The following is a 72089-nucleotide window of genomic DNA, read 5'->3' as shown; positions in this document are numbered from 1 at the left end:
AATTCTGGAACACCAAAACAACGTTGCCTGAAATGAAGTATAAAATAAAGAAAACAAGGGTCGCATCCCACACAGACGCCTCCGCTTCAGAGCTGGCCCAAAACAGCAGACACCACAACCGCGCCCGAGGAGGTGCGGCCGCTAAAACAAGAGGCGGGCCCAGCAGGCCACGTGTTCTGCCGTCTGCGCACGCGCCAGCCAAAACAAAAGGGAGGCCTGCCAAGCCCCTCCCCTGACTCCACGTGACCACTCCTAGGTCCGCCCCCCACCCCTCCCTCCACTCCTCCTCTCCCCTCCCCTCAGCTTCTGCCAAGGCTGTTAGGTTTAGCCGTTTAAATTTGGCTGCCGTCCGACCCCTGCCCTAGAGCGCGATCCGGTGCCGGGACCCAGAGTCCCAACAGCCCATAGGATTCGGGGGGCGAAGGGGCTGCCGTTCGGCTGCCTGGCCCGCAAGTCCACCCGGCGGTCTTTTCCGCTCTCCCCTCCCCGCCCGCCGCCGTCCCCGGCAGAGGAGACCCACCCCCCTCAGCCCGCCGCTGAGACGCCGGCCACTCGCCTGCTGGGGCGCCCTGGCTCCCCTCCGCCGCCGCACCTTCGGTCCGGCCGTGGTGGGGGCTGCTGAGGTGATCTCTAGCTGCCCGCCCGCCTCCCCCCACCCGGGGCGCCGCTGACTCGTCTCCAGAGCGCGCCCCGCTCCCGCCCCGGCCGCCGCCGCGGTTTAACAGTCCGCCCGCTGCCCGCAGCTCCGGGCGGCTCGGGGACGGAACCCTGCCGTGGTGGAGGGGCAGTGGGCGGGGCGCAACGCCAGCCAATGGCAGCGGGGGAGGGGAAGCGCCATGCAAATGAGTGCGGGTGGCGGGGAAACCCCGGCAGGGGGCGGGGCCTGCAGCGGGGGCTGAGAGCGTTCTGGAAGTGGCTAGAGCACGACGCCCGAACCCTGGTGCAGAGGCTCGGCGGCTCCCTGGGGGCTGGTTCTTGGTAGTTCTCGCTTCCTCCTTACCTCTTCCCTTGCGAGCGGGAGGCGCGCGCACGGGCGCGCGTACACACACGCACACACACCACCCCCCCAAAAATCACGGGGGCGCGTACACACACACACGCATACATACCACCACCACCACCACCACCCACCCACCCCAAAAATACGGGCGGGCGACTTCCCGCCCTTGCTTTGCTATTTCTGTGCTACCGTGACAGGGAAAGCAAAGAGAGGGGAAAGTCGGGCTGCATTAAGCCCTACCGCCCGCGCTCGGGCTGCGCGGGCTCCTGGTGTCCAGTCCCTCCCTCCGGCTCGAGGGGCAAGTTTTAACAAAGCTTTGTCACAGTTGCGAAATCTGTACTTCTCTGTGGGCTTGCTTGTATGTGTGCTCCGCGCTCAAATCCAGAGCCATAATTCTGTACGACACCCCCCAGAGGCTCTAAAGTAGGGTGACAAATCTGCTTTGGATCCGGCCGGGTCGTTTTATGGTAAAAATCAGGAGCCGCCTGCTCAAGCATTTTAAAATCTGTGCAAAGCTGGTTTGAGTGGCGTTGGAGTTAACTCTGTTCTGCAGTAGCGCAGTCAAATAAATAAACGGGGTTTTGTGCGGAGATAGTTGGCCAGGGACACATAAAAACATTTCTGAGAGTCTTGCACCTGGCTCCACTCACCACTAAACTACACCCGAGCATTTCCCCAGCCACACTCTCTCTCTCTTTCTCTCTCTCTCTCTCTTTTAAATAAACTGAGCACTAAATATAGCTCTTTAGATGATGTACTACAGCCTTTCTTAAGCACCTAATTTACACATGAAATGATTTAGGGAATAAAGCGCGCTCGAATTTTAGATCCAAAAAGACAATTGCCATTATTTCAACCTTATTAATTGAAGGACATCGGATGGTCGGAGTAGGCAGGGTGGAATCCTAGGAACTGGAGTTATAACAAACCATAAGGCATGACACGGATTACTGATTAGAAAATAACCGCCTGTCTAGTGCATTGGGACATACTGCAATAACTTTATGACAGGCTGCATTTATAGCAGAGAGTACTTTTTGAAGATTGCTCAGAACAATAATTGCACCTTCCTATAGAGTAAGGGAAGAGTTTCAGGAAATTGATTCACCTTCCTTGGAATAAAATTTGTAAGCAAATGATGTGTTGTGTAAATAGTTAAATCAGCAATATTTACTGGATATTGACTATATTCAAGATTGTCCCTGCCCCTGGGGACAGAAATGCAAAAATGAGTGAGATACTTTAAAAAAAAAAATTTTTTTTTTTTAAGATTAACAGTCAGAAGTCAAATCAGGATTGAGATAGTTCTAAGGAAGGCTTTTTTATTTCAGCTGGGTGTTTTTAAAGACTTTGGACAGAGAAGAAAGAAGGCATCAATCAGGAGATAGTATTTTTTTTAATTTGAGTAGAGGTTGTGTTAATGATATTTTTGGGCTGGAAAAGTACATGTCAGCTAGATTGAGTAAATCTTGAATAACAGGAATTCAGATTTTAACCTGAAGGAATTGTAGTGCCATCAAATTACTGGAGGATACAGTTTTCTTTTGTGAAATAATTATCAGTTACTAAAACAAAGTATTCATATACTTGCCAAATATTTATTGCACACATCTTTTGTGATGGGTATTGGAGTTAAAGCCATAAACAAGATTCCTGCCCTGGTGTTATTTGTAGAAGAAGGTACAGGCATTGAGCTTTGTAATTACACAAGTATAATTCAGGAAGCATTTTTACACACATTATCTAGTTTGTTCACCAAACAGCCTTAGGAAGGCAACTGGGTGGTTCAGTTGATTAAGTGTCTGCCTTTGGCTCAGGTCAAGATTCCTGGTCCTGTGACTGAGCCCTGCATCAGGCTCCCTGCTGAGCAGGGAGTCTGCTTCTCCCTCTCCCTCTGTAGTCATCATAGAAACATAATTTTCTCATTTCTTTTATATTGTTTTTGATACTTTAAAAATAATAGAAACTTGGGGAATAGGAAATCATTAATAATATAGGCTTGGTTATAAAAATGTAGAAAAGCCCAAAGAAGAAAAGCACTATCTTTTTTATATGTATGAGATGACACTGCACAATTTTTTTTACTACAGTTAACCAAATATTAAGGACATTATTTCTTGGCATTGAACATTACCCTAAATATTTTAATATGTGTAGCATATGTATGCTGGCTTTCCAGAAATTGTAGCATATCGATGCTCCTTAATATGAAATTGGCATACTGAACCATTTGTTAAATTGTTTTCCATATTACTTATTCAGCAAAAGCCTGGAAAAAATGCATATAGTTAATTTTTTTGATCAAGGGTATATTATTATAAAGAGGGTACATTAAAGGCATTCTGACTTCTAAGAAAAAATATAACAATGGCCAGGAGACTTACAGAACCAGTAAGAACAAGGAGAAGGGAAGGGCACCATTCTTGCTGACATAATTATTACCTGTCTAGAAGCACATAAATGTGTCCAGGTAAGCAGTATTACAGTGATTTCGTGAGATAAACTTCTCTCCTCCACACTGGTTTTTATTCAATAACTCTTTTCATTCAAGAAACATGTGTGCAGCACTTAATATACAGCTTACATTATGACAAATGCTAGCGATACAGGAAAAAGATCATATTCTACTCTTAAGCAGCTCACAGCCTAGCTGTAACAAACACATCCTTTTCTATCTCCCTTCCCTGTTCTGTTTTTCTCCGTGGTACTTCCCACCATCTAACAACACAGATTTTTATTCTTTTGTTTTTTGTTGTTTTATCTCCCTTGGTAGAATGTGAACTCATGAGGTCAGGAACTTCTGCTATTTTGCTCACTGCTATATCCGCAGAACCAAGGACAGGGCCTGGCACATGTATACTTCCAAAACATATTTGTTGAGGGCAGGCATGCATTTAATTCTCACATTTTGCAAAATGGGTTTTACATTCATTTTCCAGGTTAGAAAAAAAAAAAACAACTCAGCGAGGTTAAATAATATATCCAAATTCTCACACTAATAAAGTGTGGCCAATATGGGATTTGAAGACAGACATACCCTGCTCCAGAAGCAGAGATTTTTCCCCACCACCTTTCCTAGAATAGAAAACTGGTTTGGAAGTCTGCACCATTTACTCCTCAAATTTCCATGCCCAGGGCAACTGTCCTCCACTTTTATATTTTAGTATATTTAATTCTTTCTTTTTATAGTCATGTTTGGAAAGTGGGACCGGAGAAGTAGCAAGGCTAAAAAGGTGATAACTCCTACTCAAGATAGATTTAGCTCTAACTGGCCAGTGTCAACAGACAAGCAAAGAGCAGGGGTAAGTAGCAAGAGCTATAAGATTCTTAGAACCAAGGCAGGATACAAGAGTGGTCAGACCTGGCCCATGCCTGGAGAGGAATAAAAAATGACTCTTAATGTATATGAATATCGAGAGCACCTTTTTTCACAATAGTCCCAAACTAGAGACAACCCTAAGATCTATCTAACCCTAAGATCCACCATACAGTAAAAAGATAAATGGCGGGACAATCCATATACTGGAATAACTGCTCAGCAATAAAAAAGAAAAAAATTATTGATACACAGAACAATATAGCAGTTTGTTAAGTTCTTTACAGATCTTGGTTACCAGCCCTTTATGAGTCAAGATGTCCTTCAACAGATGAATGGATAAAGATGTGGTTTATATGTATAATGGAATATTACTCAGCCACCTGAAAGGATGAATACAAACCATTTATATGAATGTGGATGGAACTAGAGGGTATTATGGTAAGTGAAATAAGTCAACCAGAGAAAGACAGTTATCACATGGTTTCACTCATATGTGGAATATAAGAAATAGTGCAGAGATTATGACTCTTAATCATAAGGGATGGGAGGGGAAACCTGAATGGGGAGAAATCAAAGAGGCAGACAAATCATGAGAGGCTTTTATCTCTGGGAAATAAACTTAGGGTTGCTGAATGGGGAAATGGGGCAACTGGGTGATGGGCCTAAAAGAGGGCATGTGATGTGATGAGCACTGGGTATTATATGCAACTGATGAATTACTGAACACTACATCTGAAACTAACGATATACTATACATTGGCGAATTGAATTTAAATTTAAAAAAATAAATAAAACAAAATAAATAAAATAAAATTAGGCCTACACTATAAATGACAGAACACAGAGATGGAAAGAAACCATTAAAGTGAGTCCTTAGTGACAAAACTAAGCTGTTTGGTCAACCAGTTTGGAGTCTGTTCTATCTTTCACCTTTCCAGTTTAATGAGCCCTTCCCTCATTTTTTTTTTTTAAGTCAAATTTGATTTGGGGTTTCTGTTTCTATATTCTTTAATATAATTTTCTACATAAAATGGAACATAACCTCTCTTGGGATATGTTAAGATAAACTTCTGTTGAGTTTAGATTTAAGGAAAAAAAAGATTTAAGGAAAAGACTGAAGAAAAAGTTCAATTTTTACTAATCAGAATATATTCAAGATGTATTTTATTAAGCAGAAGGTAAAATTAAAAAAAAAAAACAAATAAATTTGGTAGTACTCTGAAACTAGAAAAACCTCACTAAAATAAACTAGGGATATTTGCAAAAATGGCTGATTTCAGCTCTAATGTAGATGGGTATGGGAAATTTTGTGGTGCCATAAAGCAAGGGCACCATAAGAAATAATGGAGTCATGTCAAAATGTTTCAACATTACATGATATCTGGTATTTGTTTGAAAATAATCCATGATGGTCCTTACCTCTGTGACATTATTTGTCAACTAATATTTGACAAAGCAGGAAAGAATATCCAGTGGAAAAAAGACAGTCTCTTGAACAAATGGTGTTGGGAAAATTGGACAGCCACATGCAGAAGAATGAAACTGGACCATTTTCTTACACTATACACAAAAATAAACTCAAAATGGATGAAAGACCTAAATGTGAGATAGGAACACAGGCAGCAACCTCTGTGACCTTGCCCCTTCAACTTCTTGCTAGTCATGTCTCCAAAGCCAAGGGAAACAAAGGCAAAAATAAAAATGAACTATTGGGACTTCAAGATAAAAGGCTTCTGCACTGCAAAGGAAACAGTCTCACCAAACTAAAAGACAACTGAGAGAATGAGAGAAGATATTTGCAAATGTCTTATCAGATAAAGGACTAGTGTCCCAAATCTATAAAGACCTTTTCAAACTCAATACACAAAGAACAAATAATCCAATCAAGAAATGGGCAGAAGACATGAACAGGCATTGCTCCAAAGAAGACATACAAATGGCCAACAGACACATGAAAAAATGCTCCATATCACTTGGCATCAGGAAATACAAACTGAAACCACAGTGAGATACCACCTCACACCAGTCAGAATGGCTCAAGTTAACAAATCAGGAAACAACAATGATCTCAGGTTCCTTATGATCTCAGGTTCCTGGGATTCAGCCCTGTGATGGGCTCCATTGCTGAGGATGCAGAGAAAGGGGAACCGTCTTACATTGTTGGTGGGAATGCAAACTGGTGCAGCCACTCTGGAAAACAGTTTGGAGGTTCCTCAAAAAGTTGAAAATAGAACTCCCTATGACCCAGCAACTGCACTACTGGGTATTTACCCCAAAGATATAAATGTAGTGATCTGAGAAGTCACAAGTACCCCGATGTTTGTATCAGCCATGTCCACAATAGCCAACCTATGGAAAGGGCCTAGATCTATTGATAGATAAACGGATAAAGAAGATGTGGTATCTGCATACAATGGAGTATTACTCAGCCATCAAAAAATGAAATCTTGCCATTTGCAACAATGTGGATGTAACTAGGGTGTTGTGCTAAGTGATGTAAGTTAATCAGAGAAAGACAATTATCATATGATTTCACTCATGTGTGGAATTTAAGAAACAAAACAGAGGAGTATAGAGGAAAGGAGGGAAAAATAACACAAGATGAAATCAGAGAGGGAGACAAACCATGAGAGACTCTTAACCATAGAAAACAAACTGAGGGATGCTGGAGGGATAGGGTAGGACGGCACACGAATAATGAGCACTGGTTGTTCTATACAACTGATGAATCACTGACCTCTACCTCTGAAACTAATAATACAGTATATGTTAATTAACTGAATTTAAATAGAATTTTAAAAAATAATAAAATGAAATAAAATAATCCATGACATGGGATGCCTGGATAGCTCATAGCTCAGTTAGTTGGGCAACCAGGTCATGATCTTGATTTTGGCTCAAGTCATGATCTCAGGTTCCTGGGAATTGAGCCCTATGATAGGCTCTGTGCTCAGCAGGGCGTCTGCTCAAGGATTCTCTCTCTCTCTCCATCTGCCCCTCCCACCACTCACATGCACTCTCTGTATATAAAATAAATACATAAATCTCTCTAAAAAAAAAATCTTAAAATAATCCATGAAAGGGGTATATAGTGCAACAGATGAATAAAGATTAGTCATGCGTTGATAATTGTCAAAGCTGGGTGATATATACATGGTGGTTCATTACACTATTCTCTGTAGTTTTATGTATGTTTGACATTTTTTGTAATAAAAAAAGAAAGAAAAAACTGGAACAAACTTGCAGCAAACCTTATTGGCCTAAGATGAAACAATTCACACATGGAAAAGAATAATGACTGCAATTAACCAAAATACATCAACATTTCCAAAGTCTTATTGATGCTAAAAAGACCTTACCATTGGAGGTTCTTAGGATACCCACTCATTACTCTAAAAACCAATAAACAGAAAACAAAAATCAAGAATGTACGTCACCTTTTATTTACAAATTCTATTTCAGTATGCGGCAGCCATCCTGAAATAGAATGGAGGTACAACTCATCTCCCTTCAAGAAAGAACTTGCCTCTTTGTTGTAGGGAACACAATTAACCTAGCCTCTAGCTGTGAGCAGCTGTAGGATCCACATTAGCTTTTGAGCTGAGGCCGCCCTCTCCTCAAGCAGTCCTTGGACAATGACTTATTAGGGCATAAGAAACAGGGGCTCGCCATTTAAGACAAATGTGGGACACTTCTATGGGCAGTCTTTACTCCAGGGTTCCTCACTGGACTCTGCAAGACTTTGTCAGATCTGTTTCATGGTCTAAGGTCTTGTCCAGTGACTTCCCCTTGTCCAATGACTTCCTTCCACTTTCATCTTTCACAGATGCTACCTCTCAGAAAAACCTCTTGCACTTCTGTGTCTCCACTTCTGATTACTAGAGGACCCAACGCACACAGAGACTAACCAAAAAGTTGAAAGTTCTTCTTTATGAAAGTTAATCAGTGCAAATGTAGTTAAATATTACAAAATCATCCTTTACAACCCCAAATGAAACCACAGATTTTATAAATAATTATCAGTGGATATTAAAACCATTAGGTAAGATGTTGACAGGGTATTTTATGGAATTATCAGACTAATACCATCTGAATCCACTGATCAATCTCAGTATCTCTAAAAGTAAGATAATGAGATATTATATGTCTCTTAGTACAATGCAATGGAATATTCACAGCACCATTTATTAAGTTTTCTAGGCAAAAATATCGAGCCTGAATCTAATTAAACCTTTCGCTCTATCAGTTTATAGGAAACATAGGGAATAAAGAAATAAATTAAAAATCACCATGAAAGATCAATCAGGCAAATCAATGATGGATGTTCTACAAAACAAATGACTACATTTCTTCTAACAAATTAATAGCATGGAGGAAAAAGAAATAATTCCCAACTCATTTTTCAAGGTTAGCATTACCATAATAAAACCAGGCAAAGACAGTTCAAGAAAAGAAAATTACAGCTAAATGTTCCTAATGAAGATAGAGGCAAAAATTCCCAGTAAATTATACCAAATAGTACAAAGCAATGTAAAAATCGTAATACAAAATGACCATATGGGGTTTATCCTAGAAATACAAGTTTGGTTCAATACTCAAAATACAATCAATGTAATCCATAATATTAATAATTCAAAGAAGAAAAACCAGATGATCACATCAAATGATGCATAAAAGCATTTGACAGAATTCGACATCCATTAATGGTAAAAACTCTCATCAGATTAGGAATACAGTAGAATCACTTAAACCTGATCAAGGGCATCTACTAAAAGTTTACTTAAAACCTTATTTAATGTGAAAGCTTGAATGCTTTCCCTCTAAGATCAGAAATAAACAAGAAGGTCCATTTTCACAATTCCTATGCAATAATGTAGTGGAAGTCTTCGTAAGTACAATAAGAAAAAAAAAAAAAGGTAGGAATGGAGGGAGGGAGGAAGAAAGAAGAAAAAAGAGAAAAGAAAAAAAGAAAGAAAAAGAAAAGAGAAGGAAAAAATAAAGAAAGGAAGAAAGAGAGAGACAGACATACAGAAATTGTCTTTCTCTTTTTCTTTACAGTTAAAAAGAAATAAGACTGTCCCTATTCGTGGATGACATTATTGCCTTTGTAGAAAATTCCAAGGAATCTACAAAAAAACCCAAAATACAAACAAACAAAAAACCCTATAATTTACAGATGACTTTAGCAGATCATAGGAAGCAAGGTCAATAAACAATAATTATATTGGCAATAAAAAACTGTAAGCCAGAGTGTCTGGATGGCTCAGGCGTTTATGCTCTTGGTTTCAGCTTAGGTCACGATTTCAGCATCCTGAGCTGGAGCCTCACGTCAGGCTCATGCCTAGCTGAACATTCTCCCTCTCCCTTTGCCTCCCTGCCTCCTCTCTCTTTAAAACGAAAACACGAAAAACTGCAAGCCAGAATTAAACATCAATCTTATAGTAGCTGCCACCCCCTAAGAAAAGAAAGAAAAAAGAAATTGTAAATATAATGAACACATACAGGATCTCTATGTTGAAAACTACCGAATGCTGAAGTAATAAATCGAAGAAGATCTAAATAAATTGTTGTTCCCATTCATGAATTGGAAGATTCAACATAGTAAAAATGGCAAATCCCTCCAAAGTGATCAACAGATTTACTGTAACTCCAATCAAAACCTTACCAGGATATTTTGTAGATATAAAGTTGACTCAAAAATTTGTATGGAATGGGAAAAGGCTTAGAATAGCCAAACAATTTTGAAAAAGAAGAATAAAATTAGAGGAATCCCATTATCTGATTTTAAGACTTTCCATAAAGCCACTCTAAGGCAAAGAAGGAGATATATAGATCAATGAAACAGAACAGAGTCCAGAAATAAAGCCACACAAATATGGTTTAATTGATTTTTTTACAAAAGTACAAAGGTTAGTCAATGAAAATATTCTTTTCCGCAAGTGGTACTGGCAGAATCAGACATCTACAATAAAAAAAAAAAAAAAAAAAAATGCACCTTGACAAAAGTCTCATACTTTATAAAAAATTACTAAATGAAACATAGATCTAAATGAACAATACATTGGTTTTTGTAGTTTAAGTAGGCTCCACACCCAGCATGGAGCTCAGTGTGGGGTTAGAACTTATGACCTGGAGATCAAGACCTGAGCTGAGATCGAGTTGGACCCTTAACTGACTGAGCCACCCAGATACCCCTAAATGAAAAATATAAAGGACAAAATTCTTGGAAGAAAACAGGAAAAAATCTTTATGACTTGAATTTGAGCAAAAAGTTTTTAGAGATTATACCAAATTCACGATTCACAGAAGAAAAAATTTATCAATTTGAATTCATCAAAATTAAAAGCTTTGACACTATGAAACCCATTTCAGGACTAGCTACAAATAGGGAGTAAATATTTACAGATCACATATCTGACGAAGGACTTGTATCTACTGGGGAAGAGCCAGAGCCTGACCACCTTGCATGTTGCCACATAGGCCACACAGGCAAGTCTTGAACAGCAGCTGAATCTTTGACAGGATGCCCTGTGGTCCTCCTGGAACATGAGAGCATGGGAGACTGAAGAGGTGCTGCTACAAGACCATTTCTCACTGGCTTCCCTATCTACCCGGGAGGCTGTCATGAACCGTTACTCATAGTTTCAGGATTCTTAGGGGGTATGAGGCTCTTCTGCCTCCCTAGCATTAAGGCACACATACAGCTATAAAAGTGATTAGCAGCGGCATGGAATGGAATCCTCAGCGACAGTGTCTCATCATCCCTGCTACCGTCATTTGGCCTCTTACATTTCAGTGCCATCCCATACAAAGGCCACAGAGAGCTGGTACCTTTAAACTACTCATCTTTTCGTGCTATGTAAGCAGCAAACTGAGTCAAAAAAGGGCTCATTGCTTCTTTACTGGCTTCTTTACAGCCTGGCTTTGCCTTGTGCTTGACAGTATCAGAATGTATAAAGAACTCTTAAAGCTTGAGAAGAACAAGCAATGCAACTAAAAAATGGGCAAAAGATCTGGGTAGAAACTTCACCAAAGAAGATATGTGGAAGGAAATTAAGCACTTGAAAAGCTGTTCAATATCATGAGGCATTAGGGAAATGCCAATTAAAACCAGAGGGCAACACCACTAGCTGCACATTAGAATGACTGAAATAAAAAATACAGTGCTAGACAAGATGCAGAGCAATTGGAACTCTTGCACTGCTGATGGAAAACAAAATGGTTCAGGTATTCTGGAAAAACAGCTCAGCATTTCCTAGAAAGTTCAACATACATTTACCTTCATGACCTTACAATTCATTTCCTGGGTATTTAATCTCAGCAACCAAAATGTCCTTAAGCAAGTGAATGAATGAACAAACGGCAGTATATTCATACAGTGACATGGCATTTAGCACTAAAACAAGGAACACCCTATTCCCACAACATGAATAAATCTTAAATTCATCTTGCTAAGAAAATGAAGCCATTCTCAAGGAGTTACATACTGTACGAATACATTTATATGACAGTCTTGAAACAACAAAACTGGAATAACAGAACAGATTGGGGGTAGAGGTAGGGAGAAGGTGTGACTATGAAGGGCGCAAGGTATTTCTGGGAGGCGGGTAATGGAACGGTTCTGTATCCTGATTTTGGTGGGGGTTCCATGAATCTATTTACATGCTAAATTCAGAGAACCAAAAAAGGCAATTTTACTCTATGTATGTATATCAAAACCAGGTATGTTTCCTGTATGTTAATTTAAAAATAAAATTTATAAAGGAAGAAAAAAGAGAGAAGGGAGAACAGTTACAAAAAGAGACCAAAAAAAAAAAAAAAATGCAATTTGTGGACCTTGTTTGGATCCTGATTTGAGCAAACCAACTAGAAGAGGCATTCTTGATACAACCAAGAAAACTTTAATGTCAATTTGGAAGTGTAAGTTAAATTTGTTTTTAAATTATGATGATGGACGTGTGGTTATTTTAAAAAATCATCATTTAGATATGTATTCTGAGAAATACACGTATGGTGAAACAAGATTAAGCTGGGATTTGCTTTAAAATAATTGAGAAAAACAAGTGGGGGAGATACATTGGCAAATGTTGAAGCTAGTGGTTCATGTTATGATCTTTACTATTTTTGAATACGTTTGAAGTTTTCTGCAATTTTTCTTAGAAATGGGAAATGAGATTTCAAAAACAGAGTAGAACTTCCTTTCCACATTTATTATAAAGTAGTAGATATGATTGGTTTCCATCTCAATGTCAAATCTTTCCAGTGACTCTAAATAAATAAATGCTGTGTGTGCCAAAAATAATACTGACCCAAGGAAAAAATGCCTCCTAGAAATCTTACACCTTGAGCAATAAACTCCTAAAATTACTAGATTAGTAAAGATTTACAGCTAGATTTTAAAATAGCATATTAAGACAGTCTCTTTTATCTATTACCATTTTCAATGACTCCATCAAAGAAATAGTGAAAATTTTAGAGCAATAATTATGATTCTAAAAACCTCAGCTAAAAAACAAAATTACTCAGGCTTTTTGATTCTCATTAATTATTTACACAGTGTAGCTCTCTTGCTGTGTTGGTCCAGTCTGTTCTTTTGAGCATTATTATTATTTATCATTTCTTGAGCACTTAGCACAGCGTGATAGACACGAGGACAAATTCCCTCCCTAGGGGACAACAATCAAAGTCACACAAGCAAAACACAAAGATTAGCTATGTAAGAAATGAAAACGAAATCAAAGGTTAGGAAACACATTCTGAATCCCTCCCCACTTTTTTTTTTTTTTTTTTTGCTTTCAGCTTTAAGCCCATGATACAACACATGCCTCTTTAGGGTCTCCAAAGAAGAGAGAAGTTGGCAAGACAAAATAAATAAGTCTAGGAGATAGAAAACATCCTAGACACTATGCCAAGAAAATATCCTATCTTAGAAATCCTTTCACTCTCTGTGATCTATAAATTACCGAAACCTATTCCTAGCTCTAGTAGACTGTAATAGCTTTGTGTGTGTATGATTTAGGTCTTCCCAGCAGACTTTTCTGTTCCTTTGCTTTTGATAAAACTACTCTCGCTTCAGGAACCGCCTCCCCCTGTCTGTGTATTCCTGATGAGATTGTCAATCATAATGCACCTTTCCTCTACCTTATAATGAAGGCTGTAGGCCCAGAGAAGCCCAAGGTCATTTTAACAGACTGTGCAATGAAATTTCTCTACAGGGTCCACTAAACCTATCTGAAAAAAAAAATAATAATAAAAATAGAAATAAGAACAAAATACATGGTTACGGTTTAAGTGCTGGCTAAGCCCCAAATCAAGCCTCTGGGACCCTCTTTCCTATAGTTCTTTAGATTGTTGAACTACTCCACAATCCTTTTATCTTTATTTTTGGCCAGTGGGGAGGAGGAGGTAGAGAATCTTCAGCAGGCTCCGTGCCCAGCGTGGATTGGGGACTCAATCTCATGACCCTGACAGAGGTCATGACCTGAGCCAAAATCGAGAGTTGGGCACTTAACTGATTGAGCCACCCTACTGCCCCCCCACAATCCTTTTAAGCTGGCACACACAAGTTTGTGCTCACAATAGTACGAATAAAGTTTTCTTTTGTCATTTGCACCTGAAAGAATCCTGAGACATTAAAAGAACTTGCCCAAGATCCAAGGGCTCCTGTGAAGTAGAGTCATTATTCAAATCCAGGACTGTCCCTCTCCATCCACATAGTAGGCTTTTCCTACTATGCCAATGTACTTTTTATGTGTATGCTCTCAAAATAAAGTTTCCGTAAGACTGAGAAAGGAAGGAAAAGGGGCTGAGAGGCTCCGGGTCAGTCAGTTTAATCCTATATTGGTTTCCTGGTAATGGGGGGGAGAAGAAAACCAGGAATACTGTAATCTAATAGAAATTTATTTTAAACCCATTTTGCATGGCATTTAATGCATATGAACAAGAACTCCAGGTAGCAATCATCCAAACTTCTACCCAAGAGCAAATCAAAGGTGCAGAATTCTAGGGAAGAACGACATCAAGGTATTTTCTTTTCCCTCTGCTCTACCCAGTTGTAATGGTTGCATTTAAAAAATAGTGTTTAATACCAACAGCACCAAATAAAATGTTTACGTTTTCGAAGTTTATATCTCTATTTGTTTCCTTTAAAAGTATCTTTATTCATTGTTTCATGGATGACATGGCTTGTTTTTGGCTAATAATTACTTTTAAGAATCAAATCAAATGTTTCACTTTCCCATCTTATTCACTTAAAAAAAATTTTTTTTTTTAAGATTTATTTATTTATTTGACAGAGAGAGATCACAAGTAGGCAGAGAAGCAGGCAGAGAGGGGGAAAACAGGCTTGCCACTGAGCAGAGAACCTGATGTGGGGCTTGATCCCAGGACCCTGAGACCAGAGCTGGAGCCGAAGGCAGAGGCTTAACCCACTAAACCACCCAGGCACCCCTAAAGATCTTATTTTTAAGTAATCTCCATACCCAACATGGGGCTTAAACTCACAGCCCCAAAAGCAAGGGTTGTATGGTCTGTGGAGTGCACCAGCCAGCCAAGTGCTCCCTCATTTTCCATTTTAAATGATTAAATTTAATAGACTTTTCTAATTATACAAACCTCCTTTATTTGTTGCAACTTATTTGTTTATGCACTTATTAGCAGAGATCTTGCCAGTTTCATTTGCCATCATATTTTTCAGTTTGGCTTACAGAAGACACAAAGTATTTGCTAGTTTTTTAATGAACCACTGTTCCAAAATAAAAGTCACTGTTTCGATACCTATAAAGCATACCAATATATTGAAACTAAAGGATGACGAGTTGGTCTGTGTTTGCCTATAAATGAAACTGGGATGAAATCTGCTGAAATCCCAGGTGGTAAATGGGAGAACTGACCACATTCGCTAGTTGGGTGGGGCTGGGCAAATGCTCAGCTTGAGTCCTAGCAGTTCCAAGGCAGCAAGGCAGAAAGATCCTGCTTCCATCAAGGCTACTCTTCATTCATCAGGGACCCTGCAGAAGCTTTTGTCTGAAGAAATGATGCCACTGCTTAAAAACAGGGTTAGTTAGGATAGGGTGGTAGAAAGCATTTACATTGTATATTTATCCTTCCCTTTCAAAGTCAATGTGCTGTAACTATTATTAATGTTACTATAAGCAGTAATAGTAACATAACTGTTGATCCCCCAATTTGAAAGCAATTATGCTTTTTTAGAATTTCAGGGAGAACCAAAAACCAAGGTTTCTAGAGTCAGAAGATGGTTGCCTTTTAGCTATGTAAAAAATGAAAAGTTAAACCTTGTGCTGGAGAATTTCAGAATCTTCGAATTCAAAGTTTTTCCTACTACTGTATTAATTTCATATTTGATTTCTCTTCCTATAGAGAGAGCATATAAAAAGATGTTTAGCATTTCCTCCCTTGCCAGGTTGCATTTCATCTTGAGTAGATTTAAAACCAGATTAGTTGTAATAGGATTCCAGGATGTGGGCAGACATCTACTTGTCATGGATGATCTCTCTTGCAATCAGCTCCTTCATTATTTCGTTGGTACCACCATAGATTGTCTGAACTCGGGCATCCACATAAGCTCTAAATAAATCAGAAGATGACTGAATGAGTAAAGAAAAGACATTGGAAATTACAAGTTTTGTCTTATCAACTCATAACTATTAGTTACTTTAAAGTGTTTATTTAATGAAATCCAAATAACAAAGTTCTTTATAAATTCCTTTTTTTGTTCACTACGTCATTCAACCTAGGTTTGTATAATTAGAAAAGTCTATTAAGATACTGATCATCTGTATAGCTTTGTTTTAGTTTGCTTGATGAGATTATAATTTCAAAATAACATTTATTCGTATGCTTCATTTGATTTAATTTTGTAAAACTTAGCCCATATAATAGCATTCTAAAAAAGGCTATGTCAGGTTTAGAATGGACAGAATGTCTTAATTTCTTGTTATCTTTAATGTTCCCTTAAAAATGTTGAAATCTACTGGTTTTATAAGAAACAAAAGAGAAAAGAATGTATCTATTTCCTAATAACTCTTTAGATTCCCACCACCAAGGCTGTATCAGGAGTATAAATTGATGCTTTAGAAAAGATTACTTCCCACAAAGTTAACAAGTAACTTATTTTCTAGAAATGGTTAATAGTCACTCACTCCAGTAATGTATGAGATTAAAATACTGAGTGCCTAAGTCTACTGTCACAAAAAAAAAAAAAAAAAAAAAAAGAGGAAAAACGAAAAAACATTATGAGGAATTCACTTTTAATGGGAATGATAGCAACCATGATACTGTATACTTGTTTCTACCTATTCTCATCTCATTTTATCCTCCAACTTTATCCTCTCATATCCTTTAACCTTTATACTGGCAGGATAAATAACCTTTATACTGGAGGATAAATATTACTATAGTTTTGCACGTAAAGGAACTGTGGTACAGAGCAGTTATACATGTACTAATTAATGGCTGCTATTTATTGGTCACATAACATAATTGGCAGGCTGGAATGAGAATGTAAGTATCTTGCCACTGTGGCAAGTATCATTTTTATTATTTCACAATATTTTCATTGGTCTGGGCATGCAGAAGTAGTTATAAGCTTTGGACTTTCCTAGCAGACAAATTCAATGGCATTTTTTTTCAAGCATAGAATTCTTTTGTTCTTATTTATTTTAAAAATTTTATTTATTTGAGAGAGAGCAAGCAAGAGCATGGTGGGGTGCAGAAGGAGTGTGAGAAGAAGGTTCTCCCCTCAGAGCAGGGAGCCTGAGGCAGGGCTCCATCCTAGGACCCCCGGATCCTAGGACCTGAGTCCAAGGCAGCCGCTTAACCGATGAAGTCACCCAGGCGTCCTTGTTTTTTGTTTTTAATTTAACACCTGAGACAAACTAAATGTGCCAGTTCTCTAGGAACATGACCAATTCTGGACTCTCTTTATCATGGTACCTTGCAAACAGTGAGCACTCCGTAAATATTTACTGATTTAGTATATTAAAAAGGAATTTTAGAGTCTCAATACCTACTTTTTGATGAAACTTGAAATATGAAGACATTTGCATTTTCAAATATATTTTTTCTTTTGAACAGCTTCCATGGTTGCCCACAAAACCCAGCACTTGCATGTAGAGAGCCTACCTAGCATTTCAGCCTACTTCAGCAATGTTTTTAGAAATTTTCAGACTGGGCTATTTTTTATTTCCACATTAAGGAAGTTCCAATGGAGTAAGGTAAAGACAGAGATCAGTAGACCTTTTATAGATTACTAATTAAATTGAGTCATCAACTAAAATTAACAGAGAAGGGCAGCAGAAGGAATGTTTCACCACACAGTGATGAAGCTCTATATCTCAGGCTATTCTCCCCAGCAGTGCAGAGGAGTCTTGAAATGGCATAGCTCAACATGCCTCACTTCTCACAGACCCCAAGCCTAATGAGTAAGATTGAAACAAGTTCACATGCTTATGACCAGTTATTTAAAAATAAACAAATAAAAAAAAGTGACAAAACAAAAAAGCAAAATAAACAACCCCAAACAAAACTCAAAACACATACACATACAATAAAACAGCTTAATCCAAGGATATAAGAAACACAATTAGAATGATTTTTTCCCCTCAAATCAAAGTCTGTGCCCTGCAACCACATACTGCCTAATGTGTCTAATCAGCTTTTTGATATTATCTACTGTTCTTTCTTCCTAACTTATGAAAAGTTCTTTCCTCATGTCTTTGGGGAAGAGAAATAGCAGTCTAGTTTAAAAGTTCATACTATCTTTGAAGTAACAAACCAGCCAAGAAAGGGATTAGTATTCCTAAAAGGAAATATAAGTCTCTCAAATTGAAACCAGGCATTTCAAGTAAGCCATCAAGCTACAGTATTTGCTTGCTACTGACCTGAAGGAATGGCCTCTTAAAAAACAGAGAGCAAGACTTACTCTGCACTCTGATCTTGGGCCATGTGGATGGGGGACTCGTCTTCACCTCATATGCCCTCTTTGGAACCTGAACTAGACTAGACAAACACTGAGCGAATACGTGTCTACATTTCCAGCAGAAGTTGTAATGGCACAGTCAAGTAGAAGAATATAGATATGCATTATGGTCTTACTTTCTTACCATTGTGAATATTGTGAATAAGATGCATTAATAGTGTGAGTAAAACATGAAAATGCACAAAAAAATTCCAATGATGGTTTAATTTGTGCTAGCAGAACTCAGTGTTTATTTCTGATTTCATGACTATACAAAGATAAAAAAATAAATCTGCTTTTGATTAAGGCTCATTTGAAATAGTTCTGGAAGGATATACCAAAATCCAAGTCCAGGGATTAACAAAAAAAATTTGTATCTATATCTAGATCAAGATATAGATATACATATACATATATATGAGTGTATATATATGAATGTATGTGTATATGTATACCTATGATTTAGCTACTTCATATCTACATTCTTGGGAATGTAGAAAAGAAAAGCCATTGCTGATGCTGAGTTTTTATAAAGGGTCATAAATTATACATACCCTGTGATTAAAGCTTCTGAACTGCCCCAATAGCTACAGAAAACTAGTAGATTATATCAACGCTGGAGCTTCTGTTCTTAATGTAACTTAACTAAAATGTTTAATTTTCCTTATTAAAGACCATAAATATATCAAATGTTTTCAATTATGTTTTCCAAAACAATAAATTTGAAAGTCAGTCTGAATACTAGTTTGATAGTTTTCCTCTTCAGATAGTCTGTATTTAGATTAAAATTAGAAGAGAAAAAGGTTTTAGAAGCCCATAGCATTCACATTCTCAGATCCAGAACTCAACTGGACTTCTTTCCAATTTCAGTTATAAAATGTCCTTGAGGGCACCTGGGTGGCTCAGTGGGTTGAGCCCCTGTCTTCGGCTCAGGTCATGATCTTGAGGGTCCTGGGATCGAGTCCCACGTCAGGCTCTCTGCTCGGCAGGGAGCCTGCTTCCCTCTCTCTCTCTCTCTCTTTCTCTGCCTGCCTCTCTGCCTGCTTGTGATCTCTCTCTGTCAAATAAATAAATAAATAAAATTAAAAAAAAAAAGAAAAAAGGAAATGTCCTTGAGAAATTTTTATAAACTGAAAATTTTGCTAAATAAGAGAAAATTTTCTAGAGCAAAATGAATAATTAAATATTTAAGATATGAAAACTTAAGCCTTTTCATATTTGTTTTTTTCTGAAGTGCCAATTTTTTTTTAGTTCTAAAAAGTTATATTTTAGGGATGCCTGGATGGTTCAGCAGTTGAATATCTGACTCTTGGTTTCAGCTCAGGTCATGATCTCAGGGTCATGAGATCAAGCCCAGTATCTGGCTCATGCTAACTTGAGATTCTCTCTTTCTCTGTCCCTGCCCTGCCATTTGTGTGTGTGTGAGAGAGAGAGAGAGAGAGAATGAGAACACGTGAACACTAAAATAAATAAGTAAAATCTTTAAAAAACAAAATGAAAATAAAAAGTGGTATTTTAAAAGAAGACATAAATAACTGACAGGTATATGAAAAAATGCTCACTGTCACCAATCATCAGGCAAACGCAAATCAAAACCACAATGAGATATCACCTCACACCTGTGAGGATGGCTATTAACAAAAAAACAAAGGAAAACAGGTGTTTAAAAGAATGTGGAGAAATTGGAACCCTGCACACTGTTGGAGGGAATACAAAATGGGGCAGCTACTGTGGAAAACAGTATGGAGGCTCCTCAAAGAATTAAATAGAACTACTGGGACACCTGGGTGGCTCAGTTCGTAAAGCAACTCCCTTCGGCTCAGGTTGTGATTCCAGGATCCTGGGATCAGCTCCTGGCTCAGCACACAGCTTGCTTCTCCCTCCCACTCTGCCTGCTGCTCTACCTGCTTGTATTCTCTCTCTCTGTTAAATGAATAAATAAAAACCTTTAAAAATTTCTTAAAAAAAAAGAAAAGAACTACCATATGATTTTTTAAAAATCCCACTTCTAGGTATTTATTGCAAAGAATTGAAATCAGGCCCTCTAAGCGATATTAGCATTCACAAGTTCATTGCAGTATTATTCACAATAGCCAAGATGTGGAAACAGCCTAATGTCTATGCACAGATGAATGCATAAAGAAAATGGAATGGAATAGTATTTAACCTTAAACCGGAAGGAAATTCTACAATAGGCGACAACTTGGATGGACTTGAACATTCTGTTAAGTGAATTAAGCCAGTCACAGAAAGACAGATACTATGTGATTCCACCTCTATGAGGTATCTAAAATAGCCAAATTCATAGAATCACAGAAGAATGATGGTTGCCAGGAACAAAAGAAGGGGATAATGGGGAGTTATTAATCAATGGGCTTAAAGTTTCAGCTGAGCAAGATGAGTAGGCTTCAGAGGTCTGTAGTGCCATGTTGTACTATAGTTACCTGTTCAGTATAGAGCACTTAAAAATTTGTGAAGAGGGTAGATCCGATGTTAAATATTCTTACCACAGGAAACTAAAATAATTAATAGTCAATGCAAATTAAAGGAAGAATAATAATCTATTTTCTACCTGTTACATCAGCATAAGTTTTAAAAAACAATAACATTCACAGTTTAAGAAGATAAGCTGTCCTCAAACTTTTTTCATTTGGGTATGAGTTGCAACTAACTAGAGAAAATAATCTGGCAATGTATTAAAATTAAAAATATGTATACTTTTGAACTAGCAATACTACTTTTGGAATTCTGTCCTGTTGTAATTAAAAACACATGTATCTAAGACTAATGTTTAAAGGTGTTCTGTTGCAGCATTTATTGTCATAGTAAAAGAGTCAAAATAACCTGTATAATTATAGTTAACCAATAAAATACAGTATCATTCGACCATAAAGAAAGTGATATTAATCCTTCTGTATAATGATTCAAATAAAGCCATACTTTACTATTCTGTGTGCTTTCTTTAAAAAAGATAAAATCCTAGTAGCAAGTTGATAACATGAAGCTGTTTCATCTGCTCGAACACACTCTGTAGTCAGATGACAAACACAAAGATTTCACATCTTTTTCCTCTACACTCAGTGTAGAAAGTACGGTAAAGAAAATTTCCTTTTTCTTTACATCATACTCACTTTGCAATTGGGTACTCCCACATGTATCCCCAACCTCCATGGAGCTGGACACAGTCATAAGCCACACGGTTTTGTAACTCAGATGCCCTAGGTGACCGAAATAAAAAGCAAAATAGGAACATTTGAAACGGATTTTCACAAAGTGCTTCACAATCAGGAAAACAAATTACTTCTGACTGTTTAAATACATACATTTATCAAACAATTACAATTAGACATATTAGCCAACCAGAGAAGATTGACATAAATTATGTATGAAATAAAACTCTGGACAATTTTCACATAATGAATATTTTGTTCACCAATTAGTTCTGGCTGGGTTTTCGGTAAGGCTAGAAATAAATGTGGAACACATAGACTATTAGGTTTTGGCTACTTTAGGCCTGAAAAGGACAAAGTAAAAACCTGATTTTGGTCTAATTAATTTAGATTCTTTGTCTGATCCAAGTAACTAAATAGTTATACAGCCCCTCTATTTCATTTTGCCTTGTAATATGTCTTTTTCTCCAAAGACATCAATTCTACCTGAAGGTTACAATTCTGAATTTACAATTCTGAATTTATTTTATTCTGAAGGTTACAATACTGAATTTCAGTAACTGTGAAAAAATTTTTTAGGGATTTTCAGAAATAAGCTGAAAGTAAAAGTAAAAACCTAAGTGTGAAGACTACTATTAAGGTACACACCATCATATAGGAAACTTGCTAAAGATTATTTGGGTATTATTATTCCCAAAGTATCTGAAATACTTGAGAAATATTCTTGATCTATCATAATAATTTTAACTACCATTAAAATTCATAAGGTAACTGATGGAGATTTTATTCATCTTAAGATAAAAACATAAGTTCAAAATGCTTTTCAATGTATTTTCTTTATTTTTTTCCTCTTAAAGTAATGCCTGCCCACAACATGGGACTTGAACTCATGACCCTGAGATCAAGAGTCACATGCTCTACTGACTGAGCCAGCCAAGAGCTCTATCTATTTTTCAATAGTGGAAAACATAAAGTAAAAGTAAGCATAACCACATTTTCTCATTTAAAATAATTTTTAACTCAAGTCACAGGACAGGTGAGGATGTTCCTAATATAAGAGCAGCAATATAATGATTAACAGGTAGGGCTCAGGGGGGCAGCCATGTTTGGAATTCTATACATTTTTGTATTTGGTAAGTATTTTAGTGAAATATTTACTGGGTTATAACTAGTTGCTTCCTCTGCTTCAATGTGAAGTAACAGTATGTCTTTAAACTTAGTGTTTTCAAAGATCAGTAAGGTCAATAGCTACCTGAATATCTCCTTTTCTAAAATTATCTAAAAATATTTTACACTTTTTTCAACTGGTCAAAGAACTTGCTATAAGCGTAAATGTCCAATGGCCCCCCCAAAGTACAAGTTCCTAGTAATTTCACATCAACTTCAACCTGGCAGTTTTATTATTTTGGAATTATTACATAAAGAGCTATCCTGCATATTTCCTCATTCTATTTCTGATTGAACTGAACACAAGTTAATGAATAATGACAGGAATTTTTTTCTAGTTATTTTTGGGCTAATGAGATGTGGGAATGTTTGTTTTTAAAACAGGAAACCAAACCCATTTCCAGAATCTGATTTAAACTATGTTCTTGCATCCTAAAATACAAGGAGTCTCTTTTCAATTAACTCATCTTTATTTACTTATTTATTTTTCAATTCATCTTTAATACCAGTGAAAAGTCTTTCCAAGACTTATAGGACATTTTCCCTTTCATTTAATAGAGAATGTGCAACATTTGAGGGGATAATCAATTTTTCGGAAATTTTTCTTAGATCTAGACAACACTTTAGGGAAATGCAATCCAATCTACTCATTTCACAGATATCAAAATGTTGATCCAGAAAGAATTAAATTTAATTACAGTTATTTAATGAAAGAATTGGGATTCAATCTCAGAATTCTAAGTCTTACTATTCTTGTTTGGTCTCATTACGGGCCACTTGTCAGATAATTTGAAATTAAACTCGTACTTGAATGAACTAATCAGTCATCCTTCTTCAGTATCTTAATATCTTATTTTCAATAGCAAGCTAAAAGTTAAATCAACTTGAGTAATTTTTAGCACATTATATATAGGCTTAATGGGACCTTCCAGTATATTTTTTTTAAGTTGATTCTTATTGTTAGTTTTTATTTTCACAGCCTTGTTCTTTTAAGACCCTCAGGGCTGAGTTTAAAGTTGGAAGAATTCCATAACAGTCTGTGCAAACACCACATTTTAATTATTGAAGCATGCATACCAATATTTCGCCATGGAGGCAGAGGCAGAATCCAGACGTTTCTTTTCATGCAGCTGGAGACAGCTGTCCACAAAAGCTCTGGTTACACAAATTTGTGTTTTTAATTCTGCTAGCTTATGTTGTACTGTCTTGAGTTTGAAGGAAATGAAAGGAAAAAAATTGAGCATAAAAAAGAGCATATTTATAGTCACCTAGCATATCAAAAATTATATAATAGAAGATCTTTAGAGCAAAACAAAAGTGGAATTACCAGTTCTTTTTCTTCCTCCCAAAGAGGCATGTTAAACTAAATAGCTTAAATTTAAAACACACTATATTCATTGCTAGAAAAACCTGTACTAAAAGAGAAAAAAAGAGATAAATACATAAACAATATCTCATGTTTTAGATTTAAAAATTTAGACCATTTAGGGAAACTGCTTGAAAAACAGCATGGCTTTAATAGGTGAGCACCATCTGGTGGTATAGTCCTTTAATACAGCTGTTGAAAACACCCATTTTCCTCCAGAATCTAAATCCACGAAGAATTCGTGTTTTTCTTCTTTCTTATAAAGAATTTGTCTCTATTAATGAAATTAAGTATACACATTATTCTGCTTCTTTGTCTTGGAATAAAATAATAAAGTAACAAGCTGGAAGAACAATGTTAAAAATAATTATTAGACATTATTTTTTTTTTAAGATTTTATTTATTTATTTGAGAGAGATACAGTGAGAGAGAACATGAGTGAGGAGAAGGTCAGAGGGAGAAGCAGACTTCCCATGGAGCTGGAAGCCTGATGTGGGACTCGATCCCGGGACTCCAGGATGATGACCCGAGCTGAATGCAGTCGTCCAACCAACTGAGCCACCCAGGCGCCCTAGACATTATTTTATATTGCAAAGTATTTAATCTGCATCTACAGAATGTAGAATAAAAGCATCAGAGCATGCAAGAGATCAAAGTCCAGTAGCCTCCAACTTCTTCCACATCTTTCCACTATGTATATATCTCTATGGATATCCCTACATATAGCTAGTCTCTAACTTGAACTGAATGGTCTGGAATGGCCAATGTGATATATTATACTTTCTCCTGCTGGCCACAGACAACCTATAGTAGCCTTTGAAGTCATTCTCTCTGTTCCCAAGTGTTTTTGACTGCTTTCACTTCAATCAAATGGTCTTTATTCCAGATTCTTGGCTCTCATACTTTGAATTCTGAGTTCACATCTGGTCTCCTTGGTGCACCAACTCTTGAACTTCCTTCAGGAAACTGGCTTGGATTTGACATATTAGCCTTCCACTTTGGGTAACCCCCTGAAATACACCCCATTCAAGTTGACCTCTTAGGTTCAAGGCCCAGCTATGGTCAGCTGGCTCTGTCTTCCTTGTGGAAATTCAGATAGAACAGAGTTTTGATCATTCTATAGAATTAATGAGTGAGATCTTTGCTGTGACTATTAAAAGGCATGGAAGTTAGTGACAGAGGTGGCGCAGTCAAACTCAAACTAGAAATTAATGTGCCCTACCTATGCACTGGTAAGTTCAAAGCCATGACTGAGTCCCCAGAAGGAAGGCTTTAGGGACTAGATTCTCAAGAGAATGTTGGCTCTGCCATTCCTATTGGCTATGGCAATTCTCAAACTACAAAAGCGAGCCTTTTAGCATCATTGTGATGGGGACAATTGGGGTGCTTTCTATTTCCAGAAAAGAGTAGAAAAGGAACATAATTAAGACCCAGGACCAGGCAAGATCTGAGTGTCAGGAGGAACAGGCACTACGAGGAAGAGATTCCTCAGAGGTGTATGAACGGAACTACCATTTCAATGAAAAACCCAACTGACTGCCTTTCCCTTGGCCTTACTCCACCCTATTCTAGAAACAGACAATATGACTGGCACCTAATAGTTCCAAAACCAAGCAGTAGGAAGGTTGGCATCACACTTTTCCCACCTCAGTATCCTGGCTTCTGATTCAGAACACGCTGGGACACATCAAAACCCTCTTCCCCTCTCACTCTTTCCCTTACGTTGTTTATCTCCCTTTCTATTCATGTATATTTAATTACACCAAACCTCTACCATCTAATCAACACAAAGTTTCCTACTTCTACACCACACATCCAAGATTACTCACAGAAAACTTAAAGATGGAAGAAATGAAAAAAAGTGGGGGAAAAAAATGTTCTATACATTGAAAACAGATGAGTATATATTCCCTCTAAGCCTATTCCTGGTTTAGTTCAATGACACTTATTTTCAATGGAAAATAAGTAAGAATCTGACAATTCTTTTTTTTTTCTTTTTAAATTTATTTTTATTTGAGAGAGAGAGAATGCATGTGCTCATGCAGGGGTAAGGGACAGAGGGACGGGGAAAGAATCCCAAGCAGACTCGCTACTATGAGCAGAGCCCAATGTGGGGCTTGATCCCACTGACCCTGAGATCATGACCCAAGCCAAAATCAAAAGTCAGAGACCCAACTGACTGAGCCACGCAGGTACCCTGACAATCTGACAATTCCTAAGATACTTTTGCTCTTTCCCCACTGTAATGGCACCCTTGAGAATTTATGCTCTATTTACAATGTGAGAGAATCAGGATCTCTAAGCCCAATTCCCCACCTGAGAGCTATTTCTCTAGGAATGCTGGGAGCTTCCAGAAGCTGAAGTTAAATTTCAGATCAGGGTGTGCTCATTTAGAACTCTTGCTTTAATCCATTTAGTGAAGTCCACAGGTTTGAAGAAATGAATGCCTCCAAGAATACATAATTTACTCTCTGGGGGACAAAGAGATTAAATACTTGTATATTCTTGGCATCACATTGTCCTGGCTCTTCATTGCAGACATTGCCTCAGGCTTTCAGAAATTATTCTGTAATGGGTGGTGGCTAATAACTATACCACGCATTATTAGCAAGGTGCTTCTTGTAATTGATCAACACACTTGTAGCAGTATTTCCAAGCATTCATTAATAATTGCTAATATATAATACTGCAGCTAGCATTTAAAAAGAAAATCCTCAAAACTTAATGAGTAAATCAGAGTATCTTTCAGAGTTCTGAACGACATAACCCTTTGAATCATAGAATTATGGAACCTGGAATACACTTTGGAGAGGTTACCTAGGCCATATTCCATTTAAACAGCACAGAGTATGAATGAAAGGAAATGAAAATCCTATAATTGCCACTGAAGTATGATAGGTCTCCATCCTAAAAAGAATATGATTTTTTGGTGGAATATAGCTAAATGGCAGAGAGGCCCCAATGTTCAAAATTCAAGAATAACATAGAGAAAATAAGGAAACTGAATAGTTAAATGATCATAAGATGACACTTGGCTAGGTATAATATGATGTTTAAAGGTCTTCTATTTCATTTTAATAACTAGAACAATAGTGTACCCGGCTCCAGGATAGGAGCTATAGGCAATATATTAGTTGTTCATCTTCTTTGAATACATTCCAAGACTGAACACAAAAATACTATTCAAAGATACTTATTTCAATAAAACAGAAAGATTAGATGAAATATCTCAGAAATCTGGGAGGTGCCTGGGTGACTTGGTCATTAAGCATCTGCCTTTGGCTCAGGTCATGATCCCAGGGCCTGGGGATCCAGCCCGGCACAGGGCTGCTTGCTCAACTGGGGTCTGCTTCTCTCCCTCAAACTCCCCCTGCTTGTGTTCCCTCTCTCACTGTCTCTCTGTCTCTGTCAAATAAATAAATGAAATCTTAAAGAAAAGAAATGTCTCAGAAATCTAAGAACACACACATATTTACTTAGAAAACCATACTACAGGTAGTCCTGGTATACTGGTGGAAGTGATGCTACTGCCATCTAGTGACATTTTGGTAAACTACCTTTGAAAGGAGGCAATAAAAGCCTTTTCAAATCCTTTTAAAAAGATTGAAACGATCTTTATTTTTTCTATCAAAATATATGTATTTATTTAGCATATATATTAATAAAATACATATGTTACAAACTTTGTTTTTTCTATGGGAAAATATTATGCCAATTTCCTATTCCTTCAAGGTCCAATGTCCAATCAGACTTAACATTCTGAATTACAGACAATCTGGGTAATATCATAGTCATCTTTGTTTTAATTTAATATGAGTTCCATAAAAGGAGATGTATATTTCCAAGGAGATGGAAATAATTTGGTTCACTTTGAATTTTTTAATTCTTAAAAATATTTTATTTATATATTATATTGGAGAGAGAGAGGGAGAGCACAAACAGGGTGAGCAGCAGGCAGAGAGGAAGCAGGTTCCCCGCTGAGCAAGGAGTCTGATGTGGGGCTCCATCCCAGGACCCCAGGACCATGATCAGAGTCGAAGGCAGATGCTTAACTGACTGTGCCACCCAGACATCCCTATTTCTTGAATTTTTAAAAAAGATTTATTTATTTCAGAGAGAGAGAGAGCGTGTGTACAGGGTGGGGAGGGCCAGCGAGAGAGGGGGAGTCTTAAGCAAGCTCTGCGCTCAGCACGGAGCCTGACTCAGGGCTTGAGCTCAAGATCCTGAGTTGAAATCCAGAATCAAACACTTAACCAACTATGGCCTCCCAGGCTCCACCAGGTTCACTTTTTATAGTAACCATAACAGGGCTAAAGGCATGAAATTGGTGGTGGCTGGATTTCAGAAGCAAAAGCTATTACAGACATACCTTATTTTCTTGCTCTTTGCTTTACTGCACTTTGTAGAAGTTGCATTTTTTTTTTTTTTTAACAAATTGAAGGTCTGTGGTGACCTGTGTTGAGAAAGTCTATCTGCGCCATTTTTCCCAACAGCATTTGCTCATTTGGTGTCTTTGTGTCATATTTTGGTAAATCTCACAATATTTCCAACTTTCTTATTAGCACTATATTTGTTATGGTAATCAGCGATCTTTGGTATTACTATTCTTCTTGTTTTGAGGCACCACGAACCACGCCCATAAAAGATGGTAAGCTTAATCGATAAATGTGTGTTCGGATTGCTCCACTGACCAGTCCTTCCCCTATCTCTGTCCCTCTCCCTATTCCCAGAGACACAAAAGTACTGAGATGAGACCCACTAATAACCCTACAACGGCCTCTAAAATCCAACTGAAAGGAGGAGTCACATGCCTCTCATTTTAAATCAAAAGCTAGAAATGATTAAACTTCCTGAGGAAGGTATGAAAAAAGCCAAGCCAGGCAGAAAGCTATACTTCTTGTGCCAGTTAGCCAAGCTGTGAATGCAAAGGAAAAGTTCTTGAAGGAAATTAAAAGTGCTCCTCCAGTGAACATGTGAATGATTAAAAAAAAAAAAAAAAAAAAAAAAGTAAACAGCCTTATTGTTGATATGGAGAAAGTTTTATGTGTCTGGATAGATTATCAAACCATCCACAACATTTCCTTACGCCAAAACCTAATCCAGAGCAAGGCCCTAACTCTCCTTAATTCTATGAAAACTGAGAAAGGTAAGGAATCTGAATAAGTCTGAAGTTGGCAGAGGTTGATTCATGAAGTTTAAGGAAAGAAGCCATCTCCATAACATAGACTGGTCAGTGGAATTGGCCAGTGCTGATGCAGTAGCTATAGCAGGTTACCCGGAAATTCCAGCTAAGGTCATTAACAAAGGTGGCCACACTACACAAGAGATTTTCAATGCAGATGAACCAGCCTTATATTGCAAGAAGATGCCATCTACAGCCTTCATGGCTAGAAAGGAGAAGTCAACGCCTAGCTTCCAACTTCAAAGGACAGGCTGACTTTCCTGCTAGGGCCTAATGCAGCTGGTGACTTTAAGTTGAAGCCAGTGCTCACTGGCCATTCTGAAAATCCTAGGGACCTTAAGAATTATGCTAGACCTACTCTGCCTGTGTTCTAGAACGGGAACAACAAAGCCTGGATAAAATCTCATCTTTGTACAACATGGTTGATTTTATTGAATATGTTAAGCCTACTGTTGAACTCAGAAGAAAAAAAAATCCTTTCAAATATTACTGCTTATTGACAATGTACCTGATCACCCAAATTCTGACTGAGATGCACAATGAGATTCATGTGGTTTTCATGCTTATTAATACAACATCCATGGATGCATCCATGCAGCCCATGGATTAAGGAGAAATTCTGACTTTCAAGTTGTGTTATTTAAGGAATACATTTCATAAAGCTGTAGCTGCCATAGACAGTGATTTCCTCTGCTGGATCTGGGCAAAGTAAAGTGAAAACCCTCTCCAAAGAATCCACCACTCCAAAGGTCATTAAGAACATTCAAGAATCATAGGAAGAGGCTGAAATATCAACACGAGTGGGAGTTTTTGAAGAAGTTGATTCCAATCTTCCTGGATGACTTTGAAGGATTCAGGACTTCAGTGGACAAAGTGACTGTGGATGTGGTGGGAACAGCAAGAGAACTAGAATCAGAAGTGGAGCCTGAAGATAGGACTGCACTGGCGCTATCCTACAATAAACCTTAACAGATGAGGAGTTGCTTCTTATGGATGAATGAAAAAAGTGGTTGTTCTGGAGATGGAATCTACTGGTAAAGATGCCAAGAAGACTGTGGAAATGACAACAAAAGATACAGATTTTTACATAAACTTAGTTGATAAAATAGCAGCAGGGTTTGAGAGGACTGCTTACAATTTTGAAAGAAGTTCTGCTGTGGGTAAAATGTAGGCAAAAAGTATTATATGCTACAGAGAAATCGTTCGTAAAAGGAAGAGTCCATTGATGTGGCAAAGTTAATTGTCTTTTAAAAAAATTATTATTTTTTTTTATTATTGTTGTTAACATATAATGTATTATTTGTTTCAGGGGTACCGGTCTGTGATTCATCAGTCTTACACAATGCACAGCGCTCACAACACATACAGTTCATTGTTGTCTTAAAAAAAGGCATAGCCTTCAGCAACTACCACCCTGACCAGTCAGCAGCCATCAACACTGAGGCAAGACGCTCCATCAGCAAAGAGATTACCACTTGCTGAAGGCTACATGATGGCTAGCATTTTTAGCAATATATATTTTTAAAGATTTTATTTATGTATTTGACAGAGAGAGCGAGCGGGTGTGAGAGAGCACAAGCAGGAGGAATGGCAGGCAGAGGGAGAAGCAGGCTCCCCCCTGAGCAGGGAGCCTGATGTGGGACTCAATCTCAGGGCCCGGGGATCATGATCTGAGCCAAAGACAGACGCTTAACTAACTGAGCCACCCAGGCACCCCAATGAAGTATTTTTTAATAAAGGTATGCACACCTTTTTTTTTTTTTTTTAAGATTTATTTATTTCTTTGAGAGAGGGGGGGGGAGAGAGCGCATATGCAGGGGGAAGGAGCAGAGGGTGAGGTAGAAAGAGTCTTAAGCAGACTCCACACTGAGCCTAGAACCCCACATGGGGTTAGATCTCATGACCCTAAGATCAGACCTTAGCCAAAACCAAGAGTCAGATGCTTAACTAACTGACTGTGCCACCCAGCTGTCCCGCACGTAGTACACCTTTTAGACACGATGCTATTGCACTTAATAGACATAGTATAGTGTAAAGATATGCACTGGGAAACCAAAAACTTCATTAGGCTTGCTTAATTGCAATATCCTGGAAGAGAACTGGCAGTATTTTCTAGGTATGCCTATAAAGTACTTTGGGTAGAGTTCAGAAAGTCACAGAGTAATATTTCACATTGGGAGGAATCCATAATATGTATTTTTAGAACCATACCTATCATATTATATTTCAGTATACAACCTTTACAAGGCAGTCAGTACATATTTGTTCAGAGAAACAAAAAGGAATAAATTATGTATATCACTATTTCTCAAAGGGAGATTATTGGCATTTTGAGTGAGACAATTAGTTGCTCTCCAAATCTATCTCTGACTTACAGGACATTTAACAATACTGGCCTCCAAAATATCAAATACCAAACACCATGGTACTTGGTGTGTACTCTACTTCCTGACAGTTCTAAATGCCTGCAGGAAGAGGACAAACACTAAGAATCCCTGCAATGTGTGAATTAATGATACATAAATGAAAAGGAATATAAAATATAAAATCCTTACTTTAAAGGAAATCACAATTTAGGCAAGTCAAACCATACCATTTTAATAAGTTGTTTTCTAAAGTGTCTCATTTTAGATTCAGATTCAGACCAACTATTCTTAGATCTGTTATGTCAATAAGAAAGAATATAAAGAAGTGTTTTCAGAATGGAAAACGTTGACTTTTTTCTTTTCTCAGATCAAGTGAAGATTTTATTTATTTATTTGAGAAAGAGTGAAAGCGATCAGAGGCAGAGAAAGAAGAAGACTCACAGCTGAGCGGGACAGCCCAATGTGGGGCTAGATCCAAGAACCCTGGGATCATGACCTGAACCGAAGGCAGATGCTTAACCAACTGAGCCACCCAGGCGCCCTGGAAAACGTTCACTTGATAAACACACAGGTAGCAAATAATTCTCAAAATGGCCTGAGGTAGGTCCAGACCAGGAGCCAGAATTTGATGAAAAGGTTCCCTTCATTGGAACAGAATGGAGGAAGACACTTGGTAAGGGAAAAATAGTAAACTTTAGGGAGTGTTTACTTTGCCAGGCAATATTCTGAGCACTCTGGGTGAACCATCTAATCCTCACAGCAATTCTACAAGACAGGTGACAGATATTTTTCACATTTTGCAAATAAGAAAATGCTTTGGAGAGTGATCATACAACCTGACGAGACCACAGAGATCCAAGTAGTTGAGCCTAGGACTTAATCACGCCTGAAGTCAATTTCTGTAATGCTGGTCCTAAAAGCCTACCAGTGTTTCATTTTTGCCTTGCCCTTTACAAAGCCCATCATCTAATAGGTCATTCCACTTCAAATTCTTTTTTTTTTTTTCTGATCTCTTTTTTTTTTAATTTTTTATTTTTTATAAACATATATTTTTATCCCCAGGGGTACAGGTCTGTGAATCACCAGGTTTACACACTTCACAGCACTCACCAAAGCACATACCCTCCCCAATGTCCATAATCCCACCCCCTTCTCCCAAACCCCCTCCCCCCAGCAACCCTCAGTTTGTTTTGTGAGATTAAGAGTCACTTATGGTTTGTCTCCACTTCAAATTCTTTAAGTGGATTTCCAATTCCAGACTTTTTGCTGATAAAATGTTCAATCAATTTTATGACTTCCTTGTTTATAAACTATTCATTTAAGAAGAAACTAGGGTCTAATATTTGATTGGCATGGTCAGTGATTATGGGCACCATATGTTGAGTTCTTTGGCAAATACCTTTAACTTCCTTGCAAAACGCAGCCTTAAACAATCATCCACCTACTTTGTGCTTGATCCTGGATAGCTAAACCCTTCTAGTAAATCTAATACACAAAGAAGCAGAAGGTACCACTAAAAACCCATGATCATTAACCTCATCAGAGTCCTCAACACTGCCAGCAGCCTTACTATATTTTTCAAGTTAGTTCAGTCTCTCAGTTTGAAGGGGTATTTCAAATCTTCCTCTCCATGGACACTTCCATGCCCCATTTACTCAGCTGATCTTCAAGAACTGAGTTGCCCTATATTACTTAAGGGAAATGAAAGCCTTCATAAAAGAGCTTTTTTGATCTTCTACCAACAGAGGTAAGTATCTGAATGAAACCCTACCTGTCCTTTCTATCAATGGAGGAAACATCTCTGCTGTGGGGGTGGGAAGGCTTATCTTTCCATGTGCTTTGGCATCCACATCCTAATACTTTCTCAAATATCAGACCCAACTGATTATCCTCTTCATATCTACAATCTTTCTCTCTTAACTAAATCCTTTCAACATAATAATAACAAAAACTTAATAATCTCCAAATATGTCACTTGATCCCAAAATTCTGCCCCCCCCCATTCTCTTCTTACTCCCTAGTAATCATCCTTCTTTTAACTACCATTCACAACCAAACTCAGGAAAGAGTTGTCGGCTCTGAGTATCTTTACGTTCTCATTTCCATTTATTCTTCTACCCACGCTGGTCTGGCAACATTGCACTCCAGTCCATTAATGGCTTCTAAGAAATAACTTCCCTACCACTATGTCCAGTGGACAGTCTTTTTAAATTAATTATTATTTTTAATTTAAATTCAATTAACATAGAATATATTATTTGTTTCACGGGTACAGGTCTGTGATTCATCTGTCTTATAGAATACCCAGTGCTCATTACAACACATATCCTCCCCAATGTCCATCACCCAGTGACACCATCCCTCCATCCCCCCCGCCAGCAGCCCTCCCTTTGTTTCCTATGATTAAGCATCTCTTATGGTTTGTCTCCCTCTCTACTTTCATCTTCTTTCATTTTTTCCTCGCATCCTCTATGATCCTCTGCCTTATTTCTTAAATTCCACATTATCAGTGAGATCATATGATAATTATTTCTCTGATTGATTTATTTCACTTAGCATAGTACCCTCTAGTCCCACCCATGTCATTGCAAATGGCAAGATCTCAACTTTTTTTTTTTTTAAAAGATTTTATTTATTTATTTGTAAGAGAGAGAGAGTGAGAGCGAGCACAGGCAGACAGAGTGGAAGGCAGAGTCAGAGGGAGAAGCAGGCTCCCTGCGGAGCAAGGAGCCCGATGTGGGACTCGATCCCAGGACGCTGGGATCATGACCTGAGCCGAAGGCAGCTGCTTAACCAACTGAGCCACCCAGGCATCCCAAGATCTCAACTTTTTGATGGCTGCATAGTATTCCTGTGTGTGTGTGTGTGTGTATCACATTCATTACACTCTCTGTCTATCACATCTTTATCCATTCATCTTCCAATGGGTACTCTTGACCTTCATCTTAGTTTCCCTCTAAGTGTCATTGGCCCCACTCCTGCTTACTTTAAATCTTTCCTCTTAGCTTCTGGAACACTACTTGCTTAATTTGCTTTTTTCTTTCTATCCATTCATTCTCTGTTGTCTTTGCAGGTTCATCTCCTCCTACTCTACCTGTAAATCCTATATTTTTCACAGGACTTGGTCCTAGAACCTCTTCTTGTCTTATTCTCTACTTTTTCCCTCAACAGCCTCACCCACCTCCATGGATTCTAATACTACCTCTATGAGAATTACTCCATATTTATATTTAGATTCAAGCTTACCTGCATTTGTGCAACTGTTTTCCCAAAAATTTTTCTTTCTTTAACATAAGTCCTGGTTTCTTCAAACATGAATTCACAGGCTGAAACTGCTAAGTCAGCAATCACTAGCCTTTCCTAGAACCCAAAATTAGGTCTTAAGCATCATTCTAATTCCACAAGTGATTTTCACATGATTTCAGTGATAATAAATCTCATAGTCTTTATGAAACTCCTAAAAATTAATCTCTTACTTCTACAAGAAAATGCTCCCACAGAGATTTATCAGAATATTTTGACATCTCCATAATAATTCTCTAAAACAAATCCTTTATTTTTATAAATGACTGTACTTACCATCTATAGATATATACATAATTTATTTCATTCCTTATCATCACTTATCAATGAGAAGAGAAATATGAAATTGTTGATTTTTATTGATCTCTGCACATTAATGTCCTAATTGGTCTGTGAAAATCAACATCTCAAAGGGTACAGGTTAAATTCTGTCTATTAGTGCAAAAGTATCCACAGCCAGTTTAAATCCACCTTGCTGGTGATTTCTTTATTCTATTTCTATGGCAGTGTTTCTAGCCTTGTCCCCAATTTCATGTTTAGCCCAGGCTGAGGCAGTTAGTAGGCATAAGCACCTATGCTCATATGCTAGTATGTAAGACTCAGTGACGCTCAGCTAGCACACACCAAAAACACAGAGGTGAGGGCTGATCTTATGGGGTATGAACTCAACAACTTTCTCCTTTGATTCTCAGGTATTACAAAAAATCCTGCCAAATGTTTTGGCTGACCATTCCTTATAAGGAGCTAAGAATTCTTGACTTGTAGTTAAGAAGCTAAAAGCATTCTAAGAGGGTATCATAGTCATGAAATACATAATCTCCCCACTCACCTATAAGCTTTGATCGGATATCCCTGAGTTTAGTTATTTACTTATCTAGCCTACAAAACTCAGGTGTTTTTTGTTGTTGTTGTTTTTTACAACTTTAAGCTATACTCAAATGACTGACTATATCATAAGTTTTATATATGTGAATTTCCATAGTTCTATGTTATAGCATTTGACTTCATTATCTAATCAAAAGATGGAATCTTTAATAATTCTGACCGTTGGAAGCTCTTTCATGAGGTAATAGAAGCCTTTATTCTCTTCTCCAATTAGGGCACTAGCTGGCAACCGGACATCTTCAAAGAATAATTCTGCAGTATCCTAAAGGATCACAAAATTAAGAACAGAATTATTTCACTCAAGTCTCCCAACAAACCAATGAGGTAATGATTATTTTCATTTAAGAAAACAGAAAGAAGAACAAAAACTAGAAGCCAAGTTGGAGTGGTTAATATTGCGATGTGGAAGTGGTAAACCAGGTATGCAAACCCAGATTCACCAGATTCCAAAAACTGGTGGCTTTCTCACAACATACTGTCATTCTAGCTCCAATCTTGTCCAGTTCTAGATGTACCAAGAGCTAAAGGTTTCTAATGCAAAGTAAAACATGTTTTTCTTTTTTGATGATGAAAAAACTACCAAAAACTACCAGATAATTACCAAATAATAAAAAAATATTTTCTCCTCTTATTTAATAAATTTTCTTCAATCAGTTTAGTGGGTTTATCAACATACAATTAATTTTCCCATTAATGAAACAGATATTCAAAAATACCTTGATTCACTTCTGCTGCTGAATAACAGAAAGAGATACAGTTAGATAAATCTCTCTTAACATTTCTGAAAAGTATATTTTAGGAATTTTGCATAAGAAGATATGATTTGATATACATACATCAAAATTATAGAACTACAGAGTTCTATTAAGTCATAATGGAGTAAGCTCAATTATTTATCATTAATAATTTATAGTATGACTTACCTGGGCTTTTTGTCCCATTTTTTGTAGCTTTTTTCCCTTGATAAATCCTTTCATTCCATTTTCCACCAGAAAAAGGCTAATGCCATGGGCAGGAGAGAGAGTTTCACGATTGGTGAGTGCCACTACAATCACAATGTCACTCAGCCACCCATTGGAGATGAATACCTGCAAACCCCAAATATACTGTGATGTTCCACAATGTATCAGATCCATGTATAAGTTATGATTGGAAGAAAGTATATTTAAAAAAAAAAAAAGAAAGTATATTCAAGAAGACTAAATCAGACAAGACACACTTTATGCCTCTCTTTGTACACTAGCCAAGGATCTGCAGTGTTAAAACCTATAGAAGGTTATTAAAGAGCACAAGGAAAACAACCCAATACTTCAAAGAATGAACCCAGTGCATTTTCATTCTACAACTAATACTGTAAATAATAATGAACAGAGCTTATTATGTCCTTTCCAAACTAAAACAGAATTATCTATAAAAATGATAAAATGACAAACTTTATTTATTTGAGAGAGAAAAAATGAGAAGGAGCACAAGACAGGTGAGGGGCACAGAGTGAAACAGACTCCCCACTGAACAGGGACACCCCAGCCCTGTCTCCCCCAATGTGGAACTCAATCTTAGAACTCTAGAATCATGACCTGAGCTGAAGGCAGTCGCTTAACCAACTGAGCTACCCTGGGGCCCGATAAACTGTATTTTAGAAAGACCTGCAGATGAGAAAAGGGAATCTGTTTTAAATGACACTATACTATTAAAGAACAATTATATTCTAAAATCCACAGTGCTATACATACAAATAATGGGAAATAAGCTACTGACATGAGCCTTGTCTACACGATAGCAAGTGAAAGGGGACATGGTTATATGTTGACACAATAATCAAAGACCCTCTTTGTACATCTCTCTGTATTAAGGACATCCTTGAGGGAAGGGATTATTTCCTACTCATATACTTACCATTAGTGCCTAGAATAGCATTTGGCATACAGAAGGCCTTCAAGGATATTTGTTGACTAAATGAGAAAAATGTATTCCTGAAAATAAATTCTATACATCATGGCAAAACTACTTTTTCTACAGTGTTGCTCCATTACACCACTTGTTCAAAAACCTTTCAGGTCTCCCAGTTTCAAACCTTTTTAAGATAATAATGGCCATCTGTGTAGTTGCCACAGCTGAATTGCCCACAGTGCCTTTTTTTGTTTTGATTAGTGCCTGTATGCTCTAAATCCAGGCCTCAGACATATACCAACAGACATTACTATACATAAAGACAAACAATGGAATGAAAGGAAAGAAGGAACTGTTTACAGGGCAAAACGGTTCACTTAATGCTGATTTCAATTTGGTAAAATTGAATGGAGTTCTTCAACAGTTTTTCTTGGCCATAATTGTGGAAAAGTGTTAATAGATTCTGAACCATTTCTGCAACAGTCTGACAGAATATAAGTATTTCCACCATGACTGATCTCCTTTTCTTATAAAATTATAACAGAATTCTCTCTGTAAGAAAGACTTTCTCAATTTCTTTCCTAATCATAACAGTCAAAATTTTTAATAGGGCTGGTGGTATCCCTAATGAGTACCATCATTTTTTATTTTTTATTTTCGTATTTTATTTTCTGGTATAACAGAAATTGTAGATATCATTATATTAAAATTATAATTGTAGATGTTATATAGATAGTGCATTGTGATAAAGAAAAGGAAAAAAAATAATCCTCCATGAGTCCATCATACAAATAGCATTATGAATTTCCTTTCTGGTCTTTTTTCTCTTAACATAGTTGAAATTTATAGGCATTTTCACTTAAATGTTAATATGATCTTTTCACTTAATGTAATTATTTTCTATACCATTAAAAACTTCATATTGATGCTTTAATAGGTGCATATTGCATCATCTTATTGATGTACTATATTTACTTACTTATTCCTTTACTTTTGCTTCAATTTTTTTGTTATGTCTAATAGAGATCTGGAAGCAGTCAGTGGTGTTATCTTGGGTGGTTCACACAGAAGACCTGCTTAGAAAGTTGGAGCCAGGGGCATCTGGGTGGCTCAGTGGGTTAAAGCCTCTGCTTTCAGCTCAGGTCATGATCCCAGGGTCCTGGGAGCGAGCCCCGCAGGGAGCCTGCTTCCCCCTCTCTCTCTGCCTACTTGTGATCTCTGTCTGTCAAATAAATAAATAAATAAAATCTTAAAAAAAAAAAAGAAAGAAAGAAAAGAAAAGAAACCTGGAGTCATAGGAGAAAGGGCTCCCATTTCACTTTTGACCAAATATCCTAGTCTTCTGTGGCCCTCTGTGGGCAGAGGTAAGTGATCATATACTAGAATCAGGACATATTTATTATCTTTCTTAGGATGAATAATTTAGACTAAAATTCTTAAAGTATGTTTGGGAAAACACCAGTGACTCAAGATAATCTATGAAGAGAATTTCCTAGGGTATAAGATATACTGTATCCGACTTTTAGGGGTTCACAATGCATATCATCATATCAAAGGACGAGAAGTTGCACACATTTTCTGAATTTATCTGACACCACAGATACTGTTTTTCAGTATAACAACTATGAAACTAGATTATGGAATGGTCTTTAGAACTGCGCTACTCCAAATGTGTTGCTCTGACCAATGTGAGCCCACAAACTGTTCTTAGTCCTTGACAGTGTAAGTAGAGAAATCAAGAGTGTTTACAAAATCTTAAAGTGATTTGACAGTATAACACTTAAACTTGTGATTTTGTAAGTGCGAGTTATTAATCTAAAACGAATTAGAATTTTTTTCAAAAATTTCAAAGAAAACAAACATATTTAGTTCTTCAACAGGCTTTGAAACAATTTTCGGAAAGACCTCCTTAATGTAAAAGATAAACATCTTTCCTTCACTTAACTCTCAATCAGCAATAAATATTTACTGAGTTTATACCAGACACAGCTTTAGGTAAACAAAATCCTCTGCCGTCAGTAATATTAGATTCTAAGGGATGTATTTACTCCTAAGCCTGTCTGTAACCTTAATTGGAGGGCTTTCCATTTTTATCTGGGTTGATGTGACTCTCAGATTGAAGAACTCTCAAATTCTATCAAAGAATTCTATCAAATTCTTTCTTGACGAAAACCTTTTGAAACTCTTCTTGGTATTTGTAAGAAAATCTTATCTCTGGGGCACCTGGGTGGCTCAGTGGGTTAAAGCCTCTGCCTTTGGCTCAGGCCATGATCCCAGGGTTCTGGGATCGAGCCCCGCATTGGGCTCTCTGCTCAGCAGGGAGCCTGCTTCCTCCTCTCTCTCTGCCTGTCTCTCTGCCTACTTGTGATCTCTCTCTGTCAAACAAATAAGTAAAATCTTTAAAAAAAAAAAAAAAAGAAAATCTTATCTCCAATTTTTCATGAATATCAAGTTTATTAATCATTGTTTGTCTCATATTTGGACAATACAAGCCTTTCCCCTCTCTTTTGTGGCTTGAGAAGGGCTATTTGGAAGCTAAAACATTTGCCGTATTAGTGAGGACAGTATGACAAACGGAACATAGAAGAGGCACAGATCTCATGTAAAACAAATGTTGCAAAATTCCTACAAGACAAAACTTGAATAAAAATTCTTCTCCTGAGTCCATAGATCTGAGAGAATCAACAATGAGTAAGCATTAAGACAGGTACTCTTGGCATGACTGAGGAGAGAAGGGCTGTGGAAGCCTCTCTTTACACACCTTGCTTCCATTGAGGATCCAGTCATTTCCATCCTTTTTGGCATTTGTTCTTATTCCTTGCAAATCACTACAATTGGGAAAAAAAAGTGAAGAATAATGAAAAGAAATTCATTAGTTGGTTAAAAACTGCATTTTCAAACAGATCTTACATAAGTATGTCTATAATGTGATAATTCAAACTGTTTATACCATGATAGAAACTGACTTCTAATATTAGAAATTTCATACAAATGCACTGAAAAATCACATCTGATGTATCATTTTCTAAACCAATTATACAAATGTATATGATTAAGATTACATAAACTAGCCAGCTTTTATAGAGCATAAAAATTCCAAGTAGCATTCAAGACCTCCACATTAGACTCAGATGACATTTTAAAGCCCACTATATTTGAGATTAGTTGCCACCACGTACCTGCCTGCCTCCATTTACCTTGGGTCCTTCCCCTATCTCTGCTGGTCAAAACTTAGCTAATCAATCACTTCTCGGCCTTTTGGCTAAGATCAAGTGTAAAACTTAGCTATTTAAAAGACTATGTCTCAAATGCTTCCTCTAAACAAGCCTGCTCTAAAAGCAGAATAGATTATTTTTTAATATAAAATAAACCAATGTTCACAATTGAAATATGAGAGGCACAGACAATATTCCAGACCAAAAAAAAAGAAAAAATTGAAAACAATTTTATCTCCTGGAATAAACATTTCTAAAAATACAACCTTCCATCATTTTTTCAATGGAAACAGATACACACATGTATGTATTTTTATAAAATTATATGCTTTTGACCTCCAGATAAGATCTAATGCTTTTCCATAAGATCATTTATATCATCAGCATAGAATTACATTGTATAGATTTATCATGATTTTTTAAAAACAATTTATTTGGGTAGTTTCCAATTTTTTGTAAATATCCTACAAAAATAACATCATGTATAAAGAATCTACATCACTTATCCTAATCCTTGGAACCTGTGAAGTGTTACCTTATATAGAAAAAGGGTTTTGCAGAAGAGATTAATTTAAGGATCTCAAGATGGGGAGATTATCTTGGGTTATCTGATGGAGGGACCTTAAACGCAAATGTCCCTGTGAAAGAGAGGCCGACAGAGATTAAACACACAGAGGAGGAGGAGCAATGTCACCACAGAAGCAGATTGGAATGATAAGATGACGAGGCCAGGAATGGTGTCAGACACCAAGAAATGGAAGAGGCAAGGAATGGATTCTGCCCTAGAACATCTAGAGGAAGTGTAGCCCTACTGATACCTTGATTTGGGCCGATTTATACTAATTTTGGACACCAGGACTTTAGAACTGTGAAAGAATGAATTTCTGTCTTTTTAAGCCACCAAGTTTGGGGTAATTTGTTATGGAAATCATAGGAAAAGAACACATTCTCTTACAGCATTTATCTTGTATTTCAGTGACTAATTAAAAAGATCTTCTCTTTCTTGCCTACCCCACTTATCAGACTCAAACCTTCTGAGGACATGCTGTAGATCAAGCTTATATGCCCTTCACATAGCATACTGAATATATTTGAATATAACAGGCACTCAAATGGGACACTTGGATGGCTTGGACGGTTAGGCTTCTGCCTCCAGCTGAGGTCATGATCCCGGGGTCCTAGGATAGAGTTCCGTGTTAGGCTCCTTGCTCACCAGGGAGCCTGCTTCTCCTTCTGCCTGACTCACCCCTTGCTTGTGCTCTCTCTCTCTGTCTGACAAATAAATAAATAGGTCTCAGGCTGCTATCCTTCAAAAGGCCTGATTATAAGTTTGGCTTTTGGTTGGTATCTATGAATTTGGCAGGAGGGTTCCCACCATTCCCAGATCAGAGAAGAGTAATGCACTATGTACCTAAACTGTTTGAACAAATAATGATTTATGTTAAACACTTGTTTGCTTTTTGGCATCTCAACTTTTGCCACATGCTGGACAAACTATCTATGTGATCAACTTCCAATAAAATTCTGGGTACTGAGTGTCTAATGACCTACCCCGGTGGATAACATTTCATAAGTATTCTCAGAACTTGTCACTAAAGGAATTCCTGTGGAACTCCATTAAAAGAGAGCTCTTGGAAGCTGCTCCTGGTTTTCTATGAATTTCAATCCATGAGGCTTTTAGTTTTACTGATTCTGTTTTGTATTCTTTCACTGAAAAAAATTACAGTGAATACAATTAGAAGCTGAATCCTGTGACTTCTAGCAAATCACTGAACCTGGAGGTGATCCTGGGGACACCAGACATTGGAAACAAGGCCACCTGTTTGAAAGATGAGTTAAATGACCTAAAACTTTTAATTTGGTTTTCAGTAAAAGGAGAGATGATTATAAAAAACATTTTAAAGCTGCATGCTATTGTATTCTAACATAATTTTCATCGTAAGTCAATATGAAATATTAGTTCCTAAGGTCTACACATGGCTTATTGAAGTAATTCTTCTGTATAGGGGCATATCAAAGGTAATAAAGGTAATGACACAACTCAGTTTGTGGTTTTAAAAAAAACTTTTAAATGGTAAATATGAAATATGAAAAATGGTCTTAAAATATACTATGTAGTATTACCAAGAATTCAGACCCTCACCATAACCCTATTAAATAAGTATCACTGATACAGACATTTGGGCACAGAGATTTTGCCCACAATCATACAGCTGGTATCAGAATACCCTGGATGTAAGGCAGCCATCATTCTCCAGAACAGATCACATATTAGGCCATAAAACAAATGTCAGCAAATTCAAAAAGTTCAAACATCTTTTTTTTTTTTTAAAGATTTTATTTATTTATTTGACAGAGAGAGAGATCACAAGTAGGCTAAGAGGCAGGCAGAGAGAGAGAGAGAGAGGAGGGGAAGCAGGCTCCCTTCTGAGCAGAGGGCCCGATGCGGGGCTTGATCTCAGGACCCTGAGATCATGACCTGAGCCAAAGGCAGAAGCTTAACCCACTGAGCCACCCAGGCGCCCCTCAAACATCTTTTTTGACTATAACACTATGAAACTGGAAATCAACCATGCGGATAAAAATCTAGAAAAAGCACAAATTCACGGAGGTTAATAACATGCTACTAAACAATGAATGGGTCAACCAAGAAATCAAAGAGGAAATCAAAAAGTACATGGACACAAATGAAAATAAAAACACAACAGTCCAAAATCTTTGGAACACAGCAAAAGTGGTTCTAAGAGGGAAGTTTATAGCAGTACTCTACTGGAAAAAGCAAGAATAATTTCAAATAGACAACCTAACCTTACACCTAAAGGAGCCAGAAAAAGAAAAACACTCAAAAGCCCGAAAGAGCAGAAGGAAGGAAGAATGGAGCAGAAATAAATGATACAGGAACTAAAAATAAAAAACACAACAGATGAATGAAATCAAGAGCTAATTCTTTGAAAAATTCAACAAAATTGATAAACTTCCAGCCAGACTCATCAAAATAAAATAAAATAAAATAGATGACCCAAATAATCAAAATCATAAATGAAATGAAAAATAACAACCAACACCACAGAAACAAAAAATTGTAAGAGAATATTATGAAAAATTATATACCAACAAAGAAGATAAGCTAGAAGAAATGAATAAATTCCTAGAAACATAGAACCTACCAAAACTGAAGAAGGAAAATAAAGAAAATTTGAACAGACCAGCTACCAGCAGAGAAATTGAATCAATAATGAAAACTCCCAACAAACCAAAGTCCAAAACCAGTCAGCTTCACAGGCAAATTCTATAAAACATTGAAAGAAGAGTTAAAACCTATTATTCTCAAACTATTCCAAAAAATAAAAGAGGAATGAACACTTCTCAATTCATTCTATAAAGCCAGTATTACCTTGATACCAAAACTAGATAGACACCCCCCACCACCTTCACAAAAAAAGAGAGAGAACTACAACAGGCCAGTATCTCTGATAAAAATAGATGTAAAAATCCTCAACAAGATACTTTCAAAATGAATGGGTGGCTCTGATGATTAAGCGTCTGCCTCTGGCTCAAGTCATTAACTCCAGGTTCTGGGATCAAGCCCCATATTTGGCTCTCTGCTCAGTGGGACGTCTGCTTCTCCCTCTGCCTTTTCCCACGAATCATTCTCTCTCTCTCTCTCTCTCATGAATAAATAAAGATCTTAAAAACAAATCCAATACATTAAAAAAAAAAATAATTCACCATAATCAGGTGGGATTTCTTCCCAGGATACAAGGGTGGTTCAGTATTCAGAAATCAATCAATGTGCTATGTCACATCAATAAGAGAAAGGATAAAAAACATACGATCACCTCAACAGATGCAGAAAAAGCATTTCACAAAACATCCATTTATGATAAAAACTCTCAACAAAGTAGGTCCGGAGGGAACATATCTCAACATAATAAAGGCCTTATATGAAAAACCTAAAGTGAACATACTTAATGGGGGAAAACGAGAGCTTTCCCCTATCAGGAACAACACAAGGTTATCTACTGTCACCACTTTTACTCAACATATTACTGGAAGTCCTAGCCACAGCTACCAAACAACAAAAAGAAAGAAAAGGCATCCAAATTGGCAAGGAAGAAGTAAAACTTTCACTATTTGCCAATTTCAGGATACTATATACAGAAAACCTGAAAGACCACCAAAAATCTACTCAAACTGATAAATGAATTCAGTAAATTTGCAGGATACAAAATCCATGTACAGAAATCTACTGTATTCCTATACACTGATAATGAAGCAGCAGAAAGAGAAATTAATAATCCTATGTACAACCATATCAAAAATAATAAAATAGGAATAAACTTAACCAAAGAAGTAAAAGACCTGTAATCTGATGAAAGAAATTCAAGACAACACAAAGAAATGGACAGACATTCCATGCTCATGGAATGGAAGAACAGATATTGCTAAAATGTCTATACTAGCTATCTAAAGAATTTTCTACAGACTTAGTATAATCCTTATCAAAATACCAATAGCATTTTTCACAGAACTAGAACAAACAATCCCAAAATTTGTACAGATTCACAAAAGACCCAGAATAGCCAAAGCAATCTTGAAAAAGAAAAACAAAACTGGAAGTATTACAATTCCAAACTTTAAGTTATATTACAAAGCTGTCACACCTCAGTTTACATATAACCATGTTTTATAGGTCTTCTCTGACATTCATATCTAAATTCATTTTTCCCTTTTCCAACAAACATACATGCTCCATTAGTCTCTAGCACAGCACCATGTTCCCGTCATAGTACTTAATCATAATTTATAATTAGGGATCTACTATTTATGTATTTCTTGTCATTCTCCTCAGTAAGCACAACAAACATGTCTGTTTTGTTCACTACTGGCACATTAAAGGCACTTAGTCAGTAACCTTCGAATGACTGAATAAATGATCTTACTCATTCCCATTTCGTCAATTCTTTGCACCCCCATCCACCTCCAGAGTTTCAAATACCTATTTCGAAAAGCTTTCTGGACATTTCCATGTGAATGTCACCTCACATGCAAATTCACCATGCTCCAAATTCAACTCATATCCTACCCTTTTATTTGGTAGGCTACTACCTCATATCAATATCTCAAAGTGGCATATATTATAAATGTTTTATTATTACTCACATATGATAAGGTCTTATTTTCCTACTGGAGTTTGAAGTTACTTAAGGTTGCTTGTGTTCACATTTGTACTCCTCCTTCCGTATTGTTCAAAGGTTTGTATGAAGTGAATCGTAAGAAAATATTTGCTGTCGGGCAATGCTTCCAGAAATTTAAAACCAAATGAATGCTGCTTTACCTTCCCGCCCCAGGCTCTGTCATTGCTAAGGCACCAATACATTTCCCACTGGTCATCTGCGGGATGAACCGTTTAATCTGTTCTTCTGAGCCATAGTTTACAATATAGGGCATGATAATATCTGAATGAAGAGTAAAACCTGGGCCTGTACAATTCGAATACGCTCTTAAAGAGAAAAAAGAAGAAGAAAATTTAGAGCACAAAATAATTATTTTGTTCTGCTTTCAGGTTTTTTGATTTTTAATGAAATAATAACAAACAATAAACAACAAAAATTATTAAGTCTTATCACATTATATGGTAATAGCCTGTCTCTGCACAAATGTAGGAAGTTCCTGAAAATGTTCTCTCTTTGCTTTTATTAATCTTTTAATTTTTGACTCTAACACAATAGTACTCTAATAGAGTTCCATGAATACTTGTCTAATGAATTAAAAGATAAAATATTTAAAAGTACTAATCACCTACAGTTGTATTACCCTAACATACCAATGATTTTCATTCTGGCAAATTACCTTTTCCATAAGGATATCTTCTAACATAGTTGCAGACATGGTGTGAATTTGTACCTAACTAACTGTTTTTTTTTTTAACTATGTGACACGAAACAGCCATTCTTTCTAACCTAGCTATCAAAGAATAATCTGAAATAGTTGTAAAATATAAAAAATTGTTTATGTGATAGAATTTACTTATTCATTCTCCCACTACCAGATATTTAGATTACTTACGTATTTGGAAGACTATGATCTAACATGATGATGATTTCTGCACACAGCTCCTCTTTTTTCTACAAAATTATTTCCCTAAGATAAATTCCCCAAAGTGGCATCCTAGATCAAAAAGCAGAAATATTTTCCATTTTTTCTATGTATCCACATTTTTAATCTCCAAAGTATTGGCTGTCCTAATTGATAATGCCACTAATACCACAAGTATCTCATTTTCAACCTTGTCAGCAATGCATATTATGATTTTGAATTTTCACCGACTTTTGCAAACACTCAAAATGACACCTCCAGGTTAATTTAATTAGCATTTGATTGGTATAAGGATGAACTTTTTTCATCCAAAAGAACCTATTTGAATTTTGTTTTGATGAACTGTTGGGTCAAATTCTGTGCCCATTCATCAACTGAAATCTGTATTTCTTCTCATACAGATTTCTTCTTAAACTTTAAGTATATTTGATGGAATTATTTTTCTACTGTTTTTGTTTTCCCAAATAGCTTTTTAAAAGAAGAAAAGTAAACATGAAGCAATTAAAAATGAAGGGCTCTCTTTAATTTTCAACAGCACCTATTTTAACAATTTAAAGGGCATCTGCCTATCTTCCCACATTAAAAAAAAAATGCACAAGAGCCTATGAAGGGTTTATTCATTCACATTTTACACTGTTCTCAATATTTAAGATTAGAAAGCGTAATTCATCCTCTTCTCAGGAAAGTGAGCAACAAATAAGACTCCACTTCCAAGGTCTGCATACTTACTGTTCCTCCCAAACAACAGCTGCTGAATAAAGGTCCCCACCAACACCACCATGACGCTCTGCAATATTGATACCGAGCAGTCCTTGTTTTCCGGCTTTTTCCCAAAGCTCCCTACTCACTTCTCCAGCTTTCTCCCATCTGCAAACAGCAACATTTTATTTTTATTTATTTATTTATTTATTTTTAAAAAGATTTTATTTATTTATTTGACAGAGAACACAAGTAGGCAGAGAGGCAGGCAGAGAGAGAGAGAGAAGCAGGCTCTCCACTGAGCCACCCAGGCGCCCCAACAGCAACATTTTAAAATCAGAAAAACTTCTTTCCCGTTACTTTAATGGTCATAGTTTGAACTTATGAATGATATTGTTCAGGAATGTTCCCTTCATTTGAGGCAATTATTGTTGACATTGGCCATCACTTCCTATTTGCATCTGACTCTTTTATCGTTCCTCCTCCTTGCTGTCTTCCTTACTTCTTCTCACCTGCCCGTCTCTCCTCCCTTGACTATTCATCGGACCTGCAAATTACATCCACTGGGTACAGTTTCTCTCAACTGGTACCCTTAGGACGGAATCTTAGTTGTGCCACGTTGTCATGGGAATTTGCCCAACTCTCCTGTAAAGGCAACAGCCTCTGTATATTTCCTTAAAGTGCTGAATTTACCAGGATGAGCAAAGAAAAAAGGTGACAGGAGCAGGCAATCTTAAGTTTAAGGAGGAACAACAGAAAAACAGAAACATCTTGCAGCTAAGCTGTCAAATGAACTGAAAAGATTAGAGAGTTGCGTAAGATTGTGCAACCTCTGCTTTTCCTCTTTAAAAATGAGAATGGGGAAAAAATGATAATGAGGAAAGAGATGGCAAGTCGGAGATAAAGAATCTGAGAACTTTTGTTTTTATTTTTTTAAGTGGTATTTAGCTATGGTAAGTATGAGGTATATTTTTGAAGATGCTGATTAAAGCTATACACAGATACCTCAAGAAATTTTAAATGAAAAGAGTTTGATTGCCATGTACATTTTGATGTAATCATTGCCTAAAGAACCTTGGGAAATAGTTTTATCAGTAACCTAAAATTTGTCAACTTCTATCATTTTTACTTCAAATCCTCACCAACAATTTTTCTGGAACAAAGTTTCAAATCAGTAAGGCAATAAACAAAAAAGAATCTCCTAGAGCAAAACTTTTTCCTACTTTCTTTCTTAAAGATATTTATTTATTTAGAGAGTGTGCACATGCAAGTAGAGTAGAGGGAGGGGCAGATGGACCAAGAGAGAGAGAATCTTAAGCAGGATCCATGCTCAGCAGCAGCCTGACGTGGGGCTTGATCCAAGGACCCTGAGATGATGACCTGAGCAGAAATCAAGAGTCTGAAGCTTAACTGACTGAACTACCCAGGTGCCCTTCTTTTGTTTTTAAAGAAAGTTGCTTTTCACCAAAGACTAGTGCTAACATTAAGTTTAGCTAGTTTTGGTCATTTTTACTGAGAAAGCATTAATCAAGTCTCAATGGAAGGTATTTATTTATTTATTTTTTTAAAGAAAGAGCATATAAGGGGCAGGGTGGGGGAGGACGTTGGGTGAGAGAGAGAGTCTTAAGCAGGCTCCAAGCTCAGCACAGAGCCTGATGGGGGGGGCGGGCAGGGCTTGATCCTGAGATCAAGACTAGAGCAGAAATCAAGAGTGGGCTGCTCAATCAACTGAGCCCCTAGGTATGCCCCAACAGTGTTTAAAAAAAAAACATTTTAATTGTAATAAAGTGCTGACAGTGAGTGAATTTTGGAAATAGAGCAAAATTCTATTTTCATAGAAATGATGGGTTTTTGGTCAACAAAGCAGGATCAATAACTAATCAGTTAATCAATAAACAGCCCACCCAGTAATAAAAATACTTTAAGGTGGCCAATTGCCAACCAAGATTTGCATTATGCTGGCCAGCTAAGCTTTTATATATTTTAATTCATTAATGAAGCAGGAAAAAAAAATGTAATTAATTATTTAGCTACTTAATTGACATTTAAGAGTACTACTACTCTTAGAATGAGTTGCGAATTTGCAAAATAGTCTTATTTTCAATTGTATATTTTAAAATTTATTTAAATAGCTTTGGACTAGCTTAAGAATCTCAGAATTCTTAAGAATCCTTAAGTTTATGGTTACACAGTTAAGTATTATAGCATTATAGTTAAGAGAGCGAAAGGTTAATAGAGCAATTAACCAGTATATTTTCTGTAGAACAACTTGCAGCACTATCTAAGAAGTGGTTCTTATTGTTCCCCTTACGCATATTCCTTTAAAAGAAAACGTGCCACTTACTCTGCGTGGTAAGGAATCACTTCTTCTTGAAAAAACTTCCTTACACTTTTCCGGAAAATGTCATGTTCTGAAGAAAAGATTCTTCTAGTTCCTATATCTGTTAATTTTTTAGCAGAAGGAGTTTCTAGACGTTCTTCTCCTCCAGAATGAGAATATCTAAAAAATATACATATATATTAAGAAAATTAAGTGATTTGTTACTCTTCATATCCAAATTAATGCCACTAAACAGCATGGAAGGTTATTTCTACTGAACACATAACACTGATTTCTCCCCCGCGCCCCGACCCAGACACACTACAGAAGTAGGTAGAAAGGCTCTGAAATTTGATAGATCTGCTCAAATTTGAATATTACCACTTTTGATAGGATCTACCTCATCTAGATGAAATCAAGTAGTTTGTCTTTATTGAACTCACTCTTCACTTTCAAACCCATAGTGAGGACATAGTGTCAGTGACTAACCACAGGTCTGAACTGAGGTAAAACAGTGTTGTCACATGATGTGAATTAAATTATATAAAACTCAAATACCACCATAGAATAATACTGATGTTTTCATGTTACTATGATGTTTAAGATAGTATTAACATTTTTTCCAGAACCCAAATTAATATTTCATTCAGAATCATACAGTTTGAAATGGCAGGTATGTAAGATATAAACTATGGGGATGTTATAGCCATATTAAGGGCAACCTGGTGAAAATTTTTTAAAAAGTCCATGAATCTCTGTAAGGATTAACACAGAATTATTCAAGATCTTCAGAAACGGACCCTTCCTTCTCCTTGTCCCCGCTATTAACCTTAAGATAAGACTGCTTTGTAGTTCCTTTAGGTCAGTGGTTTTCAGGTTTATTTCCCCCTTGGGGCACTCCTAAAAGAGTGTGAAAATCTGTGTATCACTTTGCATATTTTCAAACTCATATCTAAAAGCTTTTTATGCTATATCCAAATTTTAGTAAAGGTTGTTTTTCTGTTTTGCATGAAATTCTGTTTGGAGTTCTCTCCTCCTTAGATGGAACGTGGTTTTTTTGTTGTTGTTGTTTTTTGTTGTTGTTGTTGTTGTTTTCCTCTAGTTCTTTTTTCTTTTCTCCTTCCTTCCCCCTCCTCTCCTTAGTGTTTTTGTTTAAAAGGCAGTTTTGCTTACCGGCAATTAGGTTGTCTCAACCTCCCCCCCCCCACCCTCCCAATCCTGCCGCCAGAAATGGATTACTTTGTTTTAGCTTATGTATTTTTATTTCATACTATGGACTGAATTGTGTCACTCCAAATACATGTTAATCTCTAACTCTCACTGTGATTATATTCGGAAATGGGGCTTTGAGAAGGTAATTAGTTAAATGAGGTCATAAGGAGGGTCCTAATCTGAGAGAATTGTGGCCTTATAAAAAGAAGAGAGAGTTAGCACTGTGATCTTCCATTACCCAACCTTTAGAATTATGAGAAATAAGTTTGTTGTTCAATCCATCCAGTCTACGGTATTTTGTTATGACAGCATAAGCTAAGTTATACACTTAATATGCATTTTCTGTCATTTGGCTTTAGATTTATCTTTCATATGCAACTTTTAGTGAAGTTTATTAATATAACTGAGAAGCTTTTCAAACGGTAATCTTTGGTTGTGAACAGGTAGTGCTACAATTTTTATATATAAGTCTGCCTTTTGCCTTCATGGTTACTACTCAGTCATTCAAATCATTATTTTTAACGGCTCATTCATTCATTTGGTCAACACATACTTTCTGAGTACTCATTATGCACCAGAACTGTTCAGGTACCTTGGACTACAAGAGTGTACAAAATAAATAAAGATTCTTGTTTTGGGGCTCCCATTTCTAGAAGGGGAGACTGAATAACGATAAATAATAAAGAAGCAAATTATAGAATAAAGGAGAAGGTGGTAAGTTCTATGGAAAAGCAAAGTGGAGCAAGGTTCAGAGTGTGTGTCTGGGACAAAGCTGGGACATGCCTGCAGGAGGGAAATCCTGCAATCAAGGTAGGTTAAGTTAGAAAAATGAGATCTGAACAAACACCTCAAGGTGGAGAGCCAAGCAGATTTTGGGAGTAGAAGAATTTTAGGACAAGAAAACAATTCAAGCAAAAGGTGTCAGGCAGGATGGTACCTGGTATATGCTAGAAAGGGCAAGGAGGCCCAAAGTGGATTGAGTGAAAACAGTAATAGATGAAGTCAGAGGTAACAGCACCAACACGTGCAGGGGTCTTGCCTATCACTACACTGTTTTATCAAACAGACATCCAAAGTTTACTTTATCCCGTAACTGAAATTGATGAAGGATAGTTGGAAGAAAGGCAGCAGGGAATAGGGAACTCCGCCCTAAGAGGAAACCACACTTGAAAGGATTTCGCAATACTTCAGAAGGAAGCCTCCACTCTTTCCCATGTGACCAAAAAACCTGATGATGCCAGGTGCAGGGAGACTTAATTAATCAGATTACAACAGCCCTCCAACAAGCCCATAAAACCCCCTAGACTCAGAAACTCCAGTAGCAGCATTGTACCATCACTCAATAAACTTCAGTAAACCTTGCTTTGCTGCCCACGACTCCGCAGGTCTGGTCTACTTCTTCATTCTTCCAAGCGACCAAGAACAGCAAGAAGTAAAGGAAAAGAAATCCAACAAAATGTTTGGTTCCAATTTCCTGCTAGTATTAATAAAACTATAACGCACATATTTGTCCACATAGCTTTTCCATACTTGAAATTTTCCCTTAGGACAAAAAATGTGCTGAGACTAGGAAACGGGTGCTCTGAAACACAGAATCATTTGTCAACATCATTAGCAAATAACAGGGTGGGATTTATATTCCAGTCTCCCTCTATTGTAAAATTTTATATCCCATATTATCTTAAGGAAACCTTTGGAATATCTCGAAGTAAAATAAACCAAGACGCTAGAGAGTGAAAGAAGTGCCAGGAAAAATAAAGATATTTCAGGTCAGTCAAAAGTGTTTAAGAGAGAATACGTGGAAGAAAATCAAGACAGTTTACAGTCAGTAGGTTGGACCATCCACTTCCTGAAGACCAAGAGAATTTTATTGAATACATTGGCCCTTTTTTTCCTTATAAAGACCAGGAAATCTGTACTGAACAAAAATAAACTTCTAATTTAACAGGCCAAGTTCTATTATTTTTTTTAATCATTTACATTATAAAAGGGAGACAGTCTCCACCAGCACCTTCAGTGATAGTTGGGAATTGGTTATAAATACACCAACTCAGACCTCACCCCAGATCTACTGAATCAGAATTTGTATTTCAACAAATTCCCTGAATAATTCACTTGCACATTAAGAAGCCTGCTATAATCAAACTGTAGTCCCTGACCTATTCAGAGGGTCCCTCATGTCCTCCTTTTTCAGAATTTATGAGATTTTCTTTCTGTACTTCAGCCATAATAATTTATCCCAATACACGTAATGCAGAAACAGATATGAGAACTGAGATGTCTTCTACGAAGCCAGACAATGTAAATGATGTCTCTTTTCTTTTTTTTTTTTTTTTAAAAGCTACTGTTCTTAAAAATGATATTTATGGTAACACATCATGGGTTTATTATTGTTACTTTTACTTATTGTCAGGATATAATTGATATATATAGTTTCAGATGTACATGATTCAGTATTTTTATATATGGTGAAATAATCAACACAATAAATCTAGTTAATATCCATCACCACATAATTTTTTTCCTTGTGATGACAACCTTTAAGGTCTATTCTTTTAGCAAATTTGAAATATATATACAGTACTAATTACAGTCACCATGCTGTACATTAAACTCCCATGACTTAGTTTAGAGCTGGAAGCTGGTACCTTTTGACCCCCCTTCACCCATTTCCACACCCTCCCCCCTACCACAATTTTTTCTCTGTATCTGAGTTCTTTTTTTCATTTGTTGTTTTAAGATTCCATGTATAAATGAAATCGTACAGTATCCTTCTGTTTGATTTACTTCACTTACCGCAATCTCTATGGTTACTTAAAAAAAAAAAAAAAGATTTTATTTGACAGATACAGATCACAAGTAGGCAGAGAGGCAGGTAGAGAGAGAGAGAGGAGGAGGAAGCAGCCTCCCCGCTGAGCAGAAGAGCCTGATGTGGGTCTTGGTGCCAGGATTCTGGGATCATGACCTGAGCCAAAGCCGGAGGCTTTAACCCTCTGAGCCACCCAGGCACCCTTATTGTTACTTTTAATTAACTAAACATTTGTAAAATTTGTTTTGTACTTATCCACTGATATCAATATAGGTAGGTACAACCCTCACATACACACACACACACACACACACACACACACAAATATCTTTGGGGGTCCTCTAACTTTAGGAGAGTGAAAGAGTCCCGATAACAAAAAATTGAAAGTCACATTCTTACGAAACTCTGGGGAAGAGCTCAGAAAAATATGTGCGTCCTAAAGCCAAGTCACCTCCTCAGTGAAGTCTTCCCAACGGTCCTCAGGAGGAACAGGTTATTTTTCCACTCCCACAGCACCTGAGAGTTCCACCAATGTTGTAATGAGCTAATTTACCATTCATGTCCTACTCCCTAAATAGTGAATCCTGGACGCTTCCAGTTCATCCGATGGATTTTATGTGTCCGTATCTAAAGCTTTTGATCTCATAAACACCACCTTAATAATCACAGAGCCACTGACAAACTATCTACTCTTCTGATTTAATTGATTAAAGCATTTACGAAATAAGTCTCAGTGGCACTGTCTGGTGGGGCGGACGTCAGGTCTTTGCAGTCCTGCGCTGCCTTCTCGGGGGCACTCTGGCCAGCAGGCTTCATCGCGGACGCCTGACCCTTTCTTTCTCCAGGTCTGCGACGCGGAGCCCTAGCCCCAGACTCACTAACCTACAAGCGCCTGGGCCACTGCTCCGCCGCCCTTCGCCAAGGTTCTAGGGCCAGAGGCAGCAGCGCCCCACCGCCCGCACCCCCACGGCGGGTGCTAGAATCCCACCTGCCAGACGGGGGCCGGAGAATGAGCCTTCGGCGAACCCCGCTTTGGGTTTTCCCGCGACCCCTGGGACACACCCGAAGCCCACATTCGCCCCGGTCGACGTCGGTCCCACCCCGACTCCGCGCGCCGCAGGTCGAGGCCCAGCCCCACCCCCGCAGCCTCCCGCGCCCACCGCCCAGGTCGCCGCCCCTTACGCACCGCGCCGACGCGGCCCGCAGCGTTCCAGGCCCCTCGCGACCCTCCCCAGTCCCTCAGCCCCTTCCCTGCCACCCCTCCTTCCCCTCCCCGCGTCTCCCTCCGCTCCCCTCCCCTCTCCTCTCGCACAGTCACAGTCCCGCAGCCCGCGCGGGCAGTTCCGCTGGAGCCCCCCGGCCCGCAGTCACCTGGCGGCCGGCCGCGAGGGCAGGGCGCAGCGGCAGCCCCACCGGCGTAGGGAGCCGCGGAACAAGCGTGCAGCCATGGCGGGGACGACGGCGGAGGGCGGCGGGGCGACGCACGCGACTCTCGGAGACCCCGGCGCCGGGGGCGGGCGGCTCGGTTCTCCGCGGGACCGGCCTGCTGGGTCGTGCCCCGCGAAAAGCGTCCCGCGAGCCTTTGAGGAGTTGAAGTCTGATGACAGCTTCGACCTCCGGAGCCCGCCTCCTCGCGGGCGGCCGGGCGGGAGGGCGGGTGGAGCGTGTCGGGGACTGCAACACTCCTCTCTGGGGCCGCCGCCAACCGAGTCCTCTCTGATCGGGATTCCCGTCTTGCCCTTTCCCTTCTTCCCTCAACTTACCAAATACGGCTTGATAATTGACATTTCAACGGTGTGATAGTCTGAGCTGTTGAAATGTATGGACTTGGTATTTTAGGGGTAGGGAATCTGAAATGTATGGACTTGGTATTTTAGGGGTAGGGAATCTGAAATGTATGGACTTGGTATTTTAGGGGTAGGGAATCTGTGAAGGATTTTGAACTCAAGTAGTTGGCGGCGTGGAATTCTAAGGAGGTAAGGCAGGGCATTGAGACCATTCTAATAGTGAAGGAGATAAAAAGGCCCGAAAACGAGGTTTTGCGTTAGAAATCAAGCCCTCATTAACTGATTGCAGAATATCAAGAATTAAAAAAAAGGGGGGAGGGCGTTCATTCCAAATAGAAGCGTGTGAACGATATTAGCAGACAGGGGGAGCTCAGGGCTCCGTGCAGGCTTGCCAAAATTCTAGACTCTGATGCCTGGGGGGTGGGGGGTGGGGGGGGTGTCTTAGGGACCTCCACCATGAGGAGGCTGTGCCAGGGTACTTACTAGCTTCAGACTATTGTTTTTTCCAAATGATCATCGGCTGATCAAGTTACCTGCCAGTATGGGGCGATAAGAGACCTTTTTCTGCAGGGTCTTGCTGAGCCCCTGAAAAACAATAATAATAAATGAAATAAAAATGATAATAATGTTAGTTATTATGATAATAAAATACTACGGAGGCAGTGTGCCTCAGTGTGGTGTGAGACTAACTGCAGCAACGGTAATATTTGATGATGAGGTCCAGGGTTCTGGATAGTTAGCACATCTCACCAGTGTTTGTTTTGTTTTGCTTTACAAGCTTGTTGATTCACTTTAATTTCCTTGTATAAAAACATTGTGTGGTGACAACAGTTGGATTTTGGATCCTCTGCACAGAGACTGTGCTGTGGGTCTTTACTAGGCAGTCTAGAGAACTGATATGGAGACATGGTAAACAGGGTCTCTTACTACGGGCGTGTTGGTGAGATAGCTATAGATTTGGAGATGGCATAAAAGGCGGCCTTGGCAAAGTTGCCCTGGGTGGCAGTGCAACATTTGGTCTAGGTGTAGCGGTTGTCGATAGCAGTTATCCTCAGCAGCTTCTTGGGTCCAGATGATGTTCGAGCTTCTGCGGGCAGGGGTGAGGCATGCCAGCACAGAGACAGAGGCCTGTTGTGTTTCAAGAGATGGTGTGGGGCTTGATGATCTCCTGGGAACCTCAGTGCCCTGTGTCCATGGAGAGGTGGGCCCTGCACATGGCAGAGGCAGGTAGGTTCTCCTTGGAGCACACCCAGAACCAACTTTGGCTGTTGTATTTCCGGAGAGTGACAAATGTCTTGATCTCAATCCACCGGCCAGCACAGGTTTCCTTTTGTAGGGGCCCAATCTATACCTCCCCCCAAAAGAGAGACATACCTCCCCCAAAAAGTTGATGATCTCAGACTCCTTAATGGCAGGGAGAAGAATAGAACTCCAAGAACTTTGTCTGCTTCTTCTTCTTTTTTTTTTTTTTTTCCAAGATTTTATTTGTTTATTTGACACAGAAAGAGAACACAAGCTGAGGAGAGGGACGGAGAGAGAGGAAGAGCAAGAAGCAGACTCCCCAAAAAGCAGGGAGCCCGATGTGGGGCTCGATCCCAGCATGCTAGGATCATGACCTGAGCTGAAGGCAGACACTTAACCAACTGAGCCACCCCGAGAACTTTATTTTCATGTCCTTGACCAAGAAGCCCAGTTAGTGATGAGGAGCCACCTCTCATACCCCACCTCGCCTTGGCAAGTTCTGCAGCCTCCACCCCACCAGGACCACATCTGTGACCCAGACTAGGACACCATTGCTCAAGGCTTTGCATACGACTTTCTGTAAGTGTTAGCTGTTTTTATTCTCCTCCACTTAATATACTTACCTTTTCAGATGATGGTGACTTTTAATAATGGCCTTTGATAATCAATTTGACAAAAATTCTGGTTTTTTTTTTTAACACAAATAATTGGCTCTAATAGTGAAATTTCAGATGCAGAAGACTTGAAAAAGATAAAAATTCATTTTCCTATCAAGAGGAAGGGAAGGTGCCAGGGCAGAACTATGGGGGAGCTATCTGAAGCAAGCAGGCAGTGAAGTCAATGAGTTGTGAAATGCTAAAATTCCTATGTAATGAGATGTGGTAAGGTGAGTGACAGGAGGCATTGTGATGTAGAGTTAGGCTACTATTGACCTTCTGAGGAAATGTCAGAAGGGGAGAATGGTCTGATTCTGGACTTCAGGGATGACCACAGGCAACTGAAACTGGAAAGTGACACTGGTTGTGGGGTGTCTACTGTTAAGCTGCTTTATAACGATATACCGCTGGGCCTCATTCCATGTTTTGCTTCAAATATTTCCCATTTGTGAACTGTTCTTTGTGTGCGCAGAAAAAACCTCTACTAATTACTTCAGTGATTCACTGGTTTTGCTTTGGCTATTTCTGAACTTTGGACAAGTCCAATGCAGAATACTTTGTTATCTTGTCTCCCTAATACCCTTTAACCTGGCACAGCTCCTTTTGTCTGATAAATCTTGACATTAATATTTTTTTTTTTAAAGAGCAAAAGCCAAGTATTTTTTAGAAATAACTTAGTTTGGTTTTTGAGTTTTCCTCATGGCAGAATGGGTATATAAGTAGTGTGACATCCTTCTCAATATATCGCATCAGACCATCCCTGATGCTAGTTTGTCCCATTTTTGGTGAGGATAATTTGAACCACCTTAATTTTATTTATTTTATTTTATTTTTTAAAGATTTTATTTATCAGAGAGAGAGAGAGGGGGAGAGAGCGAGCACAGGCAGACAGAATGGCAGGCAGAGGCAGAGGGAGAAGCAGGCTCCCTGCTGAGCAAGGAGGCCGATGTGGGACTCGATCCCAGGACGCTGGGATCTTGACCTGAGCCGAAGGCAGCTGCTTAACCAACTGAGCCACCCAGGCGTCCCATGAACCACCTTAATTTTAATATCTTAACTTGGTTAAGATGGTGTCCAACAGGTTTCTCCATTGGAAAGTTAGAATGTTTCATAAAGTTGATATGTTTGATTTTGCGGAATAAGAATAAAGGTGATTCTAAATACAGAGCTAATTTAGTCAAATTACTAAATGTTTCATGAATGCTTGGAGTAATTTATAGCTCCCTGGCAGGAATAAGTCACATTTTTTACTTGAGAGTTCTCCATGGCATGCTTTTATTAACTAATCTCATGTCAGACATAATTGAAATGTAAATTAGGGCTGGAGTAATCAGGGAATATTCCAGTTAGGGCATATACTTTGAATTTGGAGGTATGGGAGTTAACAGAAGGGAGCTTAGAACAAAATTAGGAAGGCTATTAGAGGAGCTTAGAACAAAATTAAGAATACTTAACAGTAAAGAAACCAGTCCAACTGGGGAATGTATCTTGGGAAGAAGTAGGAATTCAGGTTCAGCAGATAGGTAATAGCTGGGAGGAACCTGGGACATAGGGCTTATTGTATAGATTTAGGCATGAGACTACCTGGGTTTAATCCTAAATCTCTGTTCCTTACGGGTTGTCTGCTGTCATTGTGGAGATTAAATGTTCTGGTGTTTATGTAAAGGGTATTACACAGAGGTTTGCTGCATTGTAACCATTCAGTTTTGTTACTTTTGTCCAGTTCAGTTCAGTTACTGTTGGTCAGTATTTTTATTATCATATAAATAATATATATAAATATAATATAATATATAAATATAATATTTTATAATAATATAAATAATATATACATAAATTATATATATAAATTTAAAAATATATAAATTATATATTATTTATATATCAAGGAGATTAAATTTGATGTGGTAGGAAATAGAAGCCAGGCCCAGGTGAGCAAAGTTTATTCATTCTCAGTTCTCTTTTTCTGTAAATACTTGTTTCGAGTTCCTCAGAAGAATGTTGAGGGCACAACATTACACAAGATAAAATCTCAGAGGGAGAGAGGAGAGGGAGAGAATCACAAGCAGACTCCCTTTGGAGCCCCATGCAGGCTCAGTCCCACAACCCATGAGACCATGACCTGAGGCAAAACTGAGAGCTGGAAGATTAACAGACTCAGTCACCCAGGTGCCTTTGGAATTTGTTTTCTAAATTTGCCTGAAATATATATATATATATATTTTTTTTATTTTTTATTTTTCCCTTAAAGAGGGAAAAATCAGTTGGTATTTTACATTTTGGAACATTTTCTTTAAAAAAAAAAAAGTAATTTAAGTATCTTTAGCCAAAACAATTTTTGCAGAAAATCTAATTGTCAGGATTAAGAGTGTATTTGTTTAAACTTCAAGCTTGGAAATCTTGCTTCTAAATTTATCCCCTCTGGGCCACATTCATAATAACAATATTAGTGATAGACGTTTTTAAACAAATCATTGCTCAATGTGAAAAAGATCATAAAATTTATATTCTAGAGCTTCTCTGTTCTTTATTTTATAGGGAGGTCATTAGAAGAAGTAAGTCCTCTCATGAAAAGCGGAAGTGATCTAATTAAGTAGAGAAGTTTTATACACATTTTAATATATTATAGTCTTAGACTATATAAATCTAAGAGTAGGTAATGCTGTTATAGGAAGCCTGGACAGTATCAGAAGGAAGATTGTTAAGCCATTTTGCTTGTGTAATATGGAATAATTCCTCTGCATAGATGATTTTTTTGAGAGTAAGATAAGCCTTTATAGTAAGATTTCTCTAAGCATATATGTCTGAATCTATGTCCCTTTTTTAATCCACTGAGCCACCCAGGTGCCCCCTATATGTCCCTTTTAAAAAATATATTTTATTTATTTGACAGAGAGAGACACAGCGAGAGAGGGAACACAAATGGGGAATGGGAGAGGAAGAAGCAGCCTTCCCACTGAGCAGGGAGCCCAACGCAGAGCTCCATCCCAGGACTCTGGGATCATGATCTGAGCTGAAGGCAGACACGTAAGGACTGAGTCCCCCAGACGCCCCCCCCCCCTTTTTAAGCATATATATGTCCTTTGTGAAAAACAGGAGGGCTTAAGTGTTAAGAGGGCAGAGTAGTAGGGAGACCCTGAGCTTGCCTTGTTCCTTGAACACAGCTGGATCAGCATCAGATCATTTTGAACAACTAGGAAATAGATCTGAGGATTAAGAAAACAGTCTGCACTGTTGGAGGGAGAGAACATGGCAGATGCAAGGTTCAGAGCTGTGAATTGGGGGTGAGAGAAGCCATGGTGCTGTGAAGGGGAGTGATCCCTTTTTGCAAAATGAAGTCAGTGGGTGAGAGAGCAGGAGAGAGAGCATTGCATAGGGTTCAAACAATAAGATGCCGTGAGGGGATCCTCTGGGTCTTATTGGGAGAAAACATTCCCCTTCCTGGAGTACATTTGGAAGAGTGTATTTTGCCTCTCCAGTGACATGAGGGCTGCCAGTAGCCATTGAGCAGCTTTCAACAGCAGGGGCCAAAGGTATGCACTGAGGGAGGATAACCTGGGGTCAGAGCTTTTTGCTGTGCATCACAATGGACTCTAGCTACCCTGCATACCACACACCATGTGACTGTTTTTCTGGTCCAGAATGGTGCTGGATGCACTTCAAGTCTCTTCTCTGGGAAAGAGGAGTGGGTCTGCACCTTGCCATGCCGTTTAAGATTTGAAGTTTTGAATCCTGGCCACTGGCCAGAGAAAACTAATTGTGGCACTGAGTGTGTCATTGGGTGGACACAGATGAGTTGAGGGGAGGGATCTGACAAAAGCTTTGGACACAGGAGAGGAGATTGTTTGCTTTTCTATGAGGGCAGTAGCCACTAGTTCCTTTACCAAAGGTGGAGAGGACATTTTTCACTCCCTGGCCATCAGCAGGCTTGGACTTCAAAGAGAAACACAGCACCTCCCATGGAGGCTGGAGTCATTTGTACCAAACCCCAACCCCTTGTGCTCATCAGGTCTATCTTTACTGGGACAGGTCTGACTGAGCCAGAGCAGCAGGCCTGTCCCTCAGAAGACCTATACAGGCCCCCAACATATAACAAGTCTACTGATCAGAGAGTGCTCCAAAGTGTCAGCTTCAGTTCTGGTGGAAATAGGTTTCCTTTTTTGTGAATTAAAACATTTTTAATTTTTAATCTTTTATACTTTCAGTTTATCTTATTTTCCTCTTCTTCTTCTTCTTCTTTTTTTTTTTTTCTAATCAGTCTTGTAGTTTTTTTGTTTATTTGTTGGTTTGTTTCCTTTTCTTGTTTTTTGGATCAAGCTTCCCCCCCCCCCCTTCTTTCTTATTCTCTGGAATCAGGCTTATAGTTCTTTGTCCATTTGTTTGCATTTTTGTTCCTTTTCATTTTCTTTGAATCAGGTGTTTTTTATGCCCTGGCTTATCTTGATAAATAAACTGAAGCACAAGTAGTTCAAGATCTAGACACTCCCCACTGCAAACAAGGAAGAACTTTGTACTAAAGGATTAACTTTTGGGAAAGAGTAATCAAAACAGCAGAGCACACACAGCATATGCCAGAAACACTTCTCGAAATGCCAGGCTCTGGACTTCATCTGACTCCTTCTTAAGTAGTATTACTCTCAAGAGTAGGGAATATAACAAGGTTTCATCATATGCAAAAGACAGAAACTTAGACATAATGACAAGATGGAGAAATTCTTCCCAAAAGATAAGAAGAAATAACAGCCAGGGATTTGCTCAAAACAGATATAAGCAATATATCTGAACAAGAATTTAGGATAACAGTCAAAAGAATAGTAGCTGGGCTTGAAAGAGGCATAGAAGACATCAGAGAAGCCCTGGCTATAGGGATAAAAGATCTAAAAACTAGTCAGGCCAAAGTAAAATATGCTCTAACAAGCAATCAGCTAGATGTCATCACAATGGGAATGGAGGAAACAGAGGATCAAATAGGTAATAAAGAAGATAAAATTATGGAAAAGAATGAAGCTGAAAAGAAGAGACTTAGGGAACTCAGCAATTTCACAAAGCCCAGTAATATTTGTATCATAGGAGTCCCAGAAAAAGAGCAGGAAAAAGGGGCAGAAGATCTATTTGAACAATTAAAGCTGAGAACTTCCCTAATCTAGGGGAGGAAATAGGCATTTAAGTCCAAGAGGTATAGAGAATGCCCCTCAAAATCAACAAAAACAGGTCAACACCAAGATATATCATAGTAAATCTTAGGAAATACAAAGATAAAGAGAGAATTCTGAAAGCAGCTCAGGACAAGAGTTTATTAAACTATAAGGGTAGACACATAGGTTAGCAGTAGACTTGTCCACAGAACCTTAGCAGGCCAGACTCAAGTGGCAGGATATATTCAATGTGCTAAATGGGAAAAATATGCAGCCAAGAACACTTTATCCAGCAAAGCTGTCATTTAGAATAGAAGGAGAGAGAAATCATTTCCAAGACAAGCAAAAATTAAGGTGTTTGTGAACACTAAAACAACTCTATGAGAAATATTAAAGGGGACTCTTTCAGCAGGAAAGAGAGACCAAAGCAACAAAGTCAAGGAACAGAGATAATCTATAAGAACAGTGACTTTACAGGTAATACAATGACACTAAGTTCATTACTCTGAATGTAAATGGACTAAATGCTCCAGTCAAAAGACAAAAGATGTCAGAATGGGTAAAAAAGACAAGATCGATGGATATGCCGCTTATACGAGACTCATTTTAGACCCAAAGACATCTCCAGCTTGAAAGTGAGGAGATGGAGCACCTGCACTCTAACTTTTACAGCAGCAATGTCCACAACAGCCAAATTATGGAAAGAACCCAAATGTCCATTGACAGATGAATGGATAAAGAAGATGTGGTGTATATGTGTGTGTGTGATATATATATATATATATATATATATATATATATATATATATATATATATATATAAAATAGAATATTAGGCAGCCATAAAAAATGAAATTCTACTATTTGCAATGACATGGATGGAACTAGAAGGTATTGTGCTAAGTGAAATAAGTCAATTAGAGAAAAGACAACTATCATATGATCTCACTGATATGAGGAATTTGAGAAACAAGGCAGAAGATTCTGGGGGAAGAGAGGAAAAAATGAAACAAGAAGAAACCAGGGAGGGAGACAAACCATAAGAAAATTTTAATCTCAGGAAACAAACTGAGGGTTGCTGGAGTGGAGGACAGTGGGAGGGATGAAGTGGGTGGGTGATGGACACTGGGGAGAGTATATGTTGAGGTGAGCACTGTGTATTGTGTAAGACTGATAAATCACAGACCTGCACCCCTGAAACAAATAATATATAATATGTTAATAATAAAAAATTTTAAAAATAAAATTATTATACATGCGTATATAAACATTTTTATTATCAGTTCTTTTTATAACTGTTACTATGTTTCTAAGAATCACTCATGTTCGATGCAGTTGTAATCCATTCATTTTTCTATTGTATAACATTCCATTTTGTGAATATACCTAAGTTAATCTAATTTTTAAAAAGTTAATCTATTTGGAGAAAAAAAACAAAGAAAGAAAGAGAGAAAGTAAGTAAGTGAGGGGGTGAGGGGCACCTGAGTGTCTCAGTCTGTTAATCATCCAGCTCTTGATTTCGGCCCAGGTCGGGAGATCAAGCCCTGTGTCAGGCTGCATACTGCAGACTGCTCAAGATTCTCTCTCCCTCTGTCCCTCTCGATCCCCATGCTCTCTCTCTTGCTCTCTCCCTCAAAAAATGGTAGGGACTGGAGAACCATCTTTCATGTTAATGGACAGCAAAAGAAAGCAGGGACAGCCATACTTATATTGGGCAAACTAGATTTTAAACCAAAGACTACTAATTGATGAAGAAGAGCACTGTATCATAATAAAGGGATTTAACAATTGTAAATATTTATGCCCCCAACTTGGGAGCAGCCAAATATATAAATCAATTAACTAACTTAAAGAAACTTATTGGTGGGCGCCTCGGTGGCTCAGTGAGTTAAGCCACTGCCTTCAGCCCATGTCATGATCACAGGGTCCTGGGATCGAGCCCCGCATCGGACTCTCTGCTCAGCAGGAAGCCTGCTTCCCTTCCTCTCTCTTCCTGCTTCTCTGCCTACTTGTGATCTCTGTTAAATAAATAAATGAAATCTTAAAAAAAAAAAAAAAAAGAAACTTATTGGTAATTATACAATGATAGCAGGGAATTTAACACCCTACTCACAGCAATGGACTGATCATCTAAGCAGAAGATAAACAAGGCTTTGAATGGCATATTGGACCAGATGAACTTAATAGACAGAACATTCCATCCTAAAGCAACAGAAAACATATTCTTCTTGAGTACACATGGAACATTCTCCAGAATAGATCACATACTAGGTCACAAATCAGGCCTCAAAAAATACAAAAAGATTAGATCATCCCTGCATATTTTCAGACCACAAAGTTATGAAACTTGAAGTCAACCACAAGAAAAAATATTGGGAAGTCTACAAATATATGGAGGCTAAAGAACATCCTACTAAAGAAGGAATGGGTTAACCAGGATTAAGAAATAAAAGATACATGGAAGCAAATGAAAACACAACAGTCCAAAACCTGTGGCAGCAAAAAAGGTCACAAGAGAGAAGTATATAGCAATACAGACCCTCCTCAAGAATCAAGAAAAGGCTCAACTACACAACCTAACTTTACACCTACAGGAGTTGGGAAAATGGCAGCAAATAAAGCCTAAAGCCAGGAGAAGAAGGGAAATAATAAAGATTAGAGCAGAAATAAGTGATATGGAAATTAAAAAAAAAAAGAAGAGATTAACAAAACTGGCAGCTGGTTCTTTGAAAGAATTAACAAAATTGATAGACACTTAGCCAGATCTATCAAAAAGAAAAGAGAAAGAACCCAAATAAATAAAATCATGAATGAAAGAGGAGAGATCACAACCAACATTGCAGAAATACAAACAATTATAAGAGGATATTATGAACAATTATATGCCAATAAATTGGACAGTCTGGAAGAAATGGATAAAATCCTACCAAAACTGAAACAAGAAGAAATAGAAAATTTAAAAAGACCCATAACCAGCAAAGAAATTGTATCAGTAATCAAAGATCTCCTAACAAACAAGACTCCAAGACCGATGGCTTCCCAGAGGAATTCTACCAAACACTTAAAAGAAGAGTTAAGACCTATTCTTCTGAATCTGTTCCAAAAAATACAAATGGAAAGGAAACTTCCAAACTCACTCTTTGAAGCCAGTGTTATCTTGATCCCAAAGCCAGACAAAGACCCCACTAAAAAGAATTACAGATCAATGTCTCCAATGAACATGGGTGCAAAAGTTCTCATCAAGACAGTAGCTAATCAAATCCAACCATACATTAAAAGGATTATTCACCATGATCAAGTGGGATTTATTCTTGGGCTGCTGGGGTGGTTCAGTACTCTCAAATTGATCAATGTGATACACAACATTAATAAAAGAAAGGATAAGAACCATATGATCCCCTCAATAGATGCAGAAAAAGGATTTGACAAGATACAGCATCCTTTCTTGATAAAACCCCTCAAGAAAGTTGGGATAGAAGGAATATGCCTCAACATCACAAAGGCCATAAACAAAAGACCAACATCTAATATCATTCTCAACGGAAAAACTGAGAGCTTTCCCCATAAGATCAGGAAGGAACATGACAGGGATGTCCACTTTCACCACTGTTGTTCAACATGGTACTGTAAGTCTAGCCTCAGTAATCAGACAACAAGAAGAAATAAAAGACATCCAAACTGGCAAGGAAGAAGCCAAACTTTCACTGTTTGCAGATGACATGATAGTCTATATAGAAAACTTGAAAGATTCCACTAAAAAAGTTGCTGGAACTGACACATGAATCAGCAGTCACAGGATATAAAATCAATGTACAGAAATCTGCTGCATTTATATACATTAATAATGAAGCAGCAAAAAGAGAAATCAAGGAATTGATTGCATTTACAATTACACCAAAAACCATGATACCTAGGAATAAACTATCCAAAGAGGTAAGAGATCCATATGCTGAAAACTATAGAACGTTTATGATAGAAATTAAAAAACACAAAGAAATGGAAAAGTGTTCCATGCTCATGGATTGGAAGAACAAATATTGTTAAAAATGTCTATACTACCCAAAGCAATCTACACATTCAGTGCAATCCCTATCAAAATAACGCCAGCATTTTTCACAGAGCTGGGACAAACAATTCTAAAATTTGTATGGAACCAGAAAAGACCCCAAATAGCCAAAGTAATGTTGAAAAAGTAAAGCAAATCTGGAAGGATCTGGACTTCAAGCTCTATTATAAAGCTGTAGTCATCGAGATAGTATAGTACTGGCACAAAAACAGACAAATATACCAATGTAACAGAATGGAGAACACAGAAGATGGACCCACAACTGTATCGTCAACTAATCTTTGACGAAGCAGGAGAGAACATCCAATGGGGAAAAGACCGTTTTTTTCAACAAATGGTATTGGGAAAACTGGACAGCGACATACAGGAAAAAGAAATTGGACCACTTTCTTATACCATACACAAAAATAAATTCAAAGTGGATGAAAGACCTAAATGTAAGACAAGAAGCCATCAAAATCCTAGAGGAGAGATCAGGCAGCAACCTATTTGACCTCGGTTGCAGGAACTTCTTACTAGACAGGTCTCTAGAGGCAAGGGAAACAGAAGCAAAGATGAACTATTGGTACTTCATCAAGATAAAAAGCCTCTACACTGCAAAGGAAACAATCAACAAAACTAAAGCCAAGGAATAGAACAGGAGAAGATATTTGCAAATGATATATCTGATAAAGGTCTAGTATCAAAAATTTATAAAGAACTTATCAAACTTGGGGCTCCTGGGTGGCTCAGTCAGTTAAGCATCCTGCTTTTGATTTCACCTCAGGTCATGATCTCAGGATCCGGGGATTGAGCCCTGCCTCAGTCTCATCGGGATGTCTGCTGATTTGTCTGAGAATCAGGATTCTCTCCCTCTGCCTTCCCCCTGCTCAAGCTCTCTCTTCTCTCTCTCTAAAATAAATAAATGAAACTTTAAAGAACTTTTCAAACTCAACACCCCCCCCAAAAACAAATAATCCAGTTAAGGAATGGGCAGAAGATGTGAATAGACATTTTCCAAAGAACACATTCAGATGGCTAACAGACACATGAAAAGATGCCCGGCATCACTCATCGTAAGGGAAATGCAAATCAAAACTTCAGCGAGAGGGGCACATGAGTAGCTCAGTTGAGCATCTGACTTTTGATTTTGGCTCAGGTCATGATCTCAGGGTCCTGGGATTGAGCCCTGCATTGGGCTTTGTGCTCAGGAGGGAATCTGCTTAAGGATTCTCTTCTCTCCCTCTCCTTCTGCCCTTGTCCCTGCGCTCTCTCTCTCTCAAATAAATAAATCTTTTTTTAAAAACCACACAATGAGATACCAACTTACACTTGTCAGAATGTCTAAAATTAGCAACTCAGGAATTCGATTTGGCAAAGACAGAGAGAAAGGGGAACCTTTTTGACTGTTGGTGAGAATGCAAACTAGTGTAGCCAATCTGGAAAACAGTTTGGAAGTTCCTCAAAAAGTTAAAAATAGAGCTACCCTACAATCCAGCAATTCCACTACTAGGTATTTATCCAAAGGATACAAAAATGTTGATTCGGGGGTACCTGAGTGGCTCAATTGGTTGGTGACTATCTTTGGCTCGGGTTATGATCCCATGATCCTGGGATTGAGCCCCCCATTAGGCTCCCTACTTGGCCTGCTTCTCCCTCTGCTTCTCTCCCTGCTCATGTTTTTTCTCTCTCTCAAATATAAAAAAAAAATTTTAAAAATGCTGATTCAGGGGCGCCTGGGTGGCTCAGTGGGTTAAAGCCTCTGCTTTCGGCTTAGGTCATGATTCCAGGGTCCTGGGATTGAGCTCCGCGTTGGGCTCACTGCTCCGTGGGGAGCCTGCTTCCTCCTCTCTCTCTCTCTCTACCTGCCTCTCCGCCTGCTTGTGATCTCTCTCTCTGTCAAATAAATAAATAAAACCTTTTAAAAAAATAAAAAATTCTGACTCAAAGGTGTGCATGCACCCAAATGTTTATAGCAGCACTATCAACATTAGCCAAATTATGGAAAGAGCCCAGATGTCCATCAACAGATGAATGGATAAAGAAAATACGGTGCAAGCACATGCATGCACGCGTGTGCGCGCGCGCACACACACACACACACACACACACACACACACATACCCACACAATGGAATATTGCTCAGTGATCAAAAAGAATGAAATCTTGCCTTTTGCAACAATGTAGATGGAACTAGTGTTTTATGCTAAGTGAAATAAATAAATTAGAAAAAGACAAATAGATGATTTCACTCATATGGAATTTAAAAAACAAAACAGGTGAATATGGTGGAAGAGAAGGAAAAATAAAGTAAGATAAAAACAGAGAGGGAGGCAAACCGTTTAGGCTCTTAAATACAGAGAACAGAGAGTTGAGGGAGGTGAGTGAAGGGATGGGCTAAATGGGTGATGGGCTTCAAGAAGGGTCCTTGTTGGGTTGAGTTCTGGGTATTATATGTAAGTGATGAATCACCGGTATGTATGTGTATACACACACACACACACACACACACACACACACCCTTTGCTATAGTAACTAGACCAAGTCTAAATTTGACAATTTTTTAAAGCTTTGAGTAGATAAATCTGGCATAATTCCTATAGAAACCTGAATATCACGACTGAGAGCATCTCTGCTAAAGACTCATCTTAAACTGGGAAGATTGCTTCTCTAGCATACACTTCTTAGAGGCTAGGAAACTTAATTGAAAATATTTAGTCAAATTAATCTAGAATTACAAACTAATATTGATGAGTGCCAGCTTACGGACTGAACCATCTGGACCATGAATTATGCATTTATATCAAGAGATTTATCTATTTATTTATTTATTTGCTTACTTATGTATTTACTTAAAGATTTTATTTATTTATTTGAGAGAGAGCAAGAGAGCATAAGCAGAAGTGGGACAGAGGGAGAGGGACAAGTCGACTCCCTGCCGAGCCTGACATGGGGCTCCATCCCATGACCTGAGCCAAATGCAGGTGCTTAACTGACTGAGCCACCAGGCGCCCCTTAAAAATGTTATTTATTTTTATGAAATTGGCAGTCCTGCACTTAACCTTCATCTTCTGGGAACTCCTTCAACTTTCCATGTCCCTTCTCAAGTTTACTACCATGTCTGTTCATTGTTCCCTTCAGACTAAGAGAGGCGTCTGTCTGCTGTTCAAGAAATTATCACCCCTTTCTCACAGTTTTACTTACCTGCTCACCCCCACTCCCTTTACTCTAGGTACATATATACATAAACATACATTTTCCCCAAAAAAGAGTGTAATGCCATTTTATTAACTGGCAAAGAACTGCTGTGTCTTAAAGGAATAGATAAGAATTGCCCAATCTGTAACCACAGAAAATTTCTTCCATGGTTTTTATTAGAATTTTTATAGATTCATTTTCTTCATATGTAAATCTTTGATATCTCTTAAAAACATATTTTGGCATAATGATACATTTTCCCCCCCTCAGGTGACTAAACATTTTCACAGGAATAATAATCTTTTCTACTGATGCCATCTGTAGATGCCATCTTTTCTACTGTTGCTTATCTCCTAAAGAGAAACTATTCTACTGATGCCATCTGTATCATTTGCATTTCCTTTATATTTGGATGTATTTCTAGACTTTCTTTTCCATTTGTCTGCTTGTCCATTCAGTCATTCATTGAGGAAAATGAAAAAAACATGTTTCTTAACCCTGTGGAAGTAAATAGTAAACCAAAACATGTAAATTAGATGCTGATTATGCAGTGGAGATAAGTCATGTACCTGTTCATGAGGTAATTACCTATGATTTTAATTATCCTGAACTTTAATTTTGAAAAGGAGATTGGGAATAGGAGACCTTGAGGGGAAGACAGAAGAGAGAGAGATAGAGAGTATGTTAAGTAAAGAGAAACTATAGAAGAGCGAATGGGCTCTCTCTACTCTGGAAAATACTATCTGTAGAACCCTGGGCAGGTTGCTTCTCCCAGATCTGTTTTCTCAACTGAAATAATGATGCTGCAGTGGATTGTTGGTGAAGCTAAATGAAATGTTTGCAAATCAGCTGGCTTATAGTAAACACAATTATCCTTAAAACATTTAAAATATTTTCTTCTTAACCTTCTCATTTGGAGGATAGCTGAAGCCTCCTAACATTCAACTGTCTGTCTTTCAAAATGGAATTTTTAGAACCTATGGCCTAGATGCAAATTACATTTGCATTGTGAAATTTTCACCTAGCTACTTCTAGGGGAAATACAGGTTATCTAATGCTACATTAGTTTGCAGCTAATGAAAATTCTAGCACATTACCTGCTGAAATTGTTGGTCAGAGAACTGATAAATATTGTCCCAGTGTCTCAATTTTAAGTATTTACCTTCAGGGATATTTAGCAAAGTATCTTCATGATATATAAACCAAGATGTAAATATGAAGGTAACTAGATTTGAAGGTTCACTCAATTAAATGAGGTCTGTGTTTCTCAATGTTTATTTAATGTACATAAGACATACATACCTTGATCCAATGCTGTATAAAATTACTTTAGAGGTTGCCTATCTCCTAATGTACTAATTGCCAAGTTAAAATTGTATGAAAAACATCCCCAGAGTTTAATAATTAAACTCCTGTGGGGAAAAATAAGAGTTCTTTCTTTTTTAATTCCTCTGAATATTTTTTCCTATTATGGAAGGCAATTTTCCTGGTCTCTGGGAGTTGTGCAAAAACTCATTCCATTAAGTTTTTACCCTACTCTTGTGATTCCAAATTTTAGAATTTATTTTTTAAAAACATTTTATTTACTCATTTGAGAGAGAGAGAAAGAGAGAGAGAGCGTAAGAAGGAAGAGAGGAAGAGGAGAAGCAGACTCCCCGCTGAGTAACGAGTCCAACGTGGGGCTTAGTCCCAGGATCCCAGGTTCATGACCTGAGCCAAAGGCAGATGCTTAACTGCATGAGCCACCCAGGCACCCCCAGATTTTAGAACTTAAACAAGAATGTAGTCAAGGGATGAAGTTAGCCATATGTATTTTTTGCTTGGTTCCTAAAAACAAAAATAATTTACACTACCTGTTGTACTGAACTTTGATCACAAATAATATATTTAAATTCCTGGCCAGTAAAGTCCCTTAAAATTACAATAGCAGCAAATACTGGCTCACCATCTAAAATTAGTATTATTGGGGGTTACTAAACATGGCTTCTTCATTTTATGACTTTTGAAACTAGAAACTAATTGCTTATACTTTATTTTAAAAAATG

General features: G+C 38.0%; 2 protein-coding genes and 1 pseudogene across 6 annotated transcripts in view; 1 reads left to right on the top strand and 2 right to left on the bottom strand.

Annotated features, from left to right (window-relative positions):
• The window catches only part of KANSL1L (KAT8 regulatory NSL complex subunit 1 like), a 135955-nt gene extending 135210 nt beyond the window's left edge, over positions 1–745 (bottom strand). For 3 of the 5 annotated variants that reach the window (XM_059168160.1, XM_059168165.1, XM_059168166.1), the window contains exon 1: positions 557–745. The gene's annotated coding sequence lies outside the window, so the exon portion shown is untranslated. The remainder of the gene's footprint in view (positions 1–556) is intronic. The other 2 variants (XM_059168164.1, XM_059168167.1) reach the window with 2 other exon arrangements.
• Positions 746–14938: 14193 nt separating this feature from the next.
• Positions 14939–55606, bottom strand: ACADL (acyl-CoA dehydrogenase long chain). The gene is made up of 11 exons (XM_059168158.1): positions 55352–55606; positions 49984–50139; positions 47670–47807; positions 46180–46344; positions 40388–40454; positions 36660–36824; positions 35897–35998; positions 34795–34908; positions 23712–23839; positions 21429–21515; positions 14939–15905 (listed from the first exon to the last, which is right to left on the bottom strand). Exons 1-11 carry the CDS (start codon positions 55426–55428, stop codon positions 15812–15814), a joined length of 1293 nt encoding a protein of 430 aa, XP_059024141.1. The 5' UTR covers positions 55429–55606; the 3' UTR covers positions 14939–15811.
• On the top strand, positions 28808–30707 carry LOC131827721 (tigger transposable element-derived protein 1-like; annotated as a pseudogene).
• Positions 55607–72089: the final 16483 nt, after the last annotated feature.

The sequence above is a fragment of the Mustela lutreola genome, chromosome 3 (genome assembly GCF_030435805.1).
Source record: "Mustela lutreola isolate mMusLut2 chromosome 3, mMusLut2.pri, whole genome shotgun sequence".
NCBI lineage: Eukaryota > Metazoa > Chordata > Mammalia > Carnivora > Mustelidae > Mustela > Mustela lutreola.
Note: the sequence above shows the minus strand (reverse complement) of the source record. Positions and strands in the feature narration are given on the sequence as shown.

Coding starts and splice junctions, on each gene's coding strand:
- ACADL (XM_059168158.1), bottom strand. CDS start 55,428: ATGGCTGCACGCTTGTTCCGCGGCTCCCTACGCCGGTGGGGCTGCCGC. Junction 50,140..55,351: donor CCCTCGCGGCCGGCCGCCAG/GTGACTGCGGGC, acceptor TATATTTTTTAG/ATATTCTCATTCTGGAGGAG. Junction 35,999..36,659: donor AAATGGGACAAAAAGCCCAG/GTAAGTCATACT, acceptor GTGATCCTTTAG/GATACTGCAGAATTATTCTT.